This window comes from Melopsittacus undulatus, chromosome 14, assembly GCF_012275295.1.
Source record: "Melopsittacus undulatus isolate bMelUnd1 chromosome 14, bMelUnd1.mat.Z, whole genome shotgun sequence".
NCBI classification, from domain to species: Eukaryota; Metazoa; Chordata; class Aves; order Psittaciformes; family Psittaculidae; genus Melopsittacus; species Melopsittacus undulatus.
The window spans coordinates 5,930,640-5,991,587 of NC_047540.1; the positions used below are offsets into that span (position 1 = coordinate 5,930,640).

Sequence of the window (60,948 nt, forward strand, 5' to 3'; positions counted from 1 at the left end):
TCCAAAGCCATCTGGTGGCTGTAGGGACAGGATAAAGTGATTCCTCAGGGGAACTATTTTTATAACATTAGCAAGAGTATTCATGCAAGGACCAATTTCTTTCATGTTTCTAGTGGTTTAACAAGCTAAATGCTTGTTAGCCTTGTCCTAAAGCCTTAGTTTCCATGAATCACTCAACCCAAAGGGTAAAGTGCTCCCTGTGGTGTGCTATGCCCTCGTGCACGCAATTAGTGCTGAGTGTTGGGGTGTGCACAGAGGCTGCAAGGGCAGATAGTGCTCTAGGAACACTGATAAACACTGCTGACTGAGATAAAACCAGCTTTCTCTGAAAACCTTTACCCTTAGCATCTGCTGAGGTGGTTTTGCCCTCCTGTCAGTGCTCCAGCACTGGAGCTTTGGTCCACCTTCAGCTTGGTTCAGCCTTTGGGAAGTTAGAAGCTCCAACATGTGAGTGCACCCACATCTGTAAATACCACCTGGGGCTTTCTGCAGGCACTCACCTTGAGAAGGGTGAGTGAAGGTGAGGAAGTGACTGGATGAAGTTCTTCACTGGGCACTTCCTCATTTGATTTCTAGTGCAAGCTCCATCATTGTGGCCTGTAAAGAGGGAAGTGGGAGGCTTGTTTACGTGTGCAGCAGCACCCTTCCCTCTCTGCCCCAAAACAAAGTGCTTTGTAGGAAATGAGATGGTAAAAATGTTGGTTTAGCTTAATGCCTGGGGGCATTAGATACTAGCAAAGCTGAAGGTCTGGTGAGAGCATGTGTTTGGGCTGGTGGCTCTGCATGTTGCATCTGACCCAACCTAACTGGGTTAGTTAGGACAGGCTGCCTTGCTTGGGGTACTCTTGTGTTCAGCAAAAGAAACTTTGTGATGTCCCTCACAGCCCAAGACACCAACTGATGATTTTAATGAGCATGAAGTTACTTGGAGCTTGGCTCAGCTGGACAGGTCTCACCTACCTCACACCACTGCTAACAAGCCCCTGCTCTGCCCAGTGCTGATGACTGAAGCATGACTCTCACCCTGGTGCATTGTGAGCCCTCTGCTGCCGTTGAGGGAAGTGCTTCTCTTGTGCAGCTCCTTATCTTAAAGCAGCTTTTCTCTCTGGCCATATCTTGTTCCTCTTTTTCCTTTTTATCCCAGTGTTGCTAGAATACAGGACTGTGGAACTAGGCTAACGACATTATTAGTTCCATCTGAACACACCGTGCTTTTGGATACAGAGTTCACATCCATGTGCCTTGCAGGACTGCAGAGGTAGCAGGCTTGGGAGGAAGGCTGTGATGCCAGTTCAGCACACTGCGAGGATGCCCAAGCCCTGGCTGGAATAAGCATCAGTGAAGAGACCTACCCTGGGTTGTGTAATGCATGTTGATGACCAAAGCAAATGCTAGCTGCCAGGAGGGATTGTGAAAGCCTGTGCCTTTTCCCTCTTAAACATTCACTGGCATAAGGAAGCTGCTTCAGTCCTGGGGTGTTCCAGAGCTGGGAGCTGCAGCATCAGTCAGCTGCTCCTCCTGTACCCAGCTCCTGCTATTTCAGGTCCTGCATCACAGATGAGGTAAGGCTGAAGCAGGATGGGTGTCACAGGCTCTACCACTGAGTCACTCTCTTATGTGGCATCGCAGGGTGGGAGGTTGCAGTGGCTTGAGCTAGCACATGTGATAAACCAGTGAGCTGATTACTACAGCCTGATGTGGTATCTAGCTGCCTATTAATCCTTTTAGTCCTACAAAGGCTAAATATATCTAGAGTTTAAATCTAACCTTGACTCCTGTGCTTAATCCTGCTGCCATTCTCACATTATAGCCTTCAGGGTGGCACTGGGAGAGAGCTCCATGAATAAATCAAATGAAGGAGCAGGGTCCTGGCTTCACCTTGGATTCCTACAGGTGTAACACTGAACAAGCCTTTTATTCCTGTGCCTTACGTAGGTGCTGCTAAACCTATGGGCCCTGCTTTGGTGCAGTTAGTCCTAGGTTTTGGTAGGTATAATAAAGGGGCTGAGGTATAGGTAAGAGTGTCTTCACCAGGAGTTCTTCCTAAGATGGAAAGTGACTTCTATAACCTTCATTAAGATAATATCATTCTCAATGGCCATTCTTTTAGTGACAAGGCAATAAGCAATGGCAGAACAGGCCAGGAGGCTTAAGAGACACTCTTAAAATCATAACATGTGTTAGTTGGGGTAGGTTCTGGAGGGGACCATGACCCACCAATTGCATTAGCAGCCCCAAATCCTTTGGGGTACCCTGGACTTTGCCAGGAAACTGTTAACAACCATCTAACATATCTAGGAGAGTCAAATGCAGTGCTGCTTTTTTAGAGCTTTGAAATGACACTTTCCCCCTCTTCCCCCTCCCACCTCAGCCTCATTAGCTTTGAGGCTTGCTATTTTAACTGTGGCAAGGAAAGACAGAATAACTCATCTGCAGTAATGCCTGTAGGAAGAGCTGGCATGGTTTACTGGAGACTATCAGCTCCGTTATTCAGGATGTGGCTTTGCTGTGGCTCTTTGGCCGGTTACCCGTTGCCAGTGGCATCCAGCCCCGTTAACTGTGTGCCTGGCTGGCAGCTCTGGCTGGAGGATCTGGTTTTAAGACCTGCTTGTCTTGCACTGGGAGGCAAGCTCCTGGTTTTCCTTCAGCAGGACTGAGGGGTTTGCTGCCCAGGGGCTGTTGGTCCTGGCTGGGAGGGGAGCTGTGAGTGATGGGAGTCCATCTGTTGTCCCCTGAGCAGTGCATTGCTGGGGTCCCTTCGAGAGCTGTTTGCAGTGAGGAAAACTGAGCCTGGCAATCTGTCCCTTGTGTCTTCTCTCCTTGGCATGATCTCCCTTCCGCACCTCGGAGCTCTCCTGCCTACATACAAGCCGCATGCAACCATTGGGGTGGTCAGAGCTGGAGAAACTGCAGAGTGAACTGTCCATCCTGGGCCAGGATTGCAGCCTGGCTTCTGCCCCTGGCCCTGCACCTTGGTGGTAGGGTTCTGGGCTTTGTGCTGCTCTCCTTACTCTGCTGTAGCTTCCTGCAGAAGATTTCATGATGCAATCCCATGAGTGTTTTATGCTGCTTTTCCTAGAGCAGTAGTGAGTATTCTGGAGCTGATTCCACTGCAATATGGGTCTCCAGGAAAGATTCTTCATTACTAAAGCAGGAACACAGACTTACATTGATGTGACTGTTCCATGGGCTAAGCAAGGTGAAAACAGGGGTTTGTAGTGTCTTGGGTGGTTTAAATACCTTTTATAATTCCCTCCTCCCCTTAGAGTTGTCTGTCTTGTGTAGAGCCCTCAAAATGGAAGAGGTGGGCAATAAAATACCAGTTCTAAAAGTATATGATTGGGAGACAACCTTTAAACATCCCACTGATGTCTGATTCCAGTTACTAATGGGGATGAAAATGTAAACGCCTCAGTCCCAGTTCACTTGGCCCAGTTTCTCAGTTGCTGAAGGCAGCTACAGGTTAACTTCATGGTATGAAACACTTGTGTCTCTTTGCAGGGCCACGATGGGCATCCTGGAACATCGGTGTATTCATCTGTATTCGTTGTGCTGGGATCCACAGGAACCTAGGAGTTCATATATCCAGGGTCAAATCTGTCAATCTGGACCAGTGGACACAAGAACAGATACAGGTGAGTGAAACATCAGCAGTGAGGCCTCATAAACCTGGAAGTAAAAGTCTGAATAGGCCAAAGCTGTGGGAAGTGAAGTAGGAAGAAGATTCCAAGCTAGGTTAGATTGGGAAGGAAAATGCCATCATTTCAGGCTCAGCAAACATCAGAGGGGAAGGACAGATGCTCATCAAGTGTATGTAAAGCTGCTGTTGTCTGGAGCTGCTGCCCACCTCCTCCTTGAGGTGTTCTAGAAGACAAAGCCTGGACTTCCAGAGTGACTTTAGGTTGCTAATGTCATATTTATCTTGTTTTCAAGCAAATACTGTTTTGTGGGGCTTAGGACTGGCCAGTTGTGCTGGACAGAGGGATCATAGGAACAGTGTCAGGGATTCCCAACCTGGAGGTTGGCCCTGAAACCCTGCAGAGTGGCTTTCAGGTGCAGAACAGGCTTCAGAAGCCTACATGTGCCTCCCAGTTAACACCGGTGGACTCTTGCTTGGTAGCCTGGTGTGTTAGCATATGTAAGAGCTTTAGTGTCTATGAAACAAACAAGAATCCTTTTGAATTGCAGTGCATCCAAGAGATGGGAAATGGCAAAGCAAATCGTCTTTATGAAGCCTACCTGCCAGAGAACTTCAGGAGACCTCAAACAGATCAGCATCCTGTCTTCCTTTGCTGCTGGGGACACACGGAGCCTTTTCATCTTATAGCTTTGCAGCTACACTCCTTGCACAGGAGGTTTCACTTTCTGTGCCTGGGCATCAGCTGTGAGAATGAGGAATGAGTTCCTAGCCAGGCACCTGTGAGCATGGCTGTGTGCTTACAGAAGGAAGCAGGAGAGAGCTCAGAGGGTTGCTGCTGAGCTAGAAGGGTGCAGAACTGGAACATGATTGTTACAGCCTGAAGCTATGGCATGAGATGCACTGTATGTGGCAGATAGGAAGGTTGGCTGTCAAAAGTGCTGAGGAGTTTAAAGTCTCAGTGGGGACAGGTATAAAGGTTTAACACTTCTGAACAGTTAAGCTGTAACTTCTGCCTTACAGGAGGGTTTCTGAGTACTGAGTGCACCAGGAGTATAGCACAGATGTGACCCTAAAGAAACACAGGAGCAGCTCTGCCATCATTTGTGTCTTAAGCTGGTGGCTGAGGTGCTTTTGTACACGCAGGATTCATTTCTCTGCCTGATTTGTGCTAATGACATGTATGCTCTTAGGTGATGGTTGAAATAAATAGAAATCAGGGAAGAAAATACGCCAGGAATTTAAGCCCTGATTTAATGTACCTTTTATAGCACTGTCATGCTTGGAATAATTCAAGGGCAGAAATTGAGGAGCTGAAGTAGTTGGATCCAACGCTAAATTATTTTAAGAAAGTTGCTGCTGGAAGTGCTCTTTAAACAGTCATTAGTTTAGTTACAGCCTGTACCTTGTATCCACATGTCAAATAATCCCTGTAAGTCTTCTATTCTTGAATCATTGGTCTTTAACAAGCTGCTTGCAGAGCTGTGGAGAGCTTCATTCGGGATAAATATGAGAAGAAGAAATACATGGACCGAAGTATTGACATCAATGCTTTTAGGGTTAGTGTCTAATCAATTCTGCAGAAGCTTGAATGCATATTAAGATGTGTGTGTCTGATGAGTAAGCAGTGCCTCTGAGAATAGGCAGTTTAGCTGTTTCCTGTATTAGTGACTAATCTCTTCTCCAGGGCTGGTTGCAGTCACTCATTCTGGAGAACGAATTTAAACTGGAGGGGACCTTGAAGGCCAACACCTTCCTCAGATCAGGGCTAGCTTCCAATGTAGCTCTTTAGCTCTATCCTCTGGTTTTTTAGAGTAGTAACTCTAAACTCTGTGAACATTCTCTTGGTAAATGACAGGAGGTTTGACCCTCATGTTAGTGGGTTTTTTCCTTCCAGAAAGAAAAGGATGACAAATGGAAAAGGAGTAATGAGCCAGTATCAGAAAGAAAACTGGAACCTATCATCTTTGAGAAGGTGAAAATGGTAAGACCAAAAGGCATGGTCCTGGATCAATTGTAAAGACTTCTCTCAAGCAGAACAGAGGTAATCCAGCTTGATATGGAAGCATTTTTTCTGCCCCCAGTCACAGCAGTGGATGCATTGAGTCACATTAATGGTAGTGGCTTGTTTTCCTCTGCTCAACCAGATACTAAGCAGATGTGTTCTGCCTTGCAATGCAAAGGGATTGGAATCCACCTACTCCTTGCTTAGCTTTCCAGCCTGAGCTGTTCCTTTCTTCCTAGTTCAGAGCATGCTTGAATTTGGCAGTGGGCTCCAACACAGTGGGACAATAAACCAGCTATGTAATACTTAAATTGTTTGCTTTGAAAGCACTGGAAAATCAAGGATTTCAAGGGTTAATCTCTCATTAAAACCTTTAATGTGTCAGAGTAAACCCAAAATGTGACCAAGGCCTCTGCTGTTCTCTCTCCCCAGCCTCAAAAGAAAGAAGAAGCACAACAGTCTAGAAAAAGTTCCCCTAAATCAACTGAGCCAGTAATGGACTTGCTAGGACTTGGTAAGAGCCTTTCCAATGTTACTGTAGGTGCTACAATGACCATACACCCCAGCCTTGATCTTGTGAGTGCTTTTAGCACTCGCTTTCCATGTCGGGTGAACAGCAGCTGATGGGAACACTAGAGTTTTATTAACCACTCCACAGCAACTCAAGCACAGTGCTGAATGCTGCAGCAGAAACCGTTTTCCTTGTTTTCCTCTATGCTGCTGCAGTGCTTGTGCCTGTGGAGAAGCTGCTGTAGTCATCTCCAGACACTGTGGCTCCTGGCTGCTCCCAGGTTAATAGGGCAGCTACAGCACAGTGCACATCCTTGGTCCTGAGCCAGTTCCTTCTCAGCACCAAAGGGCAAGCAAAGAGCTGGCGACATGTGTTGGCTACAGCAGGTTACAGGTCAGGCCACTGGGTTGAGTGGCATATTGGCAAGGAGGCTGCCCTCAGCCCGAGGCCATCCATGTGAACATCAGTCACAGCTTGATCTCTTGCAGATGCTCCTGTGACAAGCACAGTGACAAACGGCAGGCCGAGCAGCTTAGAGAAGGATCTTGATCTGTTTGCATCGGTGGGATCAAACTCTGACTCCAGGAAGGTGAGTGGGGAACATCAGTGCTTGACAAAGCCTGTTTGGATGCTTGATGATGATCTGTCTTACCTGGTGCTGAACGTGGCTGATGTGCTTGTGCTGTCTCTGTCTCAGGTCACTGGCTCTATGCCAACCTCTGGAAGTGCTGGTTCTGTCCCTGAAAACCTGAATCTATTCCCTGAGCCAGGAAGCAAAGGGGAGGAAGTGGGGAAGAAGCAGCTCTCTAAAGACTCCATCCTCTCCTTGTACGGCTCTCAAACACCTCAGCTGCCTGCACAAGGTAACAGGTCTCAGAATAGAGCTGCTCAACGGCAGCACATCAATGCAGAGAGGGTGGGGTGTCCTGATAGCTGACAGGGAAAGATGTGGGAATGTAGGTGGTCCTTCCTGAGATCTGGTGAGCAGCATAATGAGCAGCTTAGTCTGGATGTCGTGGCCAAACGAATGTTGTGATAGTCCCTGATTTGAGGCTGGCATTTAATCCCCTGACAGTTCTTCCCTTCATCACCTCTCTGCCTTCTTCTAGGAGCAATGTTCATGGCCCCAGCTCAGATGGCATATCCTGCAGCAGCATACACTAGCTTCCCAGGAGTAGCCCCCTCCAGCAGCATGATGGGAGGCATGATGGCACCATCGGTGGGAATGATGGCCCAGCCTGGAGCTGCTGGGATGGTGACTCCCATGGCCATTCCAGCTGGATATGTGGGTAATGTGCAGGCAGCTGTCATTGGTGTTCCCAATGGGATGATGGCTGCACAGCAGGCTGGCTACGTAGCTGGCATGGCAGCAGTTCCCCAGCCTGTCTATGGTGTGCAGCCAGCACAGCAGCTTCAGTGGAACATTGCTCAGGTAAGGCACTGATCTGCTGCAGAGCAGAGGTGGATGGAGGGCAGGGGAGGCTCCTGTGGTTAAACCTGCCCTGTTACTGGAGACCTCGGAGCTTTCATACCCTGGCTCCTGGGGTTGGGTGAGGGATCACAAAGGAGTAACTTGTTCAGAGGCCTTGGTGCTTGGTGGAGATCAAAAGTCAGTGCAATGGCAACTAAAAGGAACACTCCCTCAGCTTACTAATGGCTGTACCCCTGAGGAGCCAGTGCCTTCTGTTCACCAGAGCTCTCTAGAACTTGCTTAAGCCTGTGATTATGTTGGGGAGCAATAGTTTTACTTCTGACTGCTGTGGGCTACCAGTCTCCTTGACATAGCCTTGACTCCTCTCTGCTCCTCTTTGCAGATGACCCAGCAGATGGCTGGGATGAACTTCTATGGAGCTAATGGCATGATGGGATATGGACAGTCAATGGGTGGAGGAGGTGCCCAGGGAAGCAATCAGTCCCTCAGCACTCAGATGTGGAAATGAGCCCTTGCATTGTGACCATTTCTGCCTTCTGTTCTGTTCTTCAAAACTGCTCCATGAGACATTCAGGGTTTTTCTTTCTGGCTGCCTGCTCAGCCTGAGCCTCTTTCCATACCCAGACCCATCTCTGCCTCGTCACTGTCAGACACGGTGAAACCTCAGTGATCAGACGTGAGCTCCCCTGTATTTAGCACAGTCAATGCACACTTCTGGGGCAGACCCCTCCTTGCACAAACCTCCACCGATGCTTCTGGGTAGCACTTGGTGTCCTGCTGGGCACTTGGCGGAGGTGTGACTGAGGGGCTTGGGAAGCCTGCACTTAATCCTGCCTGCGGTGTCAGGCCCTCTAGGAGTCACTTCAATGTCAGTATTAGGGGTTGTGGTTAGCAGAGGGGTGGAAACCTGGTTTGGTGCTGAGGAACTGGATTGAACCCGAGCCCAGGGGCAGGCAAGCCTTGCTACCTCCTCCCTTGAGCGGAGCTCTCCGGAGCTGAGGCCTGGCTGTGCTTGGCTCACCAACCCTCATTGGAACCAAAGTCATTGTGAAGACCCCTCTCCCTCCCCCCTGAGCAAGCCGGATTCTCGCACAGTGTGGGGCAAGCTGTGGAATGTGAAACTCGCACTCGAGTGGCTTTTCTGTCTAAAATGTGGTATTGAAGTATTTAACTTTTAACAATCTAACCCGAGAGGTAACTTATGGAGGGCTGAGAGCCCCCCACCCGTTTTCTTACACTTTTAAAATGACATCCTAATTTATACTGGTTTCATATGATGGTTTTGTTCCTGTGTAATCCCAGTCCCCCTTCCCAGGTGGCTTCTGACATCTTAATCTAGGCATAAGTAGTAGGTGGGTCAGATTTCTTTTCTCATCTTCAGTAGAACACAACTGCTTCAACTCATCAGCGTGAGCAAGAACTCAGACCTCTGCAGTCTGCTTTACCCTGTGTATATGTAAATTCCCAATAAACCATTGCAGTGAAACCTCAGCTGCTTCCCCGTGTTCTTCACCAGCACAACAGATTGTGCTGACGCTGCTGTCACTGCTGGGAGTTGTTCACTTCAGGTGTGGGTTTGGAGCCTCTCATCCAAATCGCACCGACTCCATCTGCTCTGGAGCAGGGTCGTGTCCCACATGTCAGCAGAGAGCAGCGTCTGCTGCAAGCCAGGAGCTGTCAGCGTGCAGAGAACCAGGCTCGGCAGAGGCACACTCAGGTCAGTTGACACTTGTATATACAAGGCTCGGGATGGGGGATGCAGCATTCCTGCTGCTCTGCCCGCAGAACTGGAGCCCAGCGCTGCAGCTTCACACCCTGCTCAGCAAAACCTGACCAAGGCCCATCCCAAAGCTTTTACAGGAGGTGGTAACTGTGACTATGGAAGGCTGGGGCTTCAGGAGTCCCTAAGGCCACAGCCCAGGGCCAGTTTCCCTTCTGCTTGTGAATGGTGATGTGCAGCTGCAGGGGAGGGAGGAGCTGATGGGACTCTGCTTGCATCTTAATGGTGGTGGGGCTTTCCTCAAGTCAAAACCTGCTCTTTTTTCCCTGAAAAGAGGGTTTCTTCCCTTCCTCCCCAGCTCATCTCTTGGGGGGGATGTGACTTTTCTAGGCTGCCCAAGTGATTTTGGGCTGTGGATGTTTGGAGAAGCTCAACTCAAGCACAGAAGAAAGTTTTCAAGCTGGCTTTAATCATCTTCACTTGCTGCCCCGATACTGTACATGCAGGTACAAGCCAATGAAAAGGTGAATACTTGAGTGTCTCCCTCCATGGGGAAAACTGGCTAAGAATAGTCTACAAAACAGCGTGCACCCTCACAGCCCTCAGCCCTGCTGCATATAAACCACAAAAATACAAGAGTTTTACATTAAGAAAGACCACGCACATATAAAACATTACAGAACACAGGTATAAAATTGCCATTTGCTTTTGAAATCTATTCCCATTCTCAAGTCTCCATCACAAGCCCGTCCCCTTGTCTGGAACATGGAGCTGGGTTTAAGGACCCCCTCGTCCACCCCTCTGCAGCGGTTACTGGAAGGTGGAGTTGTTAAATGGAATGAATCTGTCATCAAAGCAAAGTTTATCACAAGACACAAGTGAGGGCAGCTGGAGGTGTTCATCTGTGTGCTGACATCCTGGCTCCCAGCAAGGCTATGGGGTGAGTGTCAGTCCTGTCCTGACTCTGCCTTTCCCCCTAGGTGATGGATGCACACAGAGACGTGGGGTTGATGTGTGCCCCTCGCATGGTCAGGTGTCTGCTGCCCTTTCCCTTACAGACTTAAAGGTCAGCTCTTGAGAGCAACTGACTGTGGCTAATGGAGTTCTGACAACTTCCCAGCCTGGCGAGGCTCTCCTGGGGGGACTTTAGCATGGAAGGTGTGAAATAGCACAGAACCCCATGTCCTTGCTTGTTTGTATCACTCTAATGCATCCCTGTCCTACCTTTGAGGCAGCTGCCTGGAGAGGGGCTGTGCTTCGAGGGGACTGCCTGGCTGGGTTACCCTGGCTGCATCTCACTGCCTTGTCCCTTTAACAATCTCAGACCCGTTTATGCCCCTCATTGTTTTTCAGGGGCTGATGCAGTTTGAAAGGCATAGGCTGTGTTTAAAGGTTCCTAAAGTTAAAAGGTTAAAATCACCCCTCCCATGCCTGGTTTGGGAATACAAATTCTGGTTCTTTTGATGGGGTGAATGTGTCAGGTCCTAAAAAATCCCTCAGTGCTTTTCTCTGTGCTTCTGTGGGTTGGGCTTTTGTGTGTCTGCTGCTGTCAGTAACCAAATTCAAGGCCAAACATCAATTCAGACTTGGAGCTGCTGCTTTCCCAAGTGTCGGTACCAGTTCAATTGGATGCTTTGATATCTGAGGTATAAACTTGTGAGATTAATGACAGATTCTTGAGTCCCGGCTCATCGCTCGGATGATCCCGGTGCTTGTTCATAGCTTAATTTCGAGGTGGGCACTAGGACAGCGTGATGGGGAAGCTCATTTAGCTTTAACTGCATGAAAAGATCAAGCCCTTTAAAGAAAACAAGGCCACCAACTTCAAAGTGCGAACATTGGAGAGGCGTCCGAGCAGGGTACGGGGAGGGCAGTGCTGCTCCAGCAGGCACCACGGGTTGCTCCACGGCTCTCACTGCAAGGGTTAACACAAAATGCCCTCCTTTAGCAAGCACGGGGCTCTAGCAGATCCATACCTAGTGAATCCTGGTAGGGAATGGGATCAGTGCTCAGTACCTGTGCTCCTGCTGGTGGGACGCCCCTGCCGCCTGCTTCCGAGGGTCCCTCTCCATCCACACTGCAGGCGAAGGCTTCATGAGGGCTTGGTGCCCCTCCAAGAGCAGCAGCATTGGTCTCAGCGCCTCACATCCGGGATGCTCATCACCTCACCAGCCCTTCACAGGAGGGGAGGACCACAGGGCTGCAACAGCCTCTGAGCGCTGCTTATCTACGTGCTTTGTAACAGGAGAGAGGACCGGGGGGCACCCACTGGCCACGGAATCATCCCTCCCGCTCTGGCCTCTTGCTTCCCTTGCCCTTTAGCTCAGCAATCAATAGTGCAAGTGCTGAATGAAGCGGAGGTTGGGCATGGGGCAGATGGTACAAGCACACCCTGTATGATTGCATCGCACAGTTACAACAGAAAACAACCTGAATGTGGTCGAGTGCACTACGCTCTGGTTCTTAAACAAAGAGAAAAGGAGGAGAACAAAAGACCAACCAAAAGGATGAGGTATAGCTCTGGTCACGGACCCAGGCACAGCTCCTGGGGCTCGGTGGCAGCTCCTGCAGGCAGCCGCTCTCTCCTGCGTTCCCAGTTGCTCCTGGGCCGTGTCCTGGTGCCGGTGCCCGAGGCAGAGGGTCAGGGTTCAACAGTGTGCCGGTTATTGGGACAGTGAGACACACACTGAGGCTCTTCACCTCATTCCAAGTCTGCTTCTAGAACCTCATCTTCCCCAGATACCGACCGGCTCGGATGAGGTGAGTGTCATTGTCACGTCTGGTCACCATCTGTGCTCTGTTATAGCACATCATTACCCCCCACTTCCAACCATGCTCATCGCAGGCTCTTCTTTCCCCCTAGCAAGTCTCTTCTACAGCCTTTCAACCTTCCCTTTAGCTCATAACCATAACTCTTGCACCTCGAACAACCAGTCAAGGGTTGGGGTGTTCTCTGGGGAACATGAAGTAGAAGGAAGACTTCCATTTGAAACAGCTTTGTGGGAGAAACTTTGGAATGGGCCATGATGCCTTTGGCACATCACTGGATGCAAACCTTGCTCTTACCAAAGGTAATTTGACAGCTCGCTCTGGAGGCACAAGAACCAAGGAAAGCAAGATCTGTTCATATCTTTGTCAGTCTGTGGGGCAAAGCACATCTGGACTTTGAATTCAGCCATTGGTGAGCACTGAAACTGTTCCTTGACCTTTAGAATGCAGCGATTTTCCAAGTCACCAAATGTGCTCCTGGAGGAGGTTTATGGACGTGCATTGTCCAAGCATTTCACATCCTGCTGGGAAGAGTCTGAGTCAACTGGAAGGAAATAGAAGTGAAACCTTTACACCTGATCACCCATCACTGTTCAGTGAATGGTCTCATACCAGGAAACACCCTCAAAGTCCTCACTCCTGCCAAGCATTTCCGGTCCCTTAACTCCTCTCATGGGCACCAACCTACACAGTGAAGGGAATCCTGATCCGCGCCTGCAGCGATGCCTGGTCTCGTATTTGCATCAGGAGCTACCTCTCTAACTGCTTCTGGGGACCAGGTCCAAGCTCCAAGAGCTGCAGGTGCCCATGGTGGGAACACTTCCCACTCTCACCATTGCTCTGCGGTGTTCTCCAAAGCCAGGTTGGTTCAGATCCCACTGGATTTCAGGAACCCGATGTCTGAGCATCCTCTCCCTGTGCTTGCAACATGCAGTGACACTGATGGAAGAGGAGCTGATTTCTGAGCCCACATCTCATGTCCCAGAAGATTTTCACTCAGCTTTGTCACATGAAGCCCATTCCAGGCTTGCAGGAAACCAGGAATATCTCAGGCCGGGCATGAAATCCCATGGTGCTCTCTGTGCTTTGCTGTGTGGCTGTGGTTTTGTTTCTAGCATTGAAGGGATGTTTAAGTATCATTTCAAGGCAGTTTTGGCAAAATCCATCCTTGTTACTCAAGTTGGGTGCCTTGATTCCGACACCAGCATCTCCTGCCAGCTGTGCTATGGTAAGGTCTTGTCTCAGGTGAGTGCTACTGGCTCCTCACTTGGTGCTGGGTATAAAACAGGCTGCAAAGCTGAGTCAGTTTAATGTGAATTACTCTGTCTAGGGCAAAACATCTGGAAAGTCAAAGGGTTTGAATTTCCTTCCTTGATGAATGGAAGGGAGGAAATAACCTAATGCCTGCCCCTTGCCAGTGCAGCCACCTGCAAACCCTATGGACCATTAACAACCACCTTTGCAGTAAACCATCCCCCAGCAAACACCCTGGGGTGCAGCAGCTTGTGGGGTTTCTGCTGTCTCCATGCAGGAAGCAGCCTCGTGTTCGGGCTCTGTGTTCCTGTTCTGACTCGTGCCCTCGGGATTGAGGACCGGGAGCACTGATGTGGGGATGTGGATGTGGTTCACTCCCATTTCAGTTCTAACACACGAGCGGCTTCCCCAGTAAAGAGAGGGCTCCAGTCTGGGGACCGGATGCTGGAGGTGAAGAACTGAAGGTCTTGGTGGGCTTCAGTCTTGTGAGTGACAACCATGGTGTGGAGGCCCCACCTGGGCAGCTGATCCATGAGCAGGAGCTGTTCCCATTAACCCATCACACTGCAGCAAGAGAGGACCCAGCACTGAAAGTGAGCCAGGGCCCAGGTTGTTCTGCTGGAGCTGCTCTGTCACCCTCCAGTGCATCCTCACTGTGTCCATGGCAAAACAGAAGCCAAAGTATTGGGGTTTCCCTGTTCTCTGGTGTGTTTTCCAGCATGTTCTTCCCCATGGATTTTCCATGTTCCAGCAAGGGCAGGCTCTTGACCTGGTGCAGAGCCAGGGAGCCTTCTGCTGGACCTCAGGCACCTCCTGTTCCTGCTGCTCTTCATCTGTTTCTGTTCTCATCATTTATGGAGCAGCTGCTCCAGTGGAAGGTGTCCCTGCCTGAGGCAGGGGTTGGAACTGGATGAGCTTTAAGGTCCCTTCCAACCCAACCCATTCCATTATTCTATGCTACTTGCTGGGAGAGGAGCACTAAAGCTCTGCAGCTCACTGGAGGGATCCACAGGCAGTGAACTCCGAATGGAAGGGGAAGGGGGTGGGATGCTGCATCCACATCAATGAGCAGCAAATACCCACAGAGCTCCCTGCTCTGCCCATGCTGCTGTTCCCCTTCCCCAGGACATGGTCATTGTCCTGCCACAGGTGAGTTTTTCCATTGGAATAGAGTTGGCAAAGCAAAAGCAATAACATCAGCTTGAAGGAGCAGAAAGCTTTGCCTCTTAGGATGCCTTCCCTCACATAGATTCAAACCCTGCATGCCAGGGCAGAGAGGGTTTAGCCTCATCCAGTCACTGTTGACCTCATGTAGCTGCTTCATGCTCTGGCAGGAACGCCGTGTTCAGTCCTTTGTTTGTTCCCGTTGCAGTTGTCAGGGCACCGAGTTTGCTTCCTCAAACCACTTGAGGCTGTTGGTGCATCCCATGGTCCCATACCTCGGAGCTCAGCCATCCGGGTGCCCTGCTCCGAGCAGACAAGGATTGAATCCACTGGGAGCCTGAAGCTGACCCCTCTCCACCCCCATCAGCAGCATCCAACCTCCTCTCTTCAGAGCTCTGCAGTGATTTTGAGCTGGTAAAGATCCACAATAGCTGCTTGACTCCATGGTGGGGTTGGGTACAAGCAGCAGCGTTCTCTGACCCAGGTTGGGTTTGCAGAGGGGACAGCTCCATCCCCTCCATCACAACAGTCCTTCCCTTCACGTTTGGTTTTGTTCCATTGTGGCAACGGGTTCGAGCTGGTTCCTGGGCCCTGGTGGCACCAGCACCACGGGTTGGGGTTGTTGTGCTCTGTGCATTGGAAAACCCTCTGCTTCACCAGTAAGGAACTGTAAAACCCCAGCTGGGCTGAGGGCTGAGCCATCGGCGTGGCAGAAATTCCCCATTAACCTTTTGTCCTCTTCCACTCTCAGGACTGCTCCTCTTTTGGTGTGTTGGGATTTTCCTCTCTTGGAAGCGGATCCTTCAGGCCAGTCCTGGCGTTAAGGGTATTTGATGAAGAAACCAGAGTTTTTAGTGGTGTCTCCCCTGAGTATTTTCAGCAAATTTCATTAGGCACCTTCAAAAAAAGCTTCCGGAATTCTCGGGTTTGCTACAAGAACTGGTCCCGCAGGGAACCAAATGCTGCTAAAAACAACAAACAAAACATACAAACAGAAAGAACCCCAAACATTCATCCTGATCACAGGTTCCAAGCATCCAGTCCTTTGTTCCTAACCTCTCAGTCACCCTAATTCCAGATCAGCAGAAGATGCTGTTGAGATGTTCCCCTGTAGCGTACCAACAAGGCGAGAGTTCGAGAAAGGGGTGGCCCCAGGGTCTGGTAAACCCTCAGCTCCTACTTGGAATGCAAGTATTGAGGAGGGCATCCTGGACCCACGAGGAGCATCCCAGAGCCAAGGAGAACATCCTGGACCCAACGACAGCATCCCAGACCTCGCAGGAGGAAGGGGCTGGGAGGCAGGCGATGACCCCATCACAGAGCTCCTGCTCCATTGGGTCACCTTCTCCTGACTCGGATTTTCACGTGAGGCATCACAGAGTTTACAGTTTTGGTCTTGCTTTGGCCACACAAGACCGGGATCAGTGGAGAAACACGAGGAGAAAACCAGCGTGTGCTCAGGTGAGGTGAGTGCACCTTCTCTTCTCTCTTGCTTTGGCAACGTCACTGGTCACAGGCTACATGCTACTGCCAGAAACAAAGCAACCAGAAGTAAAGCAAAGTGGCCACAGAAGTGCTTGTTCGTGTCGCGGGATTCATGTCGGACAACCAACAAGTGGGAAGTGACAGGCAGATGTTTCCGGTCAGTCCGGAGCCTCTTGGATATTGCAGAGAAGTGAGTGAGTGTCAGCACGTGGCAAGCTACATAATAGAAGATGCTACATTCCTTGGAAAACAAAAGTAGTGCTGAGTTGGGTTTCTTTCCGAGTGCTTGTTTTCCTCTTTGAAGAGCTTTGCCTCCGAGGCAGGCAATGGAATCCAGGGACGGAAACCCCATCACCGCTGGATGGAGCGGCCAGAGATGCTCCCGTTGGTGGGCAGGACAGAACCACATCGAATCCTGTCCAACGGGATGAGGAGCAGTAACAGTCCTGGGATGGGGCAGCAGCCGCAGCCCTTGGTCTGCATCGCTGGGGGGGGTTTGCTTCTCCTTCCCCCTGCCTCAAAGCACTCGGCCCTCTCCAGCATCCCAGGATGTGCTCAGGGAGGAGCATGTGGAGAGCAGGGAGGGAGGGTGGAAAAGAGAAAGAAACAGGGTTGGGAGGACCAGGATATTTACAGCATCCAGTAACAGTCCTGCTGGGGCAGGGGCTCCCTTCCCCTCCCAGCCTCTCCCACCAACCACCCCTATGGGCAGGAGGGGCTGGTGGAGCTCTCCAGGGAGGACTGGGAGAGTCGGCGTGTCAGGGGCCCGATGCTGGGGTCGGCCAGTGAGGAGGTGGGGAACAGTTTGTACCAGCCAGCGACCGCACTGGAGAGATCCAGCTCCTCCAGGATGATCTGTGCCATCCCCATGAAGCACTTGTGGTCCATGCGCCCGTAGTCTCCCCAGACGATCACCTGTGGGGCAGAGAAGGCATTGGGGGCACTGCCCTGCTCAACACATGGGGATGCTGAGGAGAACTTGGCATGTCCAGCCAGGAAGGACCGGCTGTGATTGGAGCAGGGAGGCTGAAGGACAGCAATGAGGATGCTGGGTTCCTATGCCCTGCCCTTGCCCCCATTATCCCCCCTGTCCCCACAGAGCTGTGCAGGGGGAGTTCCTCACCTGCAGGACTTTGCCCTGGGGGCTCTCCTCGAAGAGCAGAGGCTGCTGGTACGAGGGGTCGCAGGTCTTCTTCACCACCTTGGTCTTCTTCTTGGCCAGGCAGATGCCGTTCTCCAGCAGGTAAACCTTCACGTAGGTGGCTGCATTGGGAAATGGGTGAGAAACACCGGCTGGGAGTAGGCTTCGGTGCGGTCCCAGCATGGATCCCATCCCCATCACCCCCCCTCCATCCCACACCCGCTCACTTCCCAGCCACCTACCAGGGATGGACTTGGAGCCCATCTTTGGGATGAGTCCCCTGGCCTGGATCACCTCCACCTCCAGCTGCCCGTTGCGGTCAGCCATGCCAACATGGACATCACCTAGGAGGAGGGACAAGACGCACTCAGCACCCGCCCCAGTGGTCACATCCCATCACCCACTTTGCTCCCCCTCACTGGAGCATCCTCATGCTCTGCCCAGCTCCATGGGGCTGGATTTGGGACCCCTCGGCTCACCCATGGGTGGCGTGGCCAGTGTCTGCCGTCCCACCAGCTGGCCTGGCCCCAGCCCGTCAAGGAAGTCACTGAACTGGCTCTCGGCTCCCAGCCGGGTTGTGGGGAAGATGAACCTGTGCCAGGGAGAGCAGAGGGGTTAATGGAGCATCAGGGCTGCAGTGGGATCCCCAGCTCCCGGCGCCCCATGGTGCCTTACGTGCCGTCCGAGCTGTTGCTGTTGGTGCTGCCGTCGGTGGACTCCCGGCTGCTCTGCCGGGTGATCCTGGTCCTCATCTCCACTGCGATGCCGGTTTCCGTGCTCCTCCGGATGTTGCTGCGCAGCTTTTTAGGACCCCCCTCTGGAATCAAGGCAGGGGTGAGCTCAGGCAGCGCTGGCTGCACCCAGACCCTCCCGCATCAAAGCAGGCTCAAGAACCGGACCCCTGTGTATGGCCAGAGCATCCCCGTGTGCTGCTCCCTGGTACACCCTGCAGCTCACCGCCTGGCCTCCAGCATCCCCACCAATGTGTGCCCATGTCCCTGTGCCAGTGGGGACGGGCACCCTCAGGGCCACAAGCAGGCACAGCCCCAACACTGATGTCTCCTTTTTCCCGCAGTCACATTGTCCCTGCTGCCGCATGTCCCACGCGGTGGCAGATGGCAGGAGGAGGAGTGTGGCACGAGCATCCCCCCTGGCATCACCAGCAGCCCTGCTCCTGCCGTGTGCCTGTGTGTGCCTGTGCTGCGGTGCTCCGGGGCAGTCGGGTTTGTCCCCCACGTTCAGGGCTGCCCCCATGGCCCTGGGAGCCCCCCCAGTGTGGATGCTGCTCCCCTGGTACCCGCAGCAGGGGCCTCAAGGCTCTGCCCTCCCCTGGTCCTGCCCAGCTCCATCACTTCTCACTTGGGGTTTGGGGGTAATGATACCCCTACAGAAGCACCTGGGACATGCAGGGCTGGAGGGCTCCAGATTTTACCTCCTCTCCCTATAGGACGTTTCCCAAATCACAGAATGCCAACAAGAAGGGGAACAACAAAGCAGTAGAGGAAAAGCCTGCACTAAAATGAGCTTTCGTGTCCCGCGCCCTTTAAAAAGCTATTTTAAGCATTTAAATATTTCCCAGAGCCAGGCTGTTGGACAAGTCCTTTCTCGAGATCCCTCCGTGCCTGGGGCCAGGAATGGCTGTTATGGAGGGGGGAAGCTGAGGACAGAGCAGACCATGTCCCCCCTCAGATCTGCAAATGGTTGTGACACCAGAAGTGCTGGTGTGCAGGGAACGGGGAAGCTCAGGAGCCTTCATCAGACACAGTGTGCAAGTGTCCACACACTGTGCAGGTGATGCCCCCAGTGCCACCGGTTAGCGGTGGCCTTGGCAGTGGTGGGACAAGGGTTGGGCCTGACCTTAAAGGTCTTTCCAGCCCAGTTGGTTCCATGGTGCCTCTGGAGGGGCCTGGGGGCAGCGCTCACCAGTCTGGTTCAGCTGCAGTGTGCTCCTGCTCCACTGGGACAGCCCCACGATGGCCACCATCTTGGCACCGAGGCTGGAGCGCCGCTTCTTGCTGGCGGTGACGGCGGTGCCGGTGTCGGTGCTGCCGCGAGTGCTCTTCTCGGTGCTGTACATCTCACCGCTGATGCTGGAGCTGCGCACCACGCTCCTGCCCGCGCCGGCCGCCGCATCCCCGTTGAACATGGTCAGCCACTGGCAGGGATCAGCTGCAGGGAAGCAGGGGGACAAGGCCATGGGATTCCAGCATCATAACCCATTGGGACCATCTTTTCCCACCCATGGGTGCAGGAACCCCCATCAGCCTGTGATGCTCCATAGGCAGAGGGAGGAGGGGATGCTGAGGCTCCGGTACAGCCAGACCTCCCGCGGCTGCTGCCTTCCCTTCGCCATGAATATTTAAACTCCAGTGGGATGGGAGCATCCATCTTCTGAAGAAAGGTGAATTATTAACTCCAGGCCAAGTGAAGCCACTTTGTGATAATGGATGGAGGCAGCGCCTGGAAAAACGTTTCTCTTTCAAGAGAGATGGCTGCGAATGCAGGGATGAGTGATGGGAACGGGGGAGCAGGGCAAGGAGGGGGCTTCTGCTGCCCCTTGCCACCAGCAAAGGAGCTTCACAGGGGCACAGCCCCTGAGGGGAGCCGTGGGCTCAGCTCCAGCCCTGCTGAGCTCATGGATTCAGCAGTTACAGGAGGGATGTAACAGGGGCAATTAGTACTCAGTCATTGCCATCACTGAGGGCTCCCAGAGAGCAGCACCCAGCCCACGGTTCCCTCCTGGTTGCTGTTTTCCCTTCCTCTCTGCCCAGGCTCCCTCAGGTGCCGCTTCCAGTCCTCATCTCCGTCGGTGCTCGGTGCTGAGTGGGACCCTGGCTCTATCTGGTGGGATTTGGGTGCCCCCAGCAGCAGCACACGCTCCCCTTGTGTCCACACGTTCCACAAGCTCTTCCCCAAGGATCTGGGCCCTTTGGATAAAGCTGCTGGTGAGGGTCAAGCACCCGCTTGGAGCCATCCGGGCAGAGCTTGTGCCCATGGCAAGCAGGGACAGGCGAGAGCAGCCGGCAGCACTTGGCCTGTGCTCAGCACCTGCTCAAGGAGGAACCAGGACCTTTGGGATGAGCATTTTCTGATGCCAAGGGAACCTTCCAGCCCCCTCCGGGCTCCAAACCTGCTGCAGCAGCTCACAAGGGGGGGTTTGCTCTAGGATGCTCCTGCTGCAGGGAATGGATCCCATCTGCTGCCCCAAGCACAGCTCAGAGCTCCCCATGTCCCACGCCGCTTCCCTACCTCGTGCCTCAGTTTCCCCACCTGCAAGCCTGGCGTTAGACAGTGCCTAAGGAAACACCCAGCCCTTTGCATGGGGCCTGGTGGGCGCAGCACCCGGTTCAGGCCTTCCCACGCGGTGTTCCATGAGGAAAGCTGCGGCACATCCCAACCCCGGCCAGCAAACACAAAGGGCTCCTGCTGCTGTTTTCCCCTCTGGCGCTTCAGCTGCCAGGAGACCACCAGGCTCCGGTGGAAGCAAATTAGATGAGGAGAGCGGAGCGCTAATGGGATCATTTCCAATGCATCACACGCACGGATAAGCCACCGCAAAGGATCCGGCCCGCACGCTCCTCAGCCCACAGGATGCTCTTCCCCATGCCCACGGTTTTACCACCATCCTGCTGCTGGTGGGTGCAGGATGTGGACATCAGGGAGGTGCCGGGATGAGCCTGGCCAAGACCGTGCCCAAGCACCAGCGCCGGCTGCTCCCACCACTGAGCCGGCCTCGGCACCACAACAGCGTTCCCGGCTGGCACAGCCTAGGGCTGCCCCTGCTCCCGGCTCCCTGCCCCAGCAGCGGGTGGGGATCCAGGGAACCCACCCGGTCCCCATCCCTGCCCGTCCCTATTTTATTTACCTCTGTATTGCCCAGCACCGGGGTCCTCGGCGCGGCCGCGCTGCTCCCGCACCACCGGCTCCCATGCACGTCCCCTCCTTCCCCAGCACGGACGCGCATCCCGAGCCCCAGCGCTTACCGGCACCGCGCACGGTCCTCCCGGGACACGGCCCCGAGCCCCGCGGTCCGCAGCGAGCCGGGGTGCGGGTGGGATGCGCGGAGCCGCCCGGAGCACCCGGGAGCGCTGTCATGGCTGTAGCATCCCCCTGCCCGCAGCCAGCGCCTGGCGCTGGGGCACAACCGGCACCAAACGTGCTCCCTGTTGCGTTCCAGCCGCTGCTGCGGCCCCCGAGCCCCGGAGCTGGACCCTGCTCTCCCCACCCGGCACCCAAAGGCAAAGGGAGGCAGGCACCTTACCCCCCTGCGGCGGTGCGGGAGGAGCGGGCAGCGCTGGCCCCGCCGAGGCTCAGCTCCAGAACCCATCCCCGGCCGGAGACGGAGGTGACGGGGCTGGTTAATCTTTAAAGGGTTCCGGGGAGCGGGGCTGTGCTGCTGCTTCAGCATCTCCTCCAGCATCTCCATGGTTACATCCCTGACCCAGTTCTCCTCCCGGCCCCAAGCACGGGCAGAGGGGTCCAGAGGGGTGGGATGCACCTCGGCTGGGCTGGGGACATCCCTGTACCGGGTTTTGGGTGCCCAACGACCCTGCTGGGTCCCTCCAGTTGGACAACATGGACCTGCCAGGTGATGGTGGGGCTGGGAAAAGTGGTGAGCAAGACATGGAGGGTTGGGGGTCACAGGGGACCCCAGGGAGCAGATGGGGCTGTACAGCCCCACTGCTGGTGCATCCCAGTGACTGGAGGGCCTTTGGGGCTGCCTGTGGTGAGAAACAACACGGGGCTGTAAGGGAGCCCCAGATATCCCACTGAAATAGACACGAGGGGCAAAGTATTGATGGAAAAACTGGACTGTAGTGACAGGAAGAGGGGTGATGGGTTCAGACTGAAACAGGGGAAGTTCAGGTTGGAGATGAGGCAGAAGCTGTTCCCTGAGAGGGTGCTGAGGCCCTGGCACAGGGTGCCCAGAGAAGCTGTGGCTGCCCCATCCCTGGCAGTGCTCAAGGCCAGGTTGGACACAGGGGCTTGGAGCAGCTGCTCCAGTGGAAGGGGTCCCTGCCTGTGGCAGGGGTTGGAGCTGGAGGAGCTTTAAGGTCCCATGAACCCAAACCAGGCTGGGGGTCTATAAAAAGTTGGGTATTTCGGCAAAGACTCCAGGGAAGGGGGAGGAGCCCACACACAGGTGGGCTGAGGAGGAGGAGGATGAGGAGGGAGGTGATAAATGGGAATGGTGGGGCCGCCTGACCTGGTGGCTTGCAGGGGAAGGAGGCAGAGGGGGTTTGGGAGCTCTCTGCTCCCTCAAAGCCCTCCAGGTCGGTGTCCCCAGGCAGAGCTGGGGTCTGAAAGCCCCAGCAGTGAGGCAGGAGCTGCCCCTGCCCCTGGGCAGCCTCAAGCAGGGAGGAGAGCACTGCAATGCTGCTGGCACCTGGAGCAGGTAGGACCTAAAATCACTGGTCGGGGGGGGGGAGAAAAGCACTCTATGGCTGCTGCTGTGGGACCTGCCAGTCCTGAGCAGGGCACAGCACCATGGGCAAGCAGCAGCACATTCACAAGCATGTGCTCCTCCTCAGTGTTAGCAAGTAAAGCAAGGGGTTATCTCCCTAAAAGTACTTGATGCTCATTAATTGCTCCAGGTTTGATAGGCAGCTGCTCACACAGATTTAATTGCCCAGCAAGAGGTATAAATCAGGGCACATGAGCTGAGAACTTGCAACTCCAGCTACTGGAGCTGAGTGTCTCATTGCTTAGGCAGGTTATAGCAGTGATTCTGGCTGACGCTGGCTGCAGACACAGCACTAAAGCTCCTGCACGACCTCTGTGGAAAGGATGGGTCCAAATGGGCTCCATCTGTAGGAAAAGTGGAGTGTAGTGGTGTGTCTGAGGCAGCTGGAGGATATCCACTGGCATGGGAAGTGCTGCTGTGGATGAAGAGCTTGGCTCCCCCCATAGACCTGCTGGTGGGATGTGGTGACAGGGGCTGATGTTGTGGCCTGTGGATGCCCCTAAGGTCTGAGAGATGCTTCATGGAGACCAGCTCTTCCAGCAACGCAAGCAATGCATCACCTCTCTTCCAGGGTTAGCACTGGGATGGTGCTCCTCAAGCCCAGGAACAGGTCAGGTCTGAGCAGCTTTTCTGCTCTCCCCTGCACTGCTCTTGGGCATAGGATGGACTGGGAGCACCACTGGGACCCAGAGCAAGGACCACCAGAGCTGCAGCCCTGGTGTGGAGGTCTCCAGCACCTCGATGCCATGGAAGAACCAAATGTCCCATGCAGGAGCAGGTGTCCTCCTCATCCCTACTGTGTCCGGATGCACCTTGGCCAAGGTAACTCATTGCTACCCCCACTCCAGCTGCAGTGATGCTCCTGGCTCCATCTGGGAGCACTGGGACAGGGAACTGAGTCCCTCCAGGCAGGACAGGCAGGAACAGGGCATCTTCCTGCACCCACCCTGTGGCCACCTTTGACTGGGTGGGAGGATGGATATGGGAGCTGGGGGCACCCCTGATCCTGGGGCCTCTGAGACACCCACAACCATGGCCCTGACACTGTCCCTTTCCCTGTGTGACGTCTGCCGCCCGGTTAAATCAGATCTGCACCGAATCCCATCGTTTCCAAGGCAACGGAAAAGCATCAGAGGAGCAAAAGCCACCAAGCAAAAGCTGCGGCGAGGGACGGGTCACCTGCCTGGCAACGAGGGCTCATGGCACTGAGGCAAGCACCAGCACATCCCTACTGGTCCAGCCCCATCCTGCAGGCACGTGTAGGGACAGGCTCCTGCAGGGCAGAGCTCGGTGCCTCTGTGCTGGCTGCATCCTGGTGCTGGTTCTGGCTGTGCTGGGCAGCCTGGGAGGGAGCAGAGCCTTGCTGGGGATGTGCCCAAGTAGGTGCATGGCCACCACCAGCAGCAGCCTTGGGTAGTGCGATGCTGCAGGCGTGAGGCCCCGAGAATGGGGCTGTTTCCATGGGGAGGCAGTGGGGATGCAGGAAACCAGCCCAGGGCCATTGGTGGCCCCCAGGATGGACCCGGGATGGGATCTCCTGGGCTCAGCCCTGTGCCTGCCCTGAGCTCACACACTGGGGCCGGTGTGGGAAGGAGCTCTTCCCATTTCCCAGCAGCCGCTGCCTTCCCGGCTGCACGGCTCCGAGCTCTGCAATGCAGCTCAGAGCCTGTCTGTGCGTGTGAATCCCATCAATATTGCATGGAGCAGCTTCCTCCAGGGGAACGGCTGCTGGCAGCTCCTGCTTCCACTGCTCCTACCGGCATCCTCCTCTTGGGGAGAGCATCCCATCTCCTTCCAGCATCCCCCTCTCTCCCTCCCCTTTCTGCACCTCCAAATCTCTCTTTGCCATTCAGGGGCTGAGAGCTCTGGGGTCCCTTTGGGGTCACATCAAGGCACTGTGGTCACTGGAGCCTGCCCACAGCAGAGGTGCCCAGCACTGCAGGCACCAGGACCTGCAGCTCCAGGAGGGGTGACTGAAACCACCAACACCCTCCATCTCCCCAGCTCCACATCCATCCCAGGATGATGAACGTGGCCCCATCACAGCTTGGTGCCAGCAGCCCTGGCTCTGCCTGACCAGGTCCGATTGCCCTGCCCAGCACACGTCCAGCCGCAGGTCCCAGCTTGTTCCCAGTGGGAGCTCGGGTGGATCAGGCTGTTTGCAGAAAAAGTTGCTTTTTAAATGCTAAGACAGCACTATTCCAGCAAAGCTTCTTAAGGGATCAGCACAAAACTTGCTGTGGGAAGGCTTCTGTGAGCCGGAGCAATGCCAAGAGACAGCAGGAGCCTGGCACTGCCTGTGGCTGGAGCAGCACCGGCACCCACGTCCCTGGCAGAGCAGCAGGATGGGATGATGGGACCCATGAGTGCATCACTCACCACCCAACAACTAAAACAGGTACAAGTCCCCACTTGCAGGCTGAGGACTCCGGCTCTGGAGTCCCTTTGTCTGCAGGAAGGGTGAGGAGCCAGGAGGCTCCCACCATGGTCCAGCACCCAGAGCAGTGGGGCCTGGCAGGCAGCGAGCAGTGGCAGCTGGGCTGTCAATCCTGCATGGATGCACTTTCAAGTCATTACTACAGGATCCTGCTTCCCACTGTTTGAGGTGCTGTGACAGAACATCTGGAGTGAGCTGACATGGATGAGATGGTGTCACATGGCCTGGGCTTCACAGGCAGGAAAATGAGGCATTTTCCTAACTTTAAAGTGTCTCTTGCACCAATGTGATGCTTCCCGTAGGCTGTGCTGCAGTGAGAGCACCAGGAGCCCATGCAGGGACTGGTGGCATCGGTTGGCTCAGCTCGAGGGGCAGCAGAACCTGCGGGAGGACAAAGCTGGACTATGTGGAGAAGCTGGGGGGGATTTGCCCCTTGCCTTGGGATGCAAGGAGCCATGGAAGAAGCAGAACAAGATGCCATGATCTCATCACCCTCTGTCCATGTCCCATACAGGTTATTGTGACCGGTGCTGTGAGGATGAGGCTGAAAATGGGATGAAGCAAGAGCCTGGGAGCACTGTGACTGCAGAGAGGAGCAACTGGGACATGGGAGGTGGCAGGAGTTTGCCTTCACAGAGGGTGTTGGAGCAGGTACAACGCTCTTCCAGAGGTGTGAGAACAGCACAAGAGCTGGCTCCAAGGGTGCTGATGTAGTGATGAACAGGCACACGTGTGAGCTGGGGCTGGATGAGAGGTGCAGGAGCAGCCCCTGCCTGGCTCGGGCAGTGTTTGGGCAGGCAGCCCCGTGTCCCATGGTGCAGGGATGGCCCCACACTGGGTTTGTGCCACAAGCAAAGCCCATCCCGGTGCCGCAGCCCTAGGGGTCCCGCAGCCTCCTGCTCTCAGCACATTAATGCAATAAGCAGCACAGCCCCACGGGATGTTCCCTGTGCACCAAGTGATGCAATTCAGCCCAGGGCCAAGGGCTTTGCTCAGCCTCCAAAGGCCGCTCGCTTTCCTGCCCAGACCCCAGGAGCAGGCACTGGCCACCACAGAGCCCGGCACAGCCACCACTTCCCATGGGGACACCTCTGCAGCTCAACGGGAGCACCCACAAGTGGCCCTGGCTTTAGGGACCACTGTGGCTGCCCAGGCCCAACCCCATCCCAGTGTTTCCCTGCAGCTGGAATAAGCGATGCCCACACTGCTCTCAGGCTTCTCACCCACTGTAATAGCCCCGGTTGTAGTAAGCAGGGAGCAGCACAGCCCTTCTGCCCATCCCAGGGCATCGTCCCCTCCTCACCAGTTCTGTTCTGGATTTCCCTACAGCACCTGCCCAAAGCACCACGGATCATGGATCAAGCCGAGCCAACACCGTGTCCAAAGCACCGTCTGGAGAGGTGAGTGCTGCTGCTCGGTGCCGCTCCCCCAAAGCAGGACCCCCCCCGTTTCACCGGTCCCGACCCCCGGTTCCCCAGCGTGCACAGGACGGGGTTGACGTCAACGGGCTTTCAGCGGGGATGATGGATGGCAGGGAAAGAGCTCCCGTTCCCGAGCCACTGCCTGGGAATCGCGTCCCCGAGCCGGGGGTCCCGGTGAACCGGCCCCAGCAGCACCCAACCGGGGAGCCCTCGGGGACGGGGGCAGCGCAGCCGCAGCCCCCACGCTTGCAGTGCAGTGATGGTCTGGGGGTGTTCACGTCCCGGCTGCAGCCTGGGCCGTGCTCCAGGGGTCCCGGGTGCCCCCTGCCCGCAGCCGTGGGGCGCAGCGGGAGCACCGGGGCTGCCCCACCGGGGGTCGGGTCCCCTCGCCCCGCTCCTCCCGGCACCGCATCCGCGACGGGCACCGCCGGTACCGCCATCCCGGGGGATGCTCCGGGGCAGGTGCGGCCCCGCTCCCCTGCGGACCCCACCGGTGCTGCGGGAGCCCCAGCCCCGCTCCGCGGGCACTCACCCTCCGCCGCCGCCGCCGCCGCCCGTGCCCGCTCCTCCCCTCGGCCCCGGCGGGCTGCTGGGAGCGGCGGGCGGGGGAGCCCCGGGCCCGGCCCCGACGGGCGGCGGCGGAGCCGGGACCCCCGAGAGCGGAGCCCGGAGCTGCCGCCTGCACCCGCTCCTGCCCCGGAGCTGCCGCTCGGTACCGAAGCCACGGCCCGGACCCTGCAGCCATCAGCGGACCCGAGGGCTGGAGGCTGCAGCCTGCACCTGCCGGAGCACCCAGAGCCTCCAGCCTCACCCTGCGCCCGTCAGACGGACACCGAGAGCTGCACCTCACACCCATGGGCCGGACCCCAGGAGCTGGACAGACACGGCCACCCTGAGCCTTCTCCCACCGAACGGACCCCAAGAGCTGCGGGCCGGACCCAACGCCCATCACCCGGACCCCAAGGCTGCCCACAGGGCAGCAGGAGCCTCCAGCCAGGCCTGAAGCGCTGCCACTGGCCCCTGCTCATCGCCTCCTTTGGGAGCACAGGAGCCTCCTGCCTCCGGTCCCTTCGGCTGCCACCGGAGCAGAGGGTGGCCCTGCCAGGGGCACAGAGCCCTTCTTGTGCCCTGGCTCCTTCCGAAGGAGGAAGCTGGAGCAGAGGCAGCCCCGGTCCCACGCTGCCCTTGGACTCACCTTGGCTCCCCGCACACAAACACTCATTCCCCTCTCAGCAGCATCTCTTCACTCGTGGTAAATTCCTCCAGCGCTTTCCCTGTCTTGCCTCTGAGGCTGACATGGAGCCACGTGCTGGGAGGAAACCCTCCTTCACTGCCTTTAACTCTGTCCCTCCCTGGAACAGCTCTGGCCTTGGGTTCCCCAGCCAGGGGCTCCCATCCCCACCGTGCTGGGGGCCCACCCGTGCAGGAACCACCCGGCCCCCGTGGGCAGAGCAACCAGGGGGGTCAGGGCCTGGATGGTCGGGGGCAGTGTCCCCAGGGTGGGTTGGTGAGTGTGGTGCTCTATGGGCACCCACAGTGCAGGGAGGATGGGAAGGGGAATTCCAGCTGTGGGAAGGGATCACCGGGGAGAGCCAGGATGCGGCAGGTCCCAGCACTGGGCACGGGAAAGCTGGAGAGAGAGCAGGAATAGCTGAAAGAACTAAATATGGAAACTTGGATAAAACCTCTCTGAAGTAGGGAGATGGTTTCCTAACAGAAGTCACAGCATATAAACAAAGTCAGGAGGAGAGAGGTTGTCTGAGGGGCCTTCGGAGGAATGGCTCAGAAAGCAGCTGAAAATATCTCGATGGGGAGGCTGCTTCATCCCAGCAAACTTCCAGCTCTGTGGGGAAAGTGTCAGTCCTGGGAACAGGCTATCTGGGGGCAAGAGATAGCAAAACCCGTGTCCCAGGAGGTGTTTCCTGTTAATGCATCATTTTCAACTGGCACATTCTGGTGATAAAACGTGAAGTTTATGACAATAATAAAACAAGAATTATGAATCTTCAGTTTAATTCGTAGGGAACTTTCTGACGGGCTCTGGGTCTCTGCTTCTCTTGGCAGGTGGCTGCAGGATCCCTCACTGACCCACCACTGGGAGGGACTTGGTGGCTTGAGCTGATCCCCTGGCATGGACAGAAGCCCTGGACGTGGTCTTGTGCTGGGATCCTATCTCCGGTGTCTCTGAACCCATCAAGGAGCTCAGCTCTCAGCTCTCTGCTCTGTCAGCTCCTCGCCACTTTCTCCTTCACGTCTTGGGTCTTTGCTGGCGAAAGGGAAGTGGTTTAATGCGATTACCCCAGTAAAGCCCCACATAAGAGGATTGGTGGTGCTGCGGTGCTACCGGCAGCACGTGGCACAGGGGTGAGTGTGCTGGCTGTGGGTACCAGCCCGACCATCACAGGCACCCCAAACCCTGCTGGCCCTTCAGGGTGACCCTGGGATCCTGCAGAGCTCACGGGCCAGCATCTGCCCATGCTGTGGTGGCTGCTTGTCCTGGTGAGGTGTGGATGGGGTGGGCAGCAGAACACACCGGGGGGGGGGGGGGGGTTAGGGTTAGGGAGGTACCAGGTGCTGGTGAAGTGCAAACCAACAAACCACGAACAAACCTGTGCAAGCTCTGGTAGAGCAGAGTGGAAAGTGCTTTTCTTTCCCCGCTTGTTTCCCTTGGCTCCTCCCCGTTCCGGGCAGGCTGACAGAGCGCTCTGTGCTTGAGGATGGCTGTGACCCTGCTTGGGGACGAGGAGCGGCTCCAGACAATGCATCCCTGCAGCCGAGAGCGCAGGTGGGGGACAGGGCACACGTGGGGGGGAATGACACAGGAACCCCTCGAGCAGGGCCTGGATCCTGCAGGAATCAGCTGCGGGTTTCACAGCTGGGGCCAGCAGCAAAGCCAGCAGCAGTGCCGGGTAACTGGTTTAGAAATGAGTCATTCTGAAGAGGGGCCTCGCGGATCATCGCCCTGGAACGGCACCACCAGCACCAGGCTGGCTCCGGAACGGTGAGAATGAGCATTGAAAACAACATCCCAGCTCCAGCACAGCTTCTGTTTCTCTTGGCTGCCTTGCAAGTGCCCTGAGATCATAAAGTTGCAGGACTTTGGATGAAACTGCAGGCCTTTGCTGCGAGATCTGCCCTGCTTCAGAGCCAACACAGAACCGTCAGGGCAGCCAAGCTCCCAACGCACAGCGTGAGGAGAAATGTGTCCCGTTTCCTGCCCCTGGGCAAACGTCCCACAGCAGCAATCACTGCTCCGAGCCCTGTTTACAAGGTGCAGCAGGGGTTTTCTCTGCCACATCAGGAACTCCACCAGCAGATATCGCTGAGTTTGGAACGCTGGGAAAGGTGAGGGGAGTGCAGTGGGACACAACTTTCCTTTCCCCCATATAAATGACGTTTGAAGCACCTGACAGACAAAACCTTGCTGTAGTTGTAAACTGGATGCACGAGGTTTGTGCACCAGCAGGAGGTGAAGATGGAGCCACGGCTTTCATGGGGAGAGCACTGGAGCAGCGTGGGTCACGCTCCCGTGTAACGGGCACCGGAGCCGGGAGAGCGGTGCCTGGGAAAGGAGCAGGGCTGCAGCTGGAGCCGGCTCCGGCAGAACGGGAGCAGAGCGGTCCCTGCCGTGCCGGGAGGCTTGGGAAGCTCAGCGAGGCCTGGCCTGGACAGCACCCGGGCACGGAGCCCTCCGCGGGGCCGGGCTGAGTGAGGCCCAGCTCCGCCGCCAGCACAAGGGGTCGGGGCTGGAGCCGGGATCCGGACACACCGAGGCCGGGTCCGGAGCCGGGGCTGGAGCCGCGATCCGGACACACCGAGGCTGGAGCCGGGATCCGGACACACCGAGGCCCAGCCCCGCTCCGGCACAGGCTGCACCGGGTACCGCGGCCCCGCCCCGCCGGCTCCCGCCCCGCCGTAAGTCTCGCGAGATCAGCCGCAGGTCACACGCCTGCGCATTGCGGCCGCGCAGGGGAAAGGGGCGGAGCCTCCGCCCCGCCGCCTCACGGATCCGCCGCCATCTTGTTTAGCGGCCGCTGGGCGCTCGCTGTGCTCCGGACGTGACCCCCTCCCCCCGGCCGGGGGCAGCGCGGGGCCGAGCGGACGAGGCGGAGGCCGCGGCACCGGCAGCACCGGTGAGTGCGGGGGGGGGGGCGGGGGGAGCGGCGGCACCGGACGGGGGGGGGCGGGGGCAGCCTCAGGGCCTCCCCCCCTCCTCTCCACCATCCCCGCCAACGGCTCCGCGCCGATTGGCACAGCAGTACCGCGCCCGCTGATTGGCCCGCGCTGTGGGAGGCGGGTGGAGGAAGCTGCGCGCTGATTGGATACCGAGGAGCGGACCGGGGAGAGGACCGGAAACCGGGCCGTTCCTCCGCGCGGATGGAGGGGTAGGGGGGGGGCACCCGGTAGGGCCTGGGGTCAGCAGGGTCAGCCTGGGGTCAGCAGGGTCAGCGGGGCCTGCAGGCCTGAGCTGCCCGGTGCCCACAGCCGTCAGTGCGCAGAGCTCGGTTTCACCGTCCGCGGAGGCCGCACGGTACCGTTCAGGTGCACATGAGCTGCGGGTCCCCGGTAGGCACCTGAGGGATTGCTTCATCTGTGCTTGAAGCCCAGTGGCACACAGAGCTGTGGAAGTGCAGGCGCATAAACATGGTCTCTAAATGCTGCTTTTCCCTGAGCTGAGAAGATGACATAAATGTCCCCAGGGGCTGGTGAAGTGATGAGAGTGAAAGCAATGGGAGTAGGGCAGGAACTGAGATTTCAGTCAGGGCCGTTTGTCCTCTGGAGCCAGGCTGAGAGAGCTGGGCTGGGGCAGCCTGGACAAGAGAAGGCTCCTGAAGGGGAGACCTGAGAGCAGCTCCAGTGCCTGAAGGGGCTGCAGGAAACCTGGAGAGGGGCTTGGGACAAGGGATGTAGGGACAGGCCAAGGGGAATGGCTTGAATGCAGGTGTTTGTGGGTTGGGGCACAGGACAGCTCTGGGATGGCAGCACCAGTTTGCCCTCATGTTGGCTGTGCTGTGTCCCAGGGCTGGTGCCAGAACCTGGAGCTCTGGCAGGCTTTGGGCTGCCCATAGAAAACAGTTACCACTGGCTGCTTCTTGAGCAGTGTGACTCTTCATGTTGCCTTTGGTTGAGTAAATTTTTCTCCATGTCCTTAGGAATAAATGCTTCTTGTCTGTCTCAGTAGCTGTCTGAGTGCAGGCGATATGGAGCAAGCACGTGGGTACCTTCTCTTCTAGTCCTACATCCAGAAAGTAGACTCCTGGCTCATCAAACACCTCTTGCTGCCGTTGCCCTTGGCAAATTAGGTTACGGGTTTGGACTGGGCTACTCCTGCTGGGTCTGTTTGTCCTCATTTGCACTGTGCTCCAGGCACAGCTAGCCATCCCTTAGGTTCTGCTTGTGGTGGTGACAACCTGATGTCATGCTCTGTTGTAACTGCTCTGAGGTTCGTGTTGCTCTTAAAGGGGCTCATCTGAGATGCTGGTGTTTGCGGGTGCTTGTGGGCACCAGGTAGCACCCAGAGCTGCTTGCTCTGAGTGAGGGCTGGGAATTGGGTGTAATCACCCCGGTTGTGGGTCAGTCTTGAGCCAGCCCCTTGCCTGGCCCAGCCGCTCCCTGCATTGTTCTGTACTGGGTATTAATCAGTGGCTTCGTTCTCCCCACATACCCCAACAGCACGTGGGGCTTATCTGGAAGTCCTGCAGCTCCCAGAACATGACAGTTCCGGGGTTAGAGCGTTCCCTTCCCTTTGGCTCCGCAGTGAAACCTTTCAAGTGGGATTTTGGCATTTCCCACGTTAGCTCAATGAGGCCGGGACACTCAGTGCCCTGTGGGATTGCAGAGCTGCGGCGGTTGCAATGAATCCTTTACCACAGGGTTCCCAAAATTCACTGGCTCCCCAGGGTTCCACTTTCCTACCAGTCATTCCTAGGAAGAGCACAAAGGTTACCAAGTGTGATGATTATTATTAGTTCTAAGACACATTTTAACCATTTCCGTATAAAAACAGGTCTTGCTGGTGGTTTGTTCTTTAATCCCTCCTCACTCCTGGCCCCGGTCACCCGCAGGAGCAGGGAAGCGCCGGCTCAGCCCCGCGCTCCGTTTCCCTCTTTCCCTCTTTATTCCGCGTTATTCCAACGGTATTTGGGAGCGTCGGTAACGTCCTGGGCTCCGGTGCCACCGGCAGCTCTCGGTTCCCGGCCCCGGGCGGACCCCGAGGCCTCGGTGGCCGCATTCGTGCCGGTTCGGGACCCGCTGCCGTCCGGTCCCTGCGCTCCCGAGGCCCCAGCGCGGCCCCGCTCCTCCCGGTACCGCCCGCGCCGTGCACGTGCGGCCCGCGCGCTACCCCGTGACCCGCCGGTGGGCGGAGGGGGCGGGTGAGTGGCAGCCGCGCCGACCAATCAGCGGCCGCCGCCGCCGTCCCCCAGGGCTCTCAATGGGACCCCCGCCGCCAATAGGAAGCCGCCGGGCGGGGAGCGCGCGCCGGGCGCCGCTCTGACCCCTGCGCCGCCGCTCAAGGTAACTTTAAAACCGGAAGTGGACGGCGGGGTTGCGCCGCCGGCGGCAGCCAATCAGCGTGCGGGGCCGCGCCCTCCCCCGGCGGCGCGCAGCCAATGGCGGAGGGCGGGGCGGGCGCAGCGGGGTAGGCTGAGCGGCCGCCGTTAAAGGGGCCGGCGGCCGGTCCGGTGGGACGCGGAGCACCGGCAGGCAGGGGTCAGCTCAAAGACAAAGCCATGGCGGCAGGGCCCGGACACGGACACCGCCGCTCCCGGCCTGCGGACAGGGCTCGGTGAGTGCAGCCGCGCTGCTGGGGCGGGGGGCGGCTGCGGCCCGGCCCGGGGATGAGCGAGCAGGCCCCGGTGCAGGCGCCGGCCTGGCCCCGCCGTGCCCCGGCCCTGTGCGGTGGGAGGAGGCCGGTTCGGTGGGGGGGGACACCCCGGGAGCTCCGGGGGTGGCGGCGGTCGGAGCCCGGTGCTGAGCCCCAGCGCTGCCCGGAGCTGTGGGTATGGCCGCGGGCACCCTGGGAGGGGAGCGCCGCTCCGCGTCCGGTAAACGGAGGAGGGGGACACAAAATGGCAGCGCCTTCCCCTCGCCGGGGCCGCCGCCGAGCCGGGGACGGGCTGGGTCAGTCTCCCCCGGCTGCCCTTGGCCGGGCTGCCTGGGGCCGCCCGCGAGCACCGGTCAGAACGCGGCTCCTCGGAGGCAGCGGAGCTCCCATCACCCCTAAACCCCCCTAACCCCCCGGCAGGCATAAGCAGCTCTTTGTTTTCCTTTCTGGTTGCCAATAAGCGCTGAAGGTCACGGGAGCCCCGCAGCCCGGCGGGGGCAGGCAGGAACCGGGTCGCAATGTGCCTTAGCTTCCAAGTTTTCCAGCCTAAAGGGCTTTGTGGGCTCTGCCGGTGACACCCGAACTCTGGTGGGGCCGGGCTCCTGCTGCCCGGTGTCACCGTCAGAGCCTGGGCTGGGCCTTGTAGCACGAGTGACCTTGAAATCCCCCTGCTCCGAGTTGGGAGAGCAAGGACAAAGTTTGTTTGTAGCACTTTGGACTGAAGGGGGGGAGAAAGGAGGAGAATCCGAGTGGCAAGAAGCTGCTGCGGGTGGGCAGGGGCAGCGGGAGCGCAGGGTAGGCTGTAGGTTAGGGTTGAAGTGAGTTTTCAGCGAGGAGCCGGATCACATTGCAGACATTCCTTCTCCGCTCCCACTGAGATGCTGAGCAGCGCTGGTGCTGTCCTTGCTTCCTCAGGGTGAGCTGGTGACGTGCTCCAGTGTTCTCAGCCCTGCTCTTACCATATTTATTCTTTCCCTGATTGACCTTAGAAGTGTAGCAAATGAGAGGTGATTCCATTGTGCAGCCTGTTTTTGTGTGTGTTAGAAAAGGCTCACGTTAACCTCATCCCATGCTGCTGTCAGCCCCTAACAAAGGGCTGCATCTTGAGGTTGAACCTCACCCTGAAAGGTCTTTGAACTTCCACAGTCTTCAAGTATTATTGTGGGTGGTTTAATTTAAGTTAAGACTGGGGAACAGCATCACCTTGGCCCAGACAAAGCTTATGCAGCTCCTGGTGGTGCTGGACACGTTTCAGTCCAAGAAGGGGCAGAAGGAGAAGCGTCACCATAAGTCATCTATTAATAATGGTGTCAGCTCCGGTATGTCTATGGAAGAGCAGCAGCTCCTGCAGCAGGCTCTTGGCCAGGATGGGGGATTTACTGGCTGTGTGAAGGTCGATGGTAGCATCTTTAAGCAAAAATGAGGTATCTTTTGATTTTTGCCTTGAAATGAGGCTATATTCAGCTGCTACATGATTTGAAGGGGTGGCAGAACGTGAGGGAATCTGTAGTTAGCATGAGATGAAAAAAGAAATCCTCCAGAAGTCTCATTACACCCAGTGTTTCTCGTATTTCATTGCTTAAGCTCACAAGAGGTTGTGGCATGTACAAATGGGTGCTGCTTGATCTTTCTAGGTCAAGAGCAGCAGGTAAAGCCTAGAGCCTCTGGTAGAACCGGAAAGGGATTTAGTGACAAATAATACCAGTTCCTGACTTTTTCTTGCAGTGCCATAGGGGGAGGTCCTTGGATCCCATTTTCTGCCTCTCAGAGCAGTCAGTTCTGTGTCCCCTCCATCCCTGGGCTCCAGTGGTACTGGCTGGAAGCGCAGGCGCAGAAAACGGGAACATCTTCTTGGTGAAGGGACTTCCCCTGCTTGGTTTGCACTGACTTAACTGGCAGTGCAGGCAGTGGAGCTGTGAAGGACAAGCTTATGTGGGAAAGTGCTGGGCTGAGCCCCTCGATGGCCTGGAGCAGGATGTGTGTGCGCCTCACTTGGGGGGTGCTGGCTGCCTGCAGGAGGTCACCTCTCAAGCCGTGTCTTTGGGTTTGGAGTGATATTGTTGGCTTTAATCAGACGGGGATCTTATACTTCTATAGTGCAGGGTGACATCTGCATCTTAATAGCATTGGCACATGAAGTGGTTTCTTAATTTCAGGGCTTACTGATCTGCCTGTGTTGCAAGTGAGTTACGTTTGCATGGCTGCTCACTTAAATGCTTTCAAGAGTACCTTTTGATAAAGCAGGCACTTTGCCTTCTGTTCCAGAGGCTCAGAAACTGTGTGACTGTTAATAGGGGCACTGACAGCCAGCTCCAGGATACCTGACAGAGCTGCCCAGGAGCTACAGGAAGTTTTTCTTTGGTTTGTGCTCAAACAGTCAGGTTTTCTTCCTGCTGTTTGTAAGTTGCTCTGCTATTTGGTTGCTTCCTGATAAATTCACATGGGTCACTTTGAGTTGTCTTTTTTTCCTCCATGAAGGTGATACAGAGGGTTAGAGATCTACAGGTTTGTAATACAGCAAGTGAAAATACATGCTTAGGCAAGAAGGGCCTGATGAGCCACCCCATCAGCCTTAGAGCAGTGCACTTGAGCTCCATTTAAATGGGATCTGCTGAGCTCAGGAGGTGAAAAGCTTATGGTTGGATGAAAGAATTATTTTTCACTTTTGCATTATTTAACTGATAACGGTGAGTAAAGAAAGTAACAGGAACATTGAATATTAGAATAAACCCTATAGAACAGTAGCCCTGATAACCCCTATAGAGCAATAACCTTGCAGCCCCCTCAAAGCAGTAGGTTGATCTGACTTTTCTACCCAGAGTAATGAGGTTTGCAGATATTAGAGGCTGGTTCAGCCTTTCCCACCTTTCAGAGCATCCCAAGTTCTTGTGAACAACTCCTGTTTGTCACTCAGGGTTCTCTGGGTTGTACCTGCTCTGTCCAGCTGTGGTCTGAGTCATTCTGCCTGCCTGCCCCTCTCCCCTCTCCAGCAGCACGGTGGTGGCTGAGCCTTAAAAATGCAGCTGAAGAGCCAAGAAACAGGTGAGGTTTCAACTGCACTAAACCAAGTGGTTTAGTACCTTTGGCCTAACGGTGCTGCAGCAGCTGGGTGTCAGCACAGGGGCAGATGATGCGCGTCTGCTCCAGATGCCACCCATGTCCCTGTGTGACAGGAGGTTTCAACGAGTGCCCAGCTCAGCTTTTCCAGCCACTTCCATGGCTGTCAGGAGCAGGAGGGCGCTCAGAAGACTTTGTATCAAGAAACTCCTAATTTGATGCAGAACTATTTTTAAATGCAGAGTCTCAACTAGAAAGATAAAATCTCCAGGCTGAGTGTGTGTGATCCTTGCTGTCTGAACAGGCTTTTTGCTTGTGCTTGCACTCCGGAGCAGGAAACGTGTATCTTGCATGATGGAATTGCTGCTGCCTGAAATACAAGTGAAATTTCAGTTACAAATGGAATTCAGAAAGTGCTTCAGGTATTTTCAAATCTAGTGGCAGTTCTCAGCTCTGGTGGTATCTTGTTGGTGGGACCGTGGCACAGGGTGCCCAGAGAAGCTGTGGCTGCCCCATCCCTGGCAGTGCTCAAGGCCAGGTTGGACACAGGGGCTTGGAGCAGCTGCTCCAGTGGAAGGGGTCCCTGCCTGTGGCAACGGGTTGGAGCTGAATGAGCTTTAAGGTCCCTTCCCACACAAACCAGTCTGGGATTCTGTGATGCTGTCGTTGAGTGGGTAGTGGAGAGGCTGATGAAACCCAGCACCTGGGGATGGGAGAAGGGAGGAGCAGAATTCCTGCTGTAGGTACCAGGGTGGAGAAGGGGAGAGTAGGAGTCGTGTGATCCAGCACAACACAGACTGCAGTGCTCTTAGCAGGAGCTGAGCCATGGGAGTGGTGCAGAGCAGATTTGGCTGCTGAAACCCAGCGTCGCTGGTTTAACGCGTTGTTGGAGGTGTTGGAAGATCTCGGGATTTGTAACTGGTTTGGGCTTAAATCAAACGCTTCACCTCATGTGAATGAAGACAGCAGTAATGTGTTACAGGTATTAGGGGGCTAATGTTCAGACTTTGAAGGTGGAATAATCTGCTGCTAAATATTCATAGGAAAAAGGGCTGGAAAGCACCTGAAGATGTCTGGGTTTTTCTTTCTCTGCCTTAAGGCAAGATCAGCTTGACCCAAACACTATGGCAACCTACTCAGAAAAACCCTTAGCAGTGAGTACTTGGTACCCTCTGTAGGTAACTTGGTGCAGCATTTAACTGCCTGCTTACGTTCAGAGAGATCTGCACAACACCCCTTATCCAACAGTGTAGAATGATTCTCCTGTCAGCTGAAATCAGCCCTTTCTGGTAGCACCTATGTACTGAGAGGATGGTGTGTATGTGGTGCTGCGAGAGGGAATGGGTAAAAATAAACACAAGGAATTGCAGAAGTTCCTTAGAATAACCCACTGGAAGGAAGCTCATGTTCTGGATTGTGCTGCTTTACTGACAGCCTCCACAAATGGTTGTTCACAGGTTGAAAGGTTGTGTTGTCATCGAGAGCAGAACTGCAGACCTGTCTGGGTTTGTGCTCAGCACCTTTGTCCACCACCTGAAAGCTGCATTAGATTTTACAGCTGTATTTATAGAAATGAAAGAGACTCCCTCTATCTTTTGCATAAATAATCTAGTGTTCAGTCTAAGGCTTTGGGCCTGTGGTTTAGCTGTTTATGTGCAGGCGATGAATTAGGAATAGTAATGCACGTTTTGTGCTAGGTCTCGACAGGCTGTGTACATGGAAGCAGCTCCTCCTTTTGGAAGGTGTTTGACCCCTTTGCATGGCGCTCCCCAGCCGCAGTCTCTCCAAGCCCCATTCCCAGGATGTGTTCACTGTTATTTCTCACAGAATCATTCCAGACATTGAGAGCCAAAGCCTCGCGTGTTGTAATGCGGATCCCTGCATGCTGCAGCTTGTGTCTTGCCTTCTGCTTCAGCAGGGCCAGGCACAGAGCTTCGCAGTGGCTCTTCCATCTGCCATGGTGCTGCTGTTTGCTTAATTCTTAGACCTCTGTAGCAGGATTTCCAGCTTGGTTGGTTCAGCTCCTGCCACCGGTGCCAGTTCTTCATCAGGTTTTGATAGGGCTGTAACTGCAGTGCATGTTCCCTGGCTAGAAGCCTTCTTTAGGGATTGACACTGGTGGTGTACCCAGCTTAGACCTTGCTCTCATTACTCTCACAAGTCAGGTGAGTTCTCACAGCTCAAGCAATTCAGAATCATTTTTACACCATCATTACCACCACCCAAGCAAGAAAAAGTAGCTCTTGGCTGGGGTTCTGCCACCTTTGTATTGCAGCCAAGCTCTGCACTGGTGCTGCTTGGCCTCTGCCTACTGAATGTGTTGATTGGAGCTGTATTGGAAATGAATTTGACCTTGTCTCATGGAAGGAACTCGCCTGAAATTGTGTTGACTTGAGTAGATCTTGAAGCAGAACTGCTGCACAGTGAATTGAGGTGTAATACCTCTGGAAGCAGTTTTAGACCATTAAAGGTCCAAACTCAAAGGTTTGTTTTAGAATTAAGACAGTGTAATACATACAAAACAAGTGGTGTTGACCTGCACTGCAGAGACAACCTTTCAGTTTGGTGCAGCCACTGTGACTGCTGCTGAGAACAAAGAGTTCTGTTGTAGTCCACTTCCAACTCTGTGTATAGTCTGTATGGGATGTTCTGGTATCAAGTCAGGTGTTGGACACCAGGTAGCTAATTGCTGTAACTGAAGTAACGAGAGCAGCATCTCGGGAAGGCACTGGCTTTTTCTCCTGCAACGGGGACTCCTCACTTGCATTTACAGAAATGTGGTACTAAATTCATATAAATCCATAATTATTATTCTTGTGAAACTAGTTCTTGGTTGCTAGATTGTTCCTTCTGATCCTGGCAGATCAGGTGTCTTGTGCTCACTGCTACACAGAGCTCATTCTTTAGACAAGCAAGTGTGGCTCTGCACATTTCCCTTGTAAATCAAGGGACAGGCTCCCACCATGGAACACTGCTGTGTGGAGAGCACGTCAGACTGAGGCGTCGGAGAATCTGGATTTATTCACAATAGTCACTTTTTGGCTCTATGGATCTATGTTTAATTCTTCAACTTGAATTGAAGGGACACCTTCCACTGGAGCAGCTGCTCCAAGCCCCTGTGTCCAACCTGGCCTTGAGCACTGCCAGGGATGGGGCAGCCACAGCTTCTTTGGGCACCCTGTGCCAGCGCCTCAGCACCCTCCCAGGGAACAGCTTCTGCCTCAGAGCTCAGCTCAGTCTCCCCTTGGGCAGGGGATTTGGTTTTGCAGTGTCAATTTTAACAAATATTTATGTGTTACCCTGATTTGTAGCTAGAATCTAAGGCAAAACATTTGCCTGAGCTTTGTCTTTCTTTTTAGCCTCCCCTTCAGTTCTAGCTGTCTTTTTTAAGACACTTGGATGGAATATGCTGCTTCTGCCATGTAATGCATCGTGGTGTAAAACAGGCTCTTTCCCATAGCGTAAGTCATGGGAATGTGACTGTTCTGTATGCAAAGAAGCTGACAGTTCAGATATTACCAGAGCCTGTGGCACTTGATGATGTTACTGAGTTCCTGCCTTCTTCATCGGGAGCCTTGAGGCCCTTCAGTACTTGCCCCTGGCACTCACCCTTTGCATATCCCTTTGGATATTTGGATAAAGTTCATTTGGATCTGCTCTCTACCCGGCTGATTCTGTTTGGTTGACTTCTTAGTCAAGGCCAGCTTGGGAACAACTTAAAAGTAGGCACATCAGAAGCTGCAACATGACCCTGGCTCGTTGGGTACATTGTCCTCTGGTTCCCAAGCTCCCTTGGTGAGTGGTACCCACGATGCTTGGCCATGTCCCATGGTGGGGGCTGGCAGCTCCTGCTCTCCTGGGGCTGGTGGGCTTCTCCAGGCCATGGCTTTGGCAGAGAAAGAGCCCTGGGTACCTGCTCCAGGTGGAATTGTGGGGTTTGATTTGTGATTATACTGTACCTTGTGTTTTCAATAGCAGGCTCGTGCTCAAGCGTGCAGATTGTAGGCATCCAGGGTGAGAGAGCTTCTTTGGACTGCTTCCCCCTTCCCACAGCATTAAAGAGCACAACCCAGCATCTGTTCAAGCTCCAAATAACAAAAAAAGGAAAGAAAACCCACAAAACACATAGACCACAGACACCAGAGGTGTCCTCATGCATTGTGCTCCCATGCACTGAAGCGTTTCAGCGGTTGTCAGCTGCCCTGGGATTTTGTGAGTTTAATGTTGGTAAAAGGTGTTGTGCTCTGGTGAGCAGCAAAGCTCTAATTGCAGAGTGTTGATGTGGTTCTTGGCTGTGCTTTGCTGATCTGCTCTGTAACCCACAGCACAGGGATCCTCAGAGCACCTCTCCCCTTCTGTGTGGGGCTGGTGAGGAAATGTTCAAAGGAGGAAGGATAAAGTATAAGGAAGCTCTAAAATTCCCCAGCAAATTGCATATCAAAAAAGGCAAACAGGTTTAGACAGCAATAGTGTGAAAGCAGAGGGACTTCCTCCCTTGGGCTTTGGTGAGCTTATCTTCTGTTGGGTGCTTTGGTGTTTGTTGGCACTAATCCTGATACAAGGCATTCTTAAAAGACGAGAACCCTTCTAAAGGAACTTACCTAAGTGCTCAGGAATGGGTTCAGTAGACATCAGTTTGTCTCCCAGAGCCAGCTCTGTAGTTCTGTGTGATGGGTTGGCTTTTCTTTTTCAGTCCTTCCCTAATGCCTGCAAGCACCTTCAAGGACACTTGTGTATCTCTTTGAATGGGAAGAAAATACTCCAGTATGTTCTCAGCAGTTTCAACCTGCTTAAGCTTTTATTTTGGAGTTTATAGTGATACCATTCTCTTAAGTTATTCAGACAATCAGCCTATTGCTGACTCGTGTTTCTACTCTGACTCAATTCCTAACAATTATCCTAAACAGTCACTTAAAGCAGCAGTTGTCCCTTGGGGTGGCTCTGAACCAGTCGTGTGCTTACATTGAAGATAGGAAGGTTTTTGTATTCATTGACTGACAGGGCTTCTAAAACTCGAGATGGCTGAAATAAACCATTGGTAGCTCTTCCTGAAGTCTGGATGGATACCACAGAGGCCTATGAGAGAGGGGAGACTGAGCTGAGCTCTGAGGCAGAAGCTGTTCCCTGTGAGGGTGCTGAGGCGCTGGCACAGGGTGCCCAGAGAAGCTGTGGCTGCCCCATCCCTGGCAGTGCTCAAGGCCAGGTTGGACACAGGGGCTTGGAGCAGCTGCTCCAGTGGAAGGGGTCCCTGCCTGTGGCAGGGGTTGGAGCTGGAGGAGCTTTAAGGTCCTTTCTCACCCAAACCAGTCTGGGATTTATGATATATTTAATGCAAAAAGTTTGCTTTTGCCTGCAGTAGGGAGTAAAGTAGTGGTGATGGTGGTGGAATTTTCTTCCTCTTCGCTCCATTAGCTTTTTCCTCCTTTTTCAACCTGTTATTTCGTGGGGTTCTGTGGAGCATGATGCTCCAGTCCAGCGTTTAAGTGGGTTGAATTAAGTAATTTGTAGTTTTAACTAAAGCCATGAAAAGTGCTGTGGCTTGTCTGCAGGGTGAACTGCATCTCCAGCTGCAGAAAAGACCCCGTCTAGTGTTGGTGTTGAAACACTGCCAGTACCGAGCAGGTTTCAAGGATTAGCTTTTGTTTAGGTGCTAAACTATTTCTTGTCTGCATCTGACAATGCAGATCAAGAGGGGGAAGCAGGGAAGCATCAAATGCCACTTTAACACTCTCATTGGAATATATCTCTCTGTATTTTCTTATAAATACTTGAAATACTTGAGTTTGTAGGCGGATAGTATTATAATGCAAATCATTGTTGGAAGAGTCATCAAGCAACTTGTCAGTCACTTATTTCCATAGGTTCCTTACTTGGAGTTCCTCCTGTCTTGCTTTGAGACTGCAGATGCACACTTCTGACCTTCTCCTTGTCATCCCGTCAGAATCCCCTTTGGCTCTTCCCACGCTTCTGTGTCCTCAGGTTGATGAAAGAGAAATGCAACTGTTCACAGGCAGCCTGGGGAGCTGTGGGCTGCAGGAGGGAACCAGCTCATTGTCTGACAGTCACCTCCTGGAGCTGATAATGGGGTTTTATGGATCATCATTGCTTTGGAATAGTAGATTTTGGGAGGCGGCAGCCAACTGCCAGTGGTATCACCAGTGTTCTGGTGTGTTGTAAGAGTTACCCCCTGCTTCCCTTTGGCTTGAGGAAGGACTGAAATCAACCTTGACACAGTGAATCCAAAGCAAACAGGAATTGTGCTTGTCTCTGTCAGAGCTAAATCTGCTCTTGGGTCCTTTTCCATTACATGGCGACACAGGAATACCTGCATATCTGGAGATCTTTGCCTATAGAAGGTGTAGCACCTTTCTCTTGCTGTTAGAGAGACACGGACACTTACTGTTTGTACATGGTGTGTGCTTGTCTTTTGTGGCAGCTTCAAAGCTGCTCTGGGTGACCCCGAGAGCGTTTAACACCAGAGCCTCACTTGAGCAGTGCATGGTGACTGCTGGCATTCACCAGGATGCTTCCAGTGCACAGGAAGCACCGAGTCCGGTCCTGCTGGGTTGTGTCTCAGCAGGTCCCGTGCGTGCCTCTGGCATGTCTGCTCTTTCCTTCCAAGCTGCATTCCCTGTTGGGAATCCTGCCAGAGCCGCTCGCTCCTGTCACACAGAGGAGGCCAGCAGGACTGCTCTGGGTGTTCCAAGGGATGCCAACGTTGTGCATCTGACTTCATTTTAATATTAACTAGAGCTGTCCTAATTGTTCCTTGTCAGAGAGGCACAACTTGGGCAGGGAGGTTACGGGGGAGGTTGTGTCAGCTGGAGCTTGCCTTGTGCCTGGGCAGTGCCACAGGGGCTGGTGCCACCTTGGTCACCAAGAGGCCAGGTTGATCCATGCTGTGTGTCCTGAACACTTCACCCCCTGTAGCTCAGCACAGGCGTGAGGCAAGCCTGAACCCTGTTGTTGTCCTTCTGTTTTCTCCTGCTGCCACTGCCACACACTGTGAATAACAGTGTTTGCAACAATACACATCTTCATGCACCAGCAATGTCCAGTGTATATTGAATAACAGCCGGGCTTGCTGAACAGCCTGCACTTGCAGAGCACTGAATGACAGCTGTGGGGCTTTTACAGTTGTTTCAATTAAGATTTGAATTTTAAATCTCACTTTGTGCTTTTGACACTCTGCATTATACAGGCTCTTAATTCCTCCTGTTGATTGTACCCAACGAGAAGAGGTATTGTAAATTTAGCATAAAGCCACAAAAACTGACATCTTTCAAATAGGCACAGAATCAACTGTTTCATTTCACTTCTTAACTATAATATCAGGCTGACATTGACATTCTGGTTTCAGCTTGAGGGGGATTTACTGCCACATCCTGCACAAGCAAGTGGAAAGTGATTTTACAATAGGTGTGTACTGGAGCGGGAGCTGTGACCGGGCATCAGTTATGTTCTGTAACTCCTTGTGGAAACGCAGAGATCCGAGAGGGGAATAAAGAAATTGGGTTTTTTTGTTTCAATTACATATTTTTAATGTTCTTTTTCAATCTTTGGAAAAATAACTAAAGCTTTAAAACTAGCTCTGGAGTCTGTGAGTGTCTGCAGTGTTGCTGTAGCAGGATGTAGCATGCGTCTCCCCCTTCCTGTGTTCCTGGGGGCTGGGGGGATCTCAAGGACCCTTTGCCTCCCCACCTTCCTCATCGCTAATGTGTGTTGTTCTCTCTTCCAGCTCCCAGGATGTCTGCAGACGGTGGCTTTGGCACAGCTGGGAACAGCGATGCCCAGCAAAGCCTCCAGTCCTTCTGGCCGCGCGTCATGGAGGAGATACGCAACCTGACCGTGGTGAGTGTCCTCATCCACTGCCTTCCTCCTGGAGAACTGATGCTGGGAAGTGCCTGCTAATGCCTGGGAGCAAGATAAATCAGCTTGAAAATCCCTGCTGCTCGTGGGATCCAGTAGAGCTGCTGTGTACACCACAGGGCTGGCTCATAGCAAAGCGAGGTGCAACCTTCAGCTTGTTCTGGACTGAGCTAGAAAACAGAGTTGATTCTGAAGGCTCTTTTAAGAGGCTACCTGAGGACCATGTCTGCTGCCTGGAGAATGGCAGAGGAGTTATCTGCTGTTTGCAAAGGAAAGGGAAGTGATTTTAAAATAGCTGTGTGATGTGTAGCTGCCATGTGCTGTTCTAGCTTCCAGAGCCGAAGGGTTTGAGAATACACCTTGGGTTATACTCCATGGGCTGTTTAACTACTAGTCACACTCTGATGTAAATGAGGGATCAGCATTGTCCGTGCTGAAGGACAGGCCACGTCAGCACACCCTGGGGGATGTTACTGTCCAAAATGCCACTTAGTCCTTTCCCCTTCAGAAATTCAAACACTTGGCTAATGACAGTTGCAATTTTGTAAATGAATTTTGAGGTTTAGACTTGCATGGAACTCTTGTGCCCTCTTCTAGAAACATCTCCTTTGACAAGCCTGAAAATCACTTGAATGCCAAGTGCATGGTTATCACAGGCTTTATTAATTTCAAGACATCTGATTACAGAAATCCTGTATAGGCTGTGGAGAAAAATTGGACTAAGTGGCTTCTATTTTTTTCCATCCCCAAAAGAGATGTGCCTGAGAACAAGGGCATATAATAAAAGTGACTTTTCAAGAGAGATTGATAGCTTACTGTGATGCAGTGGTCCTGACAGCACACTCTGGTGCTTCTAATGGAGCTGAAAACAAAAGAGCTCCAGTGGAAGCCGGGCTGTTCAGAGTGAAAACCCCAATCCCCCAGCCTGAAGATAAGCTGCTTTTTTTCAGGCTGTGCATAGATAGTTGATTAAAGAAACAGATGTAGAAATTTGTATGCATAACCAGAATTAATGACTTTCCTCTTTGAGCACAGTGAATTCTTGTGTTCAAGAGCTGTAGTTTGTCTTCATCCCCACATGAAAGAGGTTTATTATGCAGCTTATCAAAGTATGGGCAGCTTCATTTTTAACTGTCGTGTGAATTTATTTATTGCATTGCAAGCTAGGAAGTCATTGGACATTGCACTGGGGACAGTTCTGGTCAATCCAGACTTGTTCTGACATCTTGTATTTTACCTTGTTTTAAGTTAAGTATCAGTAAAGAGTCTCTCCAATATGCATCTCTCTGCAGAAAGACTTTAGGGTTCAAGAACTCCCTCTGGCTCGGATTAAGAAGATAATGAAACTAGATGAAGATGTGAAGGTAGGCTCCTGGGGTTTGCTGGACTTCTGCTAATCCTTTGGTGGATATTGTAGCGATTCATTATTTCTTACCAGCATTATTATTATTTTTAAAGCACACTCGAACAGTTGCCTTGAATGCAATCATAGCTGGTCTTGTGTAATTAAACTGAGCTGGGGGAGGCAGACTGATTTGGGAGCTTTGCGAGACTCTGGCACTTTTGCTTTCTGCTGGTAAAGATCAGGTTTCTGTGTAATTCTGGATATTTCCTGGGTTTTTTTCTAGTGCTTCCTTGTCTTTGCTCATGTGTCCTCCTTGTTTCTCTCAGTTCTTCCCTCTATAAAGCCCTCAACTCTGTGCTCTGCCGTTTCAAATTTTATGGGACAGGGGTGTGATACCAGTGTTGGAGCTGAGCCCTTGATGTGTGACTGGTGACCATAACATGTGCATTCACTGATGAAAACTGCACTGCCTTCTTGTTTTTCCCGTGTGACACCATCCTTCCGTAAGGACAACCTTTAACACTTGAATGAGGTCCTGAAGGAGGTGTGTGTTGTCTCCCTGTACAAGGGAGCCATTCATTCATCTGGGAAGGGAGCAAACCCAGGCCTGAGGTCCCAGGTCTGTGTCTGAACCAAATGAGTGCCACATTTTTGCTGATGAAGAAGAAGAGGAGATTTGTAGGGCAGGGCAAGTTTCTGGCCTGGAACATTATTTAGTCAGAAAGCTGTACTAGAAGTCAGCACTAATGCCAAGCCAGCTAATAATGAAAGTGCTTAATTTGAGTAAACTTGAGCTAGAGACTTTTTAAGGAACAGGAATTTGGAGAGAAGGCAGAGTCCTTGCTCAGGCCTCCGAACCTCCTTTGCAGTGTCAGCAGTTAGGGAGTCACAGAACAGCAGGTTGGTATTCATTCCAGACTGCAGAAATGTAGTGATAAAGCGAGGACCAGGTTTACAATGAGCCCTTAGCCTGTCCTCTTCAGTTGCCAAATCCCTTATGCACATGCCAGGGCACTGCTGGGACGAGCTGCTGACTGACACCGTCCTGGTGAATGTGCACTGATGCTGTTTACTGGCCATAATGAAGTACAATAGAACCCTCAAATCTTAGAATCCCAGGTTGGAAGGGACCTCAGGGATCATCTGGTCCAACCTAGCTAGGCAAAGCATGACCTAGACTAGATGGCCCAGCACCCTGTCCAGTGAATCTTAACAGTGCTCAGTGCTGGGGAGTTACCACTTCCCTTGGGAAATTATTCCAGGTTGTTCTCACTGGGAAAAATTTTCCTCTTGTGTCCGGTCGGAATCTCCCTGGGAATAACTTGTGCCCATCACCCCTTGTCTTTTCCATGTGATGCTTTGTGCAAAGGGAGTTCCCATCTTCTTTAGAGTCATCTTTCAAAGACTTACAAGGTCTCATGGAGCTGACATTTGACTGGAGGAAGCAGACTTGGGAGCCAGACTTTAGATGCTGAGTCCTGTTCACAGTGTGTTTAACTGGAATGTGGTGACTCTTTGGGACTCTGGTTGCAGATGATCAGTGCAGAAGCTCCGGTGCTGTTTGCGAAGGCTGCCCAGATATTCATAACAGAACTGACTCTGCGAGCATGGATACACACAGAGGATAACAAGCGCAGGACACTGCAGGTAACAGCTGCTCCCACCCAGCCTTCAGCTGCTTCACCAACTTTCCAGCTCTTTGTTTCCATAATACGAAACCTGTTTTGTGGACAGGACCTTTAGTGTCTGTGTTTACCAGTACCAACCTGTGTACCACGCACAGGGCGCAGCGCAACCGAAATGCTGTAAGCAACAACAGCAAAACCAAACCAGAGCTGCAGTGTGAGCTAACTGTGACCTGCTGTGAGGCCTCAGGTAGCTGTACTGATCAACTTGTGGTTGATTTGGTTTTCAGTAGTAGTTCTAATGTAAACCCGAGGTGGTTGTATGGATAAATCGAGATGAAAACAAAAATACCTTCCTCCAGAGCAGGTGACTGCTTCTTTTGGATTGAGGGGCCCTCAATAATAGTCATTTTTTAGTGGTTCAGGAGTAAACTAACTCTTTAAGGTTTTGTTTGGGTCTTCTTCCATTAATTTTTAGCATTTTGACTAGAAGTAATTGAAACTACACCAGCAATCAGTTCAGACCTTCAGATCAGAGGTGAGAAATTTAGGACCATGTCATGCTCCTGTACCCTTGCACTGAGATTGCTGTGGTGGCGAGGAGAGACATCTGATTTCAGGCTTGGATGGGTCCATTTATTTCAGAATCGTACGTAAAACCTGATCCTAATGTGCAAGACTTTGCAGAAATTCAGTTGCTGCTTACTTGGGAAGAAAACTTGGAGTGGTCTGAGTTATGGAAGTGTGTTCCCAAGGAGACTGGATTGAACCCAGTTCTCAGGAGGGAGAATGGAACAGGAGCTGTGTCTGTTCAGGCCAAGTTTTCTTCCTGGTGAAGACACTTCTGTAACACGTGCTGCCTGCAGAACAAAAGAAGTCTCTCAGGCTTTGTGTGTGTTCACTCTTGGGCAGTTAAATGCCAAAGGCAGTGAGGTTTAGAAATGTCAACTAGCACAAAGTGAGATGGTTGATGGTCTTTCAGATTTCACGTCCGCATCAGGCAGCATGGGCATCTGTGTCTCAAATCTTGTTCATATACATGTATATATATAATATATATATATGCTTTACAGATTTATCTTCAGCTAATGAGACTTCTAACAGCTTCTTCAATTAGCCCAGCTTTGTAAAAAGGCTTGCAGGGGTTTTAAAATGGCACAGTATGTCTTTTGTTGTGGTTTTATTAAGGAATTCAGCTTCTTTATCATGGGGGTTGTTTCAGATCTGAAGCATATACGTTTAAGTGATGACTTATTGCTGGGTTACTGTTTATGAAGGTCCGTAATGCTTTGACATAATGCTGTTCTTTAGGTTTCTTTTTCAGGCACAGTATGAAAGCAAAGTTACAGGCTGCTTGGAGCAGACATTTACCCTGCCAGTTTTTCACAGAAGCTCGTTGGCTCTTGCACATCTCTCTTCTGATACGTGTTTGGCCAGTTTGCTGAGTGTGTTTTAATCTTCATGCTTGCTTCTACCCATTTTTCCCATCCACATGCTGAAGCTTGTTCTCAACATCTCCTGGGATTCCCCTGCCTTGAAAAAGATCCTGTAGTACTTACTTTTTTCTTTCTTTTAATCCCTGCCCAGCTCAGAGGCTCTGCAGATGTTGCTCCATGGAGCAGCCATCCAGCAAAGCTTCATTTTAGCTCACTTTGGGGTTTCAAGGGGGTTTTTAGAAGAATTCGCCCTGTTTTTTAATGTGCTAAAAGGCTTATGGTGGTTGTCATGAGCCCTCAGTGGTGAATTGCAGCTGTAATATTGTGGACAGCCTGATGAGGCCTGGTGGGTGAGTAGATGGCTGTAAAAGCACTTTCTATTGCGCATCTTGGAGGCCTCACTTGACTCAGTTAACAAGCTCTAACTTTAGTTATCCAGAGACAAACCTGACTTTTAAAGCTAAAGAATGGCTTTCTCTGTTGTTTTGTTCTTTTCTAGAGGAATGACATTGCCATGGCCATTACAAAGTTTGACCAGTTCGACTTTCTTATTGATATTGTTCCAAGAGATGAACTGAAACCTCCAAAGCGGCAGGTGAGACACAAACAAGCCTTATGGCTTGTCCTTTCCTTGGGGTGACTTCAGTCTGTAGTTAAACAGAGTTGATAAAACAGTACAGGATCAGATTAAACATGAGGTTTGTGCCTCTCTCTTTTGCATGTGTATTTACAGTAATTTTCATGTTCTTCAGATTTTTAATAGGAATAGAGCTTGAGAGGAGATTGACAGAAGTCGGACATGGGGACAAAAACTGCTAGCTAGTTCCCATACCAAATATTGCCAGTGTTAAAAAACTAACTTAGGAAGTGTGATGAAGCTGCATCCTTTGACTTGTAAAGGGAGAAAAAGGCTCCTTTGCTTCTGCTTCCTTTGGGGCAGTCCTGGCTACTGTAAACATCCTTGACTGGAAGCTTTAAGGTGTTAAGGGGGCTTTCAGTCGGATGTTTACAGCAGCAGGTTGCCATGCTCATCTGAGCACAGGGTCTTTGACATTTCACAAGCTGCTTGTTTTACAAAGCACTTGTTTCCCTCCATGCTTGAGACAGTGCTGAAAAGGCAATGAGGTGGGGTTGAAGCTCGGTCTTGCTGCTTCAAAGGCAGCTCCTGGTAGACTCATTTCTCTCCTTCACCTAAAAACTTGGTGTTTTGCTGCTGAAAGGTCACCAGTTCAGTGATTGTTACCGTTCCTTCAGCTGGTTTTCTGCTGCTTTGGAAGGTCTGCAGTGTGTTAGTCTGAAAAATCCAGGGTGATCCTTTAGCTTCCCAAGTGAGTGCTCCTGGAGAAGCTGGAAAACATCTTCCTGGCAAGGAAAACGCCTTTTGTGTCACAATCCAGGCAGGACAGTCCATGCTGCTGCCGCAGTCAGCTGGGTCTAAAGTGAGCAGCATCCCAATGCTTCATTCCAGGTGTGCTTGGAGCTCTGTTCTGTACATACAGGGAGCATCACATGTGGTAGCATGGCACAGTTCCTTCCCCCCATTCCCTGTTTTCTCCCTGCAGCAGAGATGATTTAGCCAAAGATCTGAGTTCTGTATTACATCAAAAATGAAGCAGCAGCCTACACAGCTGCTCTTGATGCTTCACGTCACGGGGGGGGAAAGAAAACCCACGTTTGGTTTGTTCTGCTCTGTAAGCAGCCTGAGATAGCACCGGTTAATTCTGGCATTGCAGATTCAGTTCTTTTAGGTGCTTCATTTGGTTATTCCACTTTGTAGAGCTATTTTTAGAAGTACTCCATGTTTGGGAGGGAGAACATTGCCCATATCTTCTTGCTGGAGTTTTTTGACTCACATCAGAATGTTCTGATTATGGAACATTCGAGTTCTGTATTCAAATGAATGCCTGAAGTATTTTAGTAGTGTGCTAGATGCATGTAGGTTGCTTGGTTAATGTGTCTTGATACATCAGTCTTTTGGATTGCACAGCATCAGCAGTGAAACACTGTTGGGTTTAGGCTGTAGAGATCTGTCTGTCACTGATACATCCACTGGCTGTGAACACTGCTGTGTCACGAGAAATGCTTCTGATGGAAGTTTAATGAAGAAGCAGCTGCTTGATAAGAATGTAGTTAGGACTTTGCAGTGGAAAACACTCCTTTGCCTCAAGAGTGTTGAAAAGTGGCTGCCCGCGGGCTGGCAGCCTGCACCTCTGCCTGGGGGCACCGTCTGGGTTTTCTCTCTACCACTGTTTGACAAGTTAGTGGTAGTTACGTGGAAGAGCTGGGAATGAAACCATCACTGTTGTGTTGCTCTGGTAACTGAAGCCATGGCTGGAAAATAAAAGATGAAAATGATGGGATACAACGTAGTTCAAGCAGATTTGGATTTAAAGCCATTTTTGCCTGTAGCAAATGCAGCTTAGCCTGGAATAGATGCTTACAGAAGTATTCAGTTGCTTTAGTTATTACGGGATTCAGCTAGGAATGAAGGGTTGGAGCACTCTAGAAATAACATCTCTGAGGACTGGGCTATACAGAAGCAGCCACAGCTCTCCTGTGCATGCAGTTTGTGATTGACTGAGATATACCCTGTTGAATATCTAGTTTAAATTTGTTGGTAATCCCTCCCCAAAGGATTTGATGAAGCAAACAGGAATAATCAGCAAGCTCCCATATGTAGGAAGTGTGGTGAGTGTCTGATTGCAGTGGTGTGCAGTACTATGGGATAGTGCCAGTGTTTGCTCTGAGAGCCAAGCTTAGAAGTTGCATCTTGATTACAGCCAACTATGAGCACCTTCATCTTTGGGGGGTGATTTTCTGTAGGCTGTTAAAAACCTCCCAATAGTCTTTCCTTTAGTTGCTCTCTCTGAGAGACCTGCATCTAAGCAAACAGGCTCTTTTATTCCAGCCTGATGCCCATCTAGCCAACATGTATTGATCTTGTGTAATGTGGATTTTTCTTCTCCTGTCCAGTTGGATATACTGAAGGTAACCCATGAACAAGCCTCATTTAATGCAGGGGAGCCGAGCAGCCTGGTGTAAGTGTGAAGTACCATGTTGTAGCACGTGTAAACATCCTACACTCTCAGCTGTGAACTCGAGGTGGCTGGGAGAGGATTGTTTACGCCTTCTGCCATGGAGTGAACGTCTGTGTCCGCAGCTTCAGTGTGTGCAGGATCCGGCTGCTCCTCTGAGGAGCTTAAGAGTTTGGCTTCTTGAGCGTTAACAGCTTGCACTGCACATCAGCTCTGAAAATCCACTTCTGTGCCTAAAACACTGTTAATCACAAGGGGCTTTTCCCTTCTAAAGACATACTTAAATAAAACAAACCAGCAGCATTTCAGCCTGTGCTTCTGACAGTGAGCTAGAGCAGAGCCTTTTGTTTCTTCCCACTGTTGAGATACTCCCGCTACCAGCAGAATCAGGCTGCTGAGCTATGGTACAAGGTGAAATTGTTACCATTCTCCAGAAGCTGGATTTAAATAAAGACACAACAGGGTACATCAAGTCCGTGGCTTTTATTCCCAGGAGTTTAATGTTGGAGCTAGATTGAGATTTGTGTTAGTCTAAGAAGAGGGTTTGGTAATGGATGAGGCTTCATAAGGTGCGTTTGCAACTCATTCTGAGTTAAGGTAACAGGCGATGATAGAATTCATTGGTAAGGAGTTGTGTGGATTTCAGCTACAGTAATTTTATTCATTTGCTTCTCTTAATGAAATTGGTGACTGCATATTATACAGAGGGTGTTGGAAATGGTTTTGGTACTCCCATAGCTGGAATAAATAAGGAATCCCCATTTTAATTTATTTCATATTTATTTGCTTAAACTCTTTCAAACAAGGTATTAAAGGTATTTTCCCATAGATTGTGTTTAGGGGGCGAATGTTTCAGCTGGGGAGGGTTTGGATATGGATCTGTTCCCTCCCTGTTCACCTGGTTTTTACTTCTGCTGCAGGAAGAGGTACGTCAGGCTGTGACCCCAGCTGAGCCTGTGCAGTATTACTTCACCCTTGCCCAGCAGCCTGCTGCAGTGCAGGTTCAGGGGCAGCAGCAAGGACAACAGACCACCACATCTACAACTACCATCCAGCCAGGACAGATCATCATCGCTCAGCCTCAGCAAGGGCAGGTGAGCCATGAACAACATTCAGAGGCTCTGCAGGTCAGTGCAGCTGGTGAAACCCTCACCTCACCCATGTGTATACTGCAGTGTCCTGATCTCACTGCTCAGAACAGCCAGTATAGGCCAGAAGTGTGTGTTCTGTTCACAACCAGGTGTTCAGGTATCTCACTAACAGCGGTCGTCTAGGTCCTGGCTTCCATTTGTGATGATTTATGGATCAACAAGTAACAGTGGGTCTAGGAAGCAATCTGTCTGTTGCAGTCTTTGTATCCCGTGGCTGTTTCGCTCATGTTCAGTCCTTGCTTGGTCCTTATCCTTGTTTTGAATGCAGACCACCCCTGTGACGATGCAGGTTGGAGAAGGCCAGCAGGTACAGATAGTGCAGGCCCAGCCGCAAGGCCAGAGCCAGCAGGCTCAGAGTGGGACGGGGCAGACCATGCAAGTCATGCAGCAGATCATCACCAACACAGGAGAAATCCAGCAAATCCCGGTAAGGCTTTGCCAGGAGAACTGTCTCACAGTGTTAAGAGCAAAGTGTCTGCTGGTGTTCTGGCACGAGACTGCAGACGTGTGCTTTTTTAACTGGAAGAGGAAGTTTGGATTGAGTGGTGTGTTTCCTGCACTTAGAGAGGAAAACTAACCAGGTGTGACATGAAGAGGGAAGTAAATCTACCCACTAGTGTAGACACATTGCCCACCCCCAGCACTTGCCCCTGAGTGAAATAGCTACGATTAGGAAGCAATAAGTATTTCCTGGATAAACTTCAGTTCTTTACTCCAGCATGGTTTCAATAAAAGCATAATTGACTTCTTTTGCCTTTACTTGGTTCTGCCTCTGCAATCTGAAGTCATGACTGGGCAGACTGAGTGGGAAAGGTGCCATCTGTGAGCTATTTATAAACTCCTATGTTATAAGAAATATTTCTGCAAGTACTTCGGGCTGGTCAAAGGAACAGCTTTGCAAAGCCAGAAGATGCTTCTTCACTGTCACGTCAATATAGACTTGCTGTGGCTGTAAGAAAGGGATTTTGAGTACCCGCCATCAGCAGTGACATTCTGGTGTGTGTTCTAGGTAAACACATGGGTCAACACATTTTTCCCCCCTCTGTGTAACTTCCATTCACATCAAAGCCAGGTCTTTTGGTTCCCATCTGGAAAATTTCACACCTCTTAAAGAAAAACCTGTCCAGTTGTGTGTACTTAACCAGCAGCCAAAGGTCAGAGCAAGTGACCAAGACCAACATTTCACTTTGCCTTTGATTTCTGTTATTAAGCTGAGCTTTCACAGCAGTGCTGCTCTTCAAGACTTGCAGAGCTTCCCTCCCTAGGGCTGGAAATGCTCGTGCTTTGCCACAGCATCTTGAAGAAAGTTTCAGTTGTGGGTGTTGCCAGAACTTTCCTACCCACTTCCAAATCCTTTTCACCTCTTGAAGTCTCCAGCTAATTCCTGCCACTTGGCTGAAGGTGTTGGTCAGAAAGGAAGTGAATTGCTTGTCAAATATGGTGCTTTACTATGGACAACCTTTTTCTTCCCTGTGCTCTTCTCTACCTTTCTTTTTACATCTTTTTTCCTTCCTTTCTTATGAAAGTCTCTCCGAGATACTTGTTCTACAGAGCATTTTGGAAAGGGACCTCCACCACCAGCCTCAGCGAGTCCGTTAGAGCAGCACTGAACATTGCAGCATCCTCCTTTGGGTCAGCAGTAAAAGGAACAGTTCAGTCTTGTTTTCCAGCTGTCTCCAGTGAATTCTGTAACTCGCTAAAAGGAGGAGGATTGGACATCTACTAGGAGAAGGGATTCTTTATCGTGAGGGGGCTGTAACCTGCTGAAAGAACTGTTCTCTGCATAGGTGGATCCCATTGCAAGTGGTTCCATGTTTTAGGAGTGTGAGACTGGAGGCTCTTCTCCAGTGTCTGCTTTTGGCCAAGCACATGTTTCTACTTTCCTCTTGCTTGAGAGCATCTAAGAGCAGGTAGCTGGTCCTCAGAAGCTCTTTACACTGCTGAGTGTGGTATCTTTTGTCTTCGGGAGCACTTGGATCTCTAACAATTGTAGGACTCCAAAACAGAGCAACTTTGGAGCAGTGCCTTAATGGAACAGTCACAATTCACACTTCTGGATCTAGCAGAGATGCTGTTTGTGCTGTAATTAAGAGGACTTTTTCTTAATCGCAACGTGTTGAAGAATCAAGTTCGTGCTGAAGGAAGCATCTTCCCATTGCTCACTTCCGAGAGTGAAGTAAAATAGGACATGGAGCTGTGCATTTGCTACAGGAGCTTTGTAATGCCCTGGCCTATTTGATGTATGAGAATTTCAGCCTTTGGTCTCTTCAGTGCTGCTGCCTGTTCTACTCCTCCTGCTGTGCTTGTCTGATTTTCCCCTTGGGTTTCCTTCTCTCTTGCTGTAGTTAGTGCTGTCTTCTCATAGTTCTGTTTCTGTCTGGTACGTGTTGGGGTTTAGCAAAGAATCTTTCATAACACTGATGTGACAGTTTACAACTCTGGTGAAACCAGTCGTGCCTCTGGTGACTGCAGGAGTGTCAAGAGAATCTCACCAATGTTCTCTGCTGGTTTCCCACGTGCTCCTGGTCCCATGTACACATCTCTGCTGGGATTTACCGGTTAGGACCTGGGTTGCTTGTGGAGAAGTGACTTACAAATGGAGACAACCTGGGAGGAAGTGTGTGCATCAATGAAATGGTCATTGCTTGTTTGACTACATTCATTTTGTTGGAAACCTAAGCAGTGTCTCACCAGCCCTGGCTGGGCTGTGGAGCTGGCTCTCATTGCTGACAGAACGTCCTCTGAATTGCTTTTCACCCGTTCAGTTCATGGTGTAGTTAAAATGGAAGCAGGAAGCCCCCAGTGTGAAAACCAAAATCTGCTGGCAGATCTCAGTGCAGAAACAAATGTTCATGTGCAGTTTATTTGCTCTTGAAATAATCTTGGAGCTTGTAACCACAGCTGGTGAAGTCAGCAGCCTCTGTGTAAGTGCCAAGACTGAGTTCTAGGCACTTGAACCTTTGTCAGTGAGCAGTTTGTGAAGTATTTTGTGTGTCCTTTCCCCTTTGTAAAATGAAGAAAACTCAAAACCTTTATCTGTATATAATTAACCTTAAGACTGCATCTAAATGTCCTGAAGTTATGAAAAACTCAACTGTAGTATCAATCATGCTGTGACCCTTTTATTGCTTCTCAGATGTGTATTAGCTGTTTACATCACAGGTTAGCATGATGACAGTGTCTTCATATCCCACACCCCCAAGCATCTCACCTTGCAAGATCAGGGTTGTAGGAAGTAAATTTGTGTTTCAATGTTATACACAAAGCATCAACACCTTTGCCAGGTGGGGGTTGATGTATATTGGCAGAGAGCTGCATTAAAAGCTTCCAAATATATCTTTGGGTTTTGTCATCTCTGCTGTCTTTATTTATGTGAAAATATCCCATATATTCTGTCATATTTCTTTGGCAGGATATGATAGGAGTGTCGTTATAGCTTCTAACAGCTTTCTTTATGTGAAGTGCTACATCAAAGTAGTAACTCAGTTCTCGTAACCAAAAAGAAGTGTTCTCAAAGCTCTCTGAAATGGAGCAGTTAATGTGCTTCAGCTGCTAACTGACCACCCCCGTTCTGGAGCAAGAGGTAATGTTGGGCTTCCTCAGGGGTTTACTTAGGAACATGCAGGAGTTCTGTGGAGCTCGCTCTTGCTTGGCAGGGTCCGTGGTAGTTACTCATCTAAACCGTTAATCAAGTGAAGCTTCCCGGTGTCATCTGTTACTCTGGCTCCTGTTGTGGAAACGAGAAGAGAGGTTTGTGTGTGTCAGGTTACAGTTACCTGTTTAATTTTCTTTCCCTGCCCCCTCCACTTGTCTCCAGGTTCAGTTGAATGCTGGCCAGCTGCAGTATATCCGCTTAGCCCAACCTGTGTCAGGCACCCAGGTAGTCCAGGGGCAGATCCAGACGCTTGCAACCAATGCACAGCAGGTACGCACGGGAACAGCAGGGCTGACATGAACTGGTAAAGTGTTGTTCCCTAGCTCCTGAAACTGCAAATCCCAGTCGAATTTACCAACTCTTGGGCTAGGTTTCCTGCATTTCTTTTTCTTCCCTTTACATTCATCAGAATAATGAAGCAAGGAGCATAGAGGAAGCCTCCTTTACCTGTACGTGAAAGGTGCATGCATATATGTGTGTGTGTGTGTCTCACTGTACAAAGCTCACGCTGCTTCTGAGCTGGTTGCCAGTAAAACTCCAGTTCATCAACCTTCTCTTTACTTCTGTTCCTTCTGGCTGGGTGAGGGAGAAGCAGCTGTGCAGCCTCTCAGGAAAGCTGTTTCAGAGGTGAAACATCAAGACCAGTGTTGCTGCCAGAAGGTTCTCTCATGTTCTTGTTGAGGCTGGTCTCTAAGGGATTCTTCTCTGCCTTCAGAGGATAGGAAGGCTGCTGCTTTTCTGTGATCCTGGAGGCCACATTCCAAGTCAGAGAGGAGATGCTTGTGTCTGGTTTGGAAGGCCTGAATCCCTTGTCCTTTGTTCTTGATTTGCCATTAGCACCAGCATGACTTTGGGCTGGTGGCATAAGCTCTATCGTACCACGTGGTGGGGTAATGATGTTTGAAAGAGTCTAAAAGCTCTTGAAAAGCAGCAGCACAATATTGTTAGTGGGGTTCTGACCCTCTGCGAAGTGCTGTCAATGATCATCCTTCTCTTATCCTTGTAGATAACACAGACAGAAGTCCAGCAAGGGCAGCAGCAGTTCAGCCAGTTCACAGACGGACAGGTAAGAACTTGGAGTCCCTGCGTCCTGCACCCTTTTGAAGTCAAGGGCTAGAAAGACTGTCCAGAAGCCTGCATGTTCTAGCAAATCTGCTCCTCCTGGTAAAACCCTGCTACTGCTGGCAAGCCCTGACCAGGAGCAGGGCGTGTGGATGTTGTGCCAGTCTTAATTCAGGTGCATTCCCTGTGTTCTGCTGCCTTCACTCTCAGTTAATCCAGTCCCTTGCACTCTGGGTGGGATCCATTTTAGTCCTAACAGTCTGGGCATTGAGGCCAGGCTGGATGGGGCTTGAAGCAAGCTGTGTCCCTGCCCACAGCAGGGGGTTTGAGGATGAGCTTTAAGGTCTCTTCAGCCCAAACCAGTCTGGGATTCTGTGATCAGAAATTCACAGGATGACTTTGTTAGGATTTAGCAGCAAATGTCTAGCAGTGATTTCATGGCCTGCTTTTTCAGGGGATGGATTTTACTTGGACCTGTGAGTTGTTGTTAAGGCCACCTCTACATTTGTGGGGTTAATCCACCGTGTTCTGCTCAAAGGGAGCTGGGACTGGGTATGATGAGAACTGACAGTCATTTCTTTCCCTTCCTTCCATCTCTGCCAGCAACTTTATCAGATCCAGCAAGTGACCATGCCTGCAGGCCAGGACATCACCCAGCCCATGTTCATCCAGTCCACCAACCAGACCTCAGATGGCCAAGCCACACAAGTGACAGGGGACTGAGCAGGGACCTTGGAGCAAGTTGTCTCTGTGTAGGAAGGAGCACGTACCAGTTTGACATGTGCCATCCCTCCCTGGTCTGATGAATACATCTGCTTCTGTGTCTCTGTACTCGGTATTAAGCCTATAGTAGGCTGCGGTCTTCGGTGCACTGTACACCTTCCTCTGGTGGGTATGAGGGAATATCCATCAGACACTGCCAAGAATGCAATATTTTTATTTTTAGAAATCAATATTTCTGTGTATTCAGCTGCGTGTTCAAACCCATAAAACCTGAACTCGTCAAAGGAGTTTGTAGCACCTCATTGAACAACAACAACGTGTAAAACGTTTTTATCTGGTACAGTTATTAAAGGGTGCTGCATCTGGTTTGTTGTAAGAGCTTCATTCCCAGTATTCTGTTTGTGTTTTCTCTCTGACTAGAGCTAGATTCAGTCCTCCCATCTCAGTGGTTTGTTAGGGGAGTGGGGGGGAATGTGTGTGTTAGATTTTCCTCTCCTGCCTCCTTTTTTGGTAAGCCAGAGCATTGGCTACATGCAGCTCAAGGGCAGGGAGCAGGGGAGGAGTAATTAAAGTGAAAACAAATAAACCCCATTCCTTGTATTATGACTGTATTTTCTAAGGGCAAAGATTCTTTAATTTGGCCTGGTTTATTCCAGGAACACTAATGGAAGTGTGGACAAACCCCAGCCCTGCTGTCAGCTGTTGTACCAGCAGCAGTCCCTGCATGTAATATAAGCTTCATAAAATGAAATAAATCTCCTTTGTAAGATAACGTGTGTGCTTTCTTTGAGCCCCAGGGCCTGGTGTCAACCTGCCAAGCAAAGAACAGCCTGAATCCCTGGAAAATATGCCACTGAAGTAGTGAAACCAGCAACAGCATTTAAGGGTGGGCTGGATGAGGGCTCAAATGGGGAGATGGGGGTTCTGTTGCTGGCTCCCACAGCAAGGGGAGCTCCATGCACTGATTAATGCCTGAGTGCAGGCCTTCAGCTGTGGGTGCTGCAGCTGCACCGCCTCTCCCTGCAGCTTCCCTGCTCATCCAGGGGCAGGTTTAACTGAACACACTGCGGGTACCCCGGTGGTGCTGGGTCACTGAGTCTCACTCAGGTCTTAGCTAATCATGGCTGTGAGTCTAACTGAGCCTCACGCTGTGACACAGTTGGCACTTGGTCCAGGAGTGTCTCTGTGGCTTCATGTGGTGCCTGCTGGGGCCGGTGCCAGTGCTGGCTCCTGCTGCTCGCTGCCAGCAGCACTCAGTGTGCTGTGGTTTCACAGCCTTGGCCCATCCGTGTCGTGCTTTCCCCTGCAGTGCCCAGAAACGGGGTGAGGAGCAGCCCTGGGTGCCCCTTGTCCTGCTTGAGGAAAGAAACTCCTGTCCAGCCCTGCACTGATGCAAACTGCTCATCTGGACCTGGCTCTTGCAGTGGGACCTTGCTGCACAGGCTGCACCTCCTGACCTTTGTAAGTGTTCATTTACTGTTGTTATGTGTTCTCCCTGGCTCTGCAGTGCTGGGAGCCAGCAGCGGATGATGCAGCCCGGCACCTTCCCAGGCATCATCCTGCAGGGCCAGGGCTCTGGAGCAGCATCTGGGCATGGAACAGATGAGGGGGAAGAAGTGCACCTCTCGTGGAAGCTCCGTGCTTGGGACCGGCCGCGAGAGGGCACCAGTGAGCGCTGCTCCCGAGGGGTGCTTGGGATGGGTCACAGCTCAGTAGGGATAAACCGCTTACAGGGCGGAAGGGGGGAGTGGGGCGCCCCTGAGAGGAGAGGGGTTTCTGGTGACAGTCTCTGTCTCCAGCTGACAGGGACGCTGCTGCTGATGGATCGCCTCGATGGTTGCAGACAGATCCCACCCTGGAGTGTGGGAATTTAATGGGCAGTTAATGCCGGTGGTGTTAATGTTTAGCTAACATAGATAAGGCTCTGTGAGGCTCCGGAGTGCCCTCCCTCGCTTGAACGAGTATTTCAGGGGGGGAACAGTGTGTTTCGGAGAGAGCTGACCTCGTTTGCCCGTCCCAGCTCGGTGAACCTCGGGTGTTAACGGGAGCCGGATCTCCTGCATAAGGACTTTGGGTCTCTTCCAAAGGAGCCTGATTGCAAATCGAGTGATGGGGGGCGATGGAGGAGGATGGGGGGCGATGGAGCAGGATGGGCGCGTTCCCGAGGGATGAGGGACGAGTGGGACCCTCTGCAGGGGGGTGCTGAGTGGAGGTGGCAGAGCCAAGACGCCTGCAGGGAGCTGGGAGGGTGAAAGCTGATGAGGAAGCAGCGGTTTGTGTTTCCGTTTCTCCTCAGGGCTGATGAGCTCAGCACAAGCTGCATGGCTGGGGTTGGTGCTTGGCCAACCCTCCCGCAGGCGCTGGGCTGAAGCTGCCCTCTCGCAGCCTCTCCTGCTGCGGGGTCTGCGCTCCCACCTGCAGCAGGAAGGGTTCCCTGGGAGCAGCCCTGGAGCTTCCCTGCGGTGGGAATTACCTGCCCCTTCCCGGGAGGGCTCCGGGTGTGAAGTGTCCTGGAGCTCTCCCGGAGCCCTCATCGCTGCTTCCTTCCTCGCCTGTGGAGCCGGGGATCGGAGCCGGCCCTGCCCCGGCCCTGCAGCCGCATACCAGGACTGCAAAACTTACTGGAAATCCTCTGGATGCAGATCCCGGCTCCCGCCCGTGCCAGGAACTGGAGCTGCAGTCCCGAGAGGGCAGCAGGCTCCGAGCACACCGGCTCCCCGCTGG

General features: G+C 52.5%; 3 protein-coding genes across 4 annotated transcripts in view; 2 read left to right on the forward strand and 1 right to left on the reverse strand.

Annotated features, from left to right (window-relative positions):
- SMAP2 (small ArfGAP2) overlaps positions 1–9,076 on the forward strand; it is a 14,857-nt gene extending 5,781 nt beyond the window's left edge. Inside the window, exons 2-10 of the mRNA XM_034069374.1 lie at positions 3,502–3,635; positions 4,189–4,274; positions 5,118–5,196; positions 5,535–5,621; positions 6,075–6,156; positions 6,642–6,742; positions 6,851–7,016; positions 7,263–7,585; positions 7,968–9,076. Coding sequence (XP_033925265.1) covers positions 3,502–3,635; positions 4,189–4,274; positions 5,118–5,196; positions 5,535–5,621; positions 6,075–6,156; positions 6,642–6,742; positions 6,851–7,016; positions 7,263–7,585; positions 7,968–8,093 — 1,184 coding nt within the window. The 3' untranslated portion in view covers positions 8,094–9,076. The remainder of the gene's footprint in view (positions 1–3,501; positions 3,636–4,188; positions 4,275–5,117; positions 5,197–5,534; positions 5,622–6,074; positions 6,157–6,641; positions 6,743–6,850; positions 7,017–7,262; positions 7,586–7,967) is intronic.
- A 7,603-nt stretch (positions 9,077–16,679) lies between these two features.
- On the reverse strand, positions 16,680–19,264 carry RIMS3 (regulating synaptic membrane exocytosis 3). Its single transcript, XM_034069326.1, has 6 exons — positions 19,042–19,264; positions 17,794–17,935; positions 17,598–17,710; positions 17,361–17,462; positions 17,101–17,240; positions 16,680–16,892 (listed from the first exon to the last, which is right to left on the reverse strand). The coding sequence occupies exons 1-6, from the start codon at positions 19,262–19,264 to the stop codon at positions 16,680–16,682; spliced, it is 933 nt and encodes a 310-aa protein (XP_033925217.1).
- An 11,164-nt stretch (positions 19,265–30,428) lies between these two features.
- On the forward strand, positions 30,429–58,996 carry NFYC (nuclear transcription factor Y subunit gamma). Of its 2 annotated transcripts, XM_034069219.1 has the most exons (10): positions 30,429–30,573; positions 44,062–44,174; positions 45,485–45,556; positions 47,071–47,184; positions 49,098–49,193; positions 52,554–52,727; positions 53,053–53,211; positions 56,602–56,709; positions 57,446–57,505; positions 58,105–58,996. In XM_034069219.1, exons 2-10 carry the CDS (start codon positions 44,070–44,072, stop codon positions 58,222–58,224), a joined length of 1,008 nt encoding a protein of 335 aa, XP_033925110.1. In that variant the 5' UTR covers positions 30,429–30,573; positions 44,062–44,069; the 3' UTR covers positions 58,225–58,996. The 2 variants fall into 2 exon arrangements, with proteins under 2 accessions (XP_033925110.1, XP_033925111.1); XM_034069220.1 differs by lacking the exon at positions 53,053–53,211.
- The last annotated feature ends 1,952 nt before the right edge of the window (positions 58,997–60,948 follow it).

Coding starts and splice junctions, on each gene's coding strand:
- RIMS3 (XM_034069326.1), bottom strand. CDS start 19,264: ATGTTCAACGGGGATGCGGCGGCCGGCGCGGGCAGGAGCGTGGTGCGC. Junction 17,936..19,041: donor ACTGCAGCTGAACCAGACTG/GTGAGCGCTGCC, acceptor CCTTGATTCCAG/AGGGGGGTCCTAAAAAGCTG. Junction 16,893..17,100: donor CCCAGGGCAAAGTCCTGCAG/GTGAGGAACTCC, acceptor TCTGCCCCACAG/GTGATCGTCTGGGGAGACTA.
- NFYC (XM_034069219.1), top strand. CDS start 44,070: ATGTCTGCAGACGGTGGCTTTGGCACAGCTGGGAACAGCGATGCCCAG. Junction 53,212..56,601: donor GAGAAATCCAGCAAATCCCG/GTAAGGCTTTGC, acceptor ACTTGTCTCCAG/GTTCAGTTGAATGCTGGCCA. Junction 56,710..57,445: donor TTGCAACCAATGCACAGCAG/GTACGCACGGGA, acceptor TTATCCTTGTAG/ATAACACAGACAGAAGTCCA.